At 44.0% G+C, this 72,089-nt stretch overlaps 1 protein-coding gene across 2 annotated transcripts; it reads right to left on the reverse strand.

Annotated features, from left to right (window-relative positions):
• Window positions 1-2,465: 2,465 nt before the first annotated feature.
• LOC118363815 (fidgetin-like) lies at window positions 2,466-38,054 on the reverse strand. Of its 2 annotated transcripts, XM_035745058.2 has the most exons (3): window positions 37,892-38,054; window positions 36,995-37,025; window positions 2,466-8,656 (listed from the first exon to the last, which is right to left on the reverse strand). In XM_035745058.2, the coding sequence occupies exons 1-3, from the start codon at window positions 38,003-38,005 to the stop codon at window positions 6,465-6,467; spliced, it is 2,337 nt and encodes a 778-aa protein (XP_035600951.1). In that variant the 5' UTR covers window positions 38,006-38,054; the 3' UTR covers window positions 2,466-6,464. The 2 variants fall into 2 exon arrangements, with proteins under 2 accessions (XP_035600951.1, XP_035600952.1); XM_035745059.2 differs by lacking the exon at window positions 36,995-37,025 and having other exon boundaries at window positions 37,892-38,033.
• Window positions 38,055-72,089: the final 34,035 nt, after the last annotated feature.

The following is a 72,089-nucleotide window of genomic DNA, read 5'->3' on the forward strand; positions in this document are numbered from 1 at the left end:
AAAGTACGGCCTTGATTTAAATCTAAACTACACCCTTACAAGAAAGGGTTCCAAAAGGGTTCTTTGCGGAGGGATAGGGTTCTACCAATGACTATTTTGATCTGAAGGACCCCTTCTGGAAGACAACGTTTCTTTGTAAGGCAAAGAGTTGTACCCATAATTTTAACATCCTAAGAACAGTTTTTGGAAGAAAGGTTCTTTGATGATTCTTCGGAAGGCAAGGAGGATTCTTCGGAAGGCAAGAAGGATTTTTCGGAAGGCAAGGAGGATTCTTCGGAAGGCAAGGAGGATTCTTCGGAAGGCAAGGAGGATTCTTCGGAAGGCAAGGAGGATTCTTCGGAAGGCAAGGAGGATTCTTCGGAAGGCAAGGAGGATTCTTCGGAAGGCAAGGAGGATTCTTCGGAAGGCAAGGGGGATTCTTCGGAAGGCAAGAGGGATTCTTCGGAAGGCAAGAGGGATTCTTCGGAAGGCAAGGAGGATTCTTCGGAAGGCAAGGAGGATTCTTCGGAAGGCAAGGAGGATTCTTCGGAAGGCAAGGAGGATTCTTCGGAAGGCAAGGAGGATTCTTCGGAAGGCAAGAGGGATTCTTCGGAAGGCAAGAAGGAATCTTCAGAAGGCAAGAAGGATTCTTCGGAAGGCAAAAAAGGATTCTTCGGAAGGCAAGGAGGATTCTTCGGAAGGCCAGAAGGATTCTTCGAAAGGCCAGAAGGATTCTTCGGAAGGCAAGAAGGATTCTTCGGAGGCAAGAAGGATTCTTCGGAGGCAAGAAGGATTCTTTGGAAGGCAAGAAGGATTCTTCGGAAGGCAAGGAGGATTCTTCGGAGGCAAGAAGGATTCTTCGGAAGGCAAGGAGGATTCTTCGGAGGCAAGGAGGATTCTTCGGAAGGCAAGGAGGATTCTTCGGAGGCAAGAATGATTCTTCGGATGGCAAGAAGGATTCTTCGGAAGGCAAGGAGGATTCTTCGGAAGGGAAGAAGGATTCTTCGGAAGGCAAGAAGGATTCTTCGGAAGGCAAGAAAGATTCTTCGGAAGGCAAGAGGGATTCTTCGGAAGGCAAGAGGGATTCTTCAGAAGGCAAGAGGGATTCTTCGGAAGGCAAGGGGGATTCTTCGGAAGGCAAGGAGGATTCTTCGGAAGGCAAGGAGGATTCTTCGGAAGGCAAGGAGGATTCTTCGGAAGGCAAGGAGGATTCTTCGGAAGGCAAGGAGGATTTTCGGAAGGCAAGGAGGATTCTTCGGAAGGCAAGGAGCATTCTTCGGATGGCAAGAAGGAATCTTCAGAAGGCAAGAAGGATTCTTCGGAAGGCAAGAGGGATTTAACATAGAACCATATATCATATTTCCCAGCATGTTTTAGCGCAGGGTGATTTTTAGAATTGTTTTAAAATTTTGCATGTACATTGTTTGGTTGATACATTAGATGCTACACAAAGATTAATAACATATATATTTTTTAAACTAAACCAATCTGTTAGTAGTTGGACTTATTGCACCTGTTAAAGAGATGGTTATTCCATTGTAGATCATTGGGGTAGTCTCAGTATTCAATCTTCCCTACGCTGGCAGTCATTCTGAATGCAGGTTGCGGGTGATACAAATTCCACTTGTTGGATATCCTAACTCACGCATTAGGAACACCTGCTCTTTCCATGGCATAGACTGACCAGGTAAAAGCTATGATCCCTTATTGATCTCAACAGTTGAAACCACTTCAAGGGGAGGGGAATTTTAAGCCTTGAGACAATTGAGACATGGAATGTGTATGTGAGACATTCAGTGCGTTTGAACGGGATATGGTATTAGGTGCCAGGCTCACCGGTTTGAGTGTGTCAAGAACTGCAACGCTGCTGGGTTTATCACGCTCAACAGCTTCCTGTGTGTATCAAAAATGGTCCATCACCCAAAGGGCATCCAGCTAACAACTGTGGGAAGCACTGGAATCAACATGGGCCAGCATGCCTTTGGAATGCTTCCGTAACCTTGTGGAGTCCATGCCCTGATGAATTAAGGCGCTTCTGAGGGCAAAAGGGGGGAGCGGGTACAACTCATTAGTAAGAAGGTGTTCCTAATTCATTTAAAGGCTGGCAGAACCATTCATAGAGGGAATAACCTTTAGATAGGAAGAACCTTTAGATTATAAAATGGTTATTGGTATGATCCTTCATAGAGGGTTCTAGGTAGGACCATATATAGGGGGTTCTTTAAAGAACCATACATATAGGGTTTTCGGTGAAGGGTTCTACCTAGCACCAAAAAGGGTTCCCCTATGGGGACAAACTGAAGAACCCTATATGGTTCAACATAGCACCTTATTTTCTCAGAGTGTAAACGCTGTACTGTTAGGTTGGCATTCAACAAAGTGAGAGGATGTCATGAAAACAAGCTTTATTTTCAAGGAACACAAAAACTCAATTGAAGACCGTAGATCTTTAAAAAATGCAAAAAGAAAATAGTATTTCAAGAAAACATCTTTAATGAATCAGTTGTTGTCTTTTGTACCTCAGACAGATTACATGAAAATACATTGAAGTCGACTGCAAGTATGGCAACATATTCACACATATAAACATGTATGTGGTGCATTTTGTATTTATTTATGTATATAAATATGTACAACAGAAACACGTTACACTCAGTTAAAGTTTTGTGCAAGTGTGTTTTACATATACTAATTATATATAAAATCCCACACAAACCAAATCATTTTCATGTGTGCCCACGTAATATACACAATCACACAACTACAGCTCACCAAAGATTAAAGCAACGCATTGGATTATGCATCAAGAGAAACCTCGGAGAGGACCTGCAATGTCCAGCAGTTTCCTCCAGTCCACCAGAAATGTTCCCTTGCGGGTGTTGTGTGTCTATCTGTATGTCGCTCGGAGTCTTGAGTGAGTGTGCATCCAGTTTTGTCAGACACACGTTAGACTGTACCCCCATCTCCTCTGCTCAGTGCCTCTGAGGTAGACTCAAGCTCAAGGACCTGTGATTTCCTGCTCCCCACCCACTTCGCTTTTTCTTTTTCATTTGTTCGATTTGTCAACAAATTGTAGGACATTCAGAAGACATAAATGAAATACTACATGTGTAATATGTAGCCATGAGGTAGAAATGTCTCAAAGAACACTATAATAAAATGATTGAATAGAAAGCGGGGGAAAAAAATAAACAAACACAGAAACCACCAATAACATTGTTTGCCAGTTCTGGTACAAAGAAAAAAAGAAGCAGAGAGAAAAGTACATAGCAACACAACAAAGACAAGAAGATTGGTTGGATAGTACAATTCAAGTGATTTGGTTGTTTTCGAAAGTACCGTATATGTGAAGGAATGGGCTTTTCGTGCTCTCAAGTACATCAGTAGGTTTCAGTTTAGAGGGCAGACTGAATTATGGGATAGACCGCGTTGTGGTCAGTTGACAGACTGCACTGCAGTTTCCATGTGCTGTTGACACTGTCACACACACACACGCACACACGTACATACACACATACACACACACACACCTCAGCGTGTCCTTTCCTCTCCTCAGTGAGAGTGAGTGGAGAAGTGAGATTCACACGCCTGGGCTGTGGGTCAAGGAGTAGGGAGCGAGACTCCATTTTCTATTTCCAGAACAAGCCTCCGAGTAATGAGCTTCGAACACATACAGCACACTCAGGCTGTGAGCATCCGTCTGTTAGCACTGTATCAAGTTTGTGAAACATCTGAACATTCCGATGGATTGAAGGTATGTGAAAGTGCATTCAGGTCAATCTTAAGTAACTCCAGAGGTGAACTAAATCGGAGAAGTTGACGTGGATGTTTTGTGTTCTAAGGTTTGTTCGTGTGGAGCATTGTACATTTCACCCACCTGCCAATATCGTTTTATATGAGTGAAGTATAATTTGAGTCAAAGTTTCAAAAGCCATGTAAGCGGTTATATTACGGCCGTGTTACTTCCGTGGATCCACCCTTTAATCTACCCGAGTGAGAGAAATTGGAGAAGTGTTCAATCTTAAATAGCCGAGACGTCGTGGTAAACGAGTGCAATGTGCAGTCGCGGCAAGTTCCATCTAAATCCCATCGAGTGCTAAAATGGAAAAGGTATGCAAACTAGAATTGGAAATAATACCAATCATAGGAAGAGATAAACGTTACACTGGTCACAAGATGACAAAACAAAAACCAAAACGTAAAGGCAAGCAACATAGGACTGGCAATCTCAGTGCTCGGGGATTGCAAACCCGTGATTATGAACACCAAAACAAAAAATACACACAAAGGAATGCGAGAGTGCAGCTGTTGTACAATAATAATAATAATACACCTACGGTAGGTACATCAACACCGCAACACGCATAGCAACAGTCACGCACAGAGAACAAAAGAAGAGCTACAAAATCCATTCAAATGCAACACAATGAGCTATGAATCACTGTTCTGTGGGTCTTTTGGAACTGACCACAGCAGACTGACTGAACGTTTCTTAAAGGTGCAATGCAGCTGTTTTTATCTCAATATCAAATCCTTTCTGGGAAACATTGAAGTACCTCACTGCGATTGCTTTCAATTAAAATGGCAAAGGGCAATTTCTAAAGCAATAGTTTTGCTAGGACATTCTGGGAGTGGTCTGAGTGGTGTGCTGTCATAATTTTCATAATTTCCCAGTATTATTCCAACCTTATAGTGTGGAAATATATATAAAACACAGGGAAATCACGTTTTTGACTGTACTGGGCCTTTAAGAGCCAGGATGAGTGTCCAATTAGTGGTATATCCACCCTGACCATGTGCTTGGGGTAATGTGTGTACAAACAATACAATGAGGATGCGATTGGCCAAATACCTTAAACAATACCAAGCTCCTACCCGCAAGCCCTTGTTGAGTCTCCTTGCAGATATGACACAACTGGATGGGTGTTAGCAACATGACCAAAAATCTCCAGAGCATTCCAGAGTTCAATCATTATAGCCATAGTGTTGTGGACAGTCTTATCACATCAGATCTGTACCTGGATAAGCCAATGAGGACCTCTGGTAAGGAACTGAAAACAGGTTTGGAATTGAGCCCCTGGTGCTGAACCTCTGACCTCGGTGATGAATAAAGCTGGCAGCCTTTTCTCATTCAAACCGACTCGACTGGCTGACATATAGCAATAATTAGCATTTGGCCATTTTGGATCTGAGGCTGTCCCCCGACTGTTCTGCTGCCTCCTAGATGAGTTGAAACCAACTGAGGTAGAACAGAAAGTATGTGATCTTAAAGTTGCATTTTATTTTGGGAAATACGGAATCACACACTGTGTCACGGCACCGTTTGCTTTTTTTTTCATTTGGTGGCGTTCCTGCTTCATCGTCAATTACAGTAATTCTATGGCTTCCTGTGATAACACACAATAGCAACTGAAGTTCATCGTTCCATCTAAAGAGTTGTTCGGTGTTGACCACCTTCCCCGAACATTCACATAAGCCACTATACGTGGTCATCAGCGCCCCCTTAAAACATCAGGGGAACAACTCTCTTGATTCAATCAATCTTGATTCAATTCAATAATAACTCGGGATCAGAAAAACACACTCGGGCATCGCATTTTCTAAAAACCTTCAAATGGAAACTGAACTCATCGCCAAATTCTTCATTTAAGCGCCTTCGGAAAAGAAAAAGAGAAATCTTCATATTGACTTATTTGTCCCGTCGTTCCAGAACTAAATCTGGTTACATTCATTTTCATCTCCTTGACCGTCTCCCCTAGAAGGTTCGAGGTAAACCTAACACTGTTTCTCTAGATATTATATAAATGACAAAAATCTTGGTCTTAATACTCTCAGAGGATTGTAGTGCTTTTGTGTGGTGATGACGCTGAGGTACTGTACAATTCACAAACACTTTCCTGAGTTTTTTTTGCAGACAGAGGATCAGAGATGAAGTGTATGGATCGGGGGTCCAAATTCCTGTCACCCCCTGAGGAATACTGTTGATACTTGGTGAAATGGCAGGAGAAAATGGCAACTCTAATTTTAATTTTGCTGTTGAAGTTTAAAGCTCATAATATCAGCACATGCCATTAATGTAGATTGTGAGGCAAACAAAATCATTATACATAAAAAAAAAGAAATTATAATTAAGAAAGCACCACTACAGGCACTTGGTTAGCCAACTACATTTTTAGGGGACAACAACAAATGTATATATACACACGGTCCTCCTCTGTCTCTTCTCAAGTTGACCCCTTCTTAATGTGTATAACTATGCCTGACTTTAGCAGCGTCAAGCATCCTAATGAAATCTCTGCTCGTTACCTGCAAAACCATCAGGTATCACTCCAACCAAGTCTCTTGATGTTTCTCCACCTCTGGTGTCAGGTCTCACGTGTGGGGGGTTTACGTCACCCCTTTTGTGTGCCTTCCTCTCTGGTTAGCACCACAGCCAGGTCAAAGAATTCCCAACGCCTCTTTCTTGAGGACTTTCCCCCCGAGGTTCACTGACCGCATCCAAACATTTTGTTCCACTCGGTGTACGTGTCGATCTCTTTCTGCGATATACTGGGCTGGAATTTGCAAAAAACACTGTCAAAGTCCTGGTAGGTGAGGGGTCGCATCTGGCCCGTGGGCATGATGCTCACCGAGAGGTCCAGGCCTTGGGAGGAGGTGTGCAGCATGCCCACCAGGGCCTCCTGGCACAGCCTTGCCACGTCCAGGCCGGAGAAGCCCTCGGTGCGCTGGACCAGCAGCACCAGCTCCTCCTCACTGAGGCAGTACTTGCGCTGGGACTGGGACAGCAGCTGGCTCAGCATGTGGTGGCGGGACGAACCGTCCGGCAGCGGCACCAGGACCCGCCGTCCAAAGTACCGTCGCAGCCCCTCGTCCATGTCCTGGGGCTTGCTGGTGGAGCAGACCACCAGGACGTGGTTGTTGGAGTCATCGGCCGGCCCCAGGAGCAGCGCATCAAGCTGGGCCAGGAGCTCGGCCTTGAGGCGGTGAACGGGGCTCTCGTTGTTGAGCTGGGCCGACAGCAGCATGTCCACGTCGCTGATGAACAGCACTGAGGGCTGGCGGCAGCGCGCCACCAGGAAGGAGGCCCGCAGGATCTTGTCACCCTCTGCCAGCCACTTGGTGGCCAAGGTGGAGCCTCTGAGCTGCAGGAAGGGTGCCCCCAGCTGGCTTGCCATGCAGCGGCCCAGCAACGTCCGGCCCGTTCCTCTGGGGCCGAACAGTAGAACGCACCTCGGGGCCGAACCTAGGCCGCTGAACATGTCTGGACGTAGCATGGGCCAGAGAACCTCCTCCTTCAGAGTGGCCTTGGCCAGCTCCAGGCCTGCAATGTCACTCCAGTCCACTGGGGGTCCCTGCTGCAGGATCTCAGAGGTCACCATGTCCAGGAGGTGGGGGTCGCTGCTCTTCAGCTGCTCCTCAGCGGGCCGGGAGGATGAGGTCGCCCCCGTCAGGGAGAGGTGGGAGAGGTGCAGGCGGTGCTCGTCCCCTTGGTCGCTCAGGGAGGGAGAGGTGAAGCTGCCCAGGGAGTCGGTTGAGCGCGAGCCACCCCGAGTGGAGGCATAGGACGGAGGGGTGAGGGCTCCACCCGCAGACTGCTCAGAGACCATGGGCTGCTTTTGGGTATTAAACGGCAAAGATGACTTGCCAGCGTTCCTGTCAAAACCATTCCCTCCGCCGCCCGCATTTGAGATGCTGCTGTCCGGTACCCTGTACATGGGGCTCTCTGCGGTGCTGCGCGCCTGGCCGTAGACAAAATTTCCATAAGTGGAGTCCATCTCCCCTTGCCCTGTCATGTAGAAGGCTTTTCTCTTCAGAGAGTTGGACGAGCTGCCATTCAGAGGAGTGGGCGCGATGGGGCCAAGGTTGTGCGACTGGTAGGGGTACCCGGGGAGCGTGGAGGAGGGGGGCAGGGGGGTGGGAGCGGCGATCCCTGACGGTAGGTAGGAGGATGGAGGGGGGGCTCCCCCAGGGCTGTAGCCTGGCCCCACAGAGCTCTGGGAGGGGTACCCGGCATGTGGGTAATTGTAGCACGAAAGGTTGGAGGATCCCCCATTGTAGGCCGGGACCAGGGAGGGATGTGGGGGCGGAGGAGGGGGCTGCAAGACGCCGGAGCTGTGCAGCGGGGAGGTGGTGACCTGGGAGCTGTAGCCCAGGTAGGAGCCACTGTAGCTGTGGCCGTATTCCTGAGAGGAGCCTGCAGAGGAGTGGAGGGCCGTGGCGGTGTGACTACCACAGCTGCTGCTGGAATAACCAGGCTCTGTCAGGCCGCTGGAGGCCAGGCCCGGGGATGGCGAGCTGCACATACCAGCCACCTCCGCCGCCACCCCTCCTTTCCTCATGGACATCCCCTCGGGGACGCAGTATACCCCCTCCTGCCAGGCCTCGCCCTCCCCCTTTCTGCCGTTCATCCCGGCCTCGGCGTAGGAGTTCAGCAGGGCCCTCTCACTGGGCATCTCCAGGATGCCAGAGTACTTCTCAGCGTACTTCTTGAGCAGGTTGGAGGCGGTGAGTGCAGAGATGTCGTCGTTGGCCCAGGCGTACTGGTAGGTGCTGCCGCCGCGCTGCAGGTGGCCCCGGTAAGCCTCGGCCTTGTGGGCCGGCGAGCGCGTGGTGGAGGTGATGTCAAAGTGCTGCTCCGCCCACTGCGCGTGCTCTGGGGTCCACTGCATCTTTAGGCCTGCAACGGCAAGAGCATAGAGACAGACAGGACAGTTAGGTTGGTCTTATTTATAACACAAAGGTACAGCCACTCAAAATACAGCATCTCTTCACTTAGGCTCTCTGTCAATTGGTATTCGCTATGCTGTCAACAGATTGATTATAATAGCTGTGATGTGATGACAGTTTATTGGGAGTGATCAAACACTGTCATGCTTATGATAGTACGCACTGTATTTTGCTTAATCATGGAGATTCACTGCTGCCATTTCATCAATATAAAATTGAGAATACAACTCATGAATATGTATATGAATCTGAGCTCGGAGGTTATACAGTGGGTCATTTATGAGGTTATACAGTGGGTCATTTATGACATGATTCACACATCATGATCAATAATTAACATCCACGATGACTAATGTACTACTGAGCAAAATGTGTTCTAGTTTAATGAAATTTTACATTACGTGCTACTGTATATTGAATAATAATTACTGTGAATAATAATGTTATATTTGACATCCATCAGTTTCATTTAGTGAATGGCTTAAAGATGCAATATGTCACTTTTTGGGCGACCCAACCAAATTCCCATAGAAATGTGTTTTATAGATCTGCCATTCTCATTGAAAGCAAGTCTAAGAAGCGGTAGATCTGTTCTATGTGCGCTATTTTCATGCTTTCTGTTCTTAAGCTTAGTTTTTGTGTCTTTTACTTTCGGTTTTGTACACCAGCTTCAAACAGCTAAAAATACAATATTTTGGTTATGGAAAATATATTACACAGCGGTTTAGATCGTACAATGATTCTTCTCTACACTATACTTGCTTGTTTGGTCACATAAACTGAAATGAACCCTAACCCTAACTATTATAATTTTTGCAGCCAGGAAACGGCAAAGCGATTTCAGCAAGGTGCATCTTTAAATAAATGTAAAATATTATATTCATGAAAATGACTAACTAACGAAAATTCTTCACATTTAAGTCGTCTGATCCTTTTCGCCTCTCGCATTTCTTTTGTTTCTTGGAACACGGATGGTAAATATGACACGAGTAATGACAGATCACATGAAGGACACCGCCTCTCTGCCTTGGGACCGGGCTGGTCGCTACCAGGTTAGGACAAAATAATGCACCCTGCACAGAACAATATGACACAGACATGGCAGGTCACTCTATAATCCCTCTCTCATCTCAGGCGGCCGGAGATGGTTTCAGAACGCGCCTCGCCTAGTGCAGCAAGCAATCTCCCCCCGCCGGCAGTGTTCTGCTGCTTTCATCAATACACACACACACACACACCAGAGCCACAGCTGGCTATGAATTACAACACCCTGTGTATGAGGCCTCCGCTATACACCGCACAGTGCCGGACTGCACCTCCACCCCTTCACCTCTCTCTCTCTCTCTCGCTCTCGCTCTGCCTTTCCATCCCCATTCGTCTCCTACCTTTCTCTCTTGCTCCTTTCCCCTGTCCACCCTCTCTCATTACCCCCTCCCATCTTTGTCCTCATCCCTTTTTCTCTCTCCCCCCTGCCTCTGGCTCGTTCGCTCAGTCTCACACACATTTCAGTCACCTAGATCCCTTTGTTGCCTCTGAGGCTCAAGAGCCACTATTTTATATAATCCCCAAAGACTATCTGCAAATACTAACACAAGCACGCACACAGGCACACATACACACGCACACGCACACGCACACGCACACACACACACACACACACACACACACACACACACACACACACACACACACACACACACACACACACACACACAGTCATCTCACTATCAAAGCATGGTGCTATCAAAGGCCAGACCCACATCGTCGTAGGAGCCTCCTCTCAGATCGGACTCTGTTTGATTTGATTTAACACACAGCGGATTACGAGGATCATTTATGACCATCCTCTGTCCTTTCTTCAGTCTCAGTAGCATGTCTTATGAATCCACTGTCGGAGGCCCTTTAAGCACTGCATGTCTTACAATTACCATACCACCGACGTTCCTCTTGGTTTTCTTTATAAGTGGAACTGGCGTGAACACACACAAACACACACACACACACACACACACTCACTAACACACATATTCACAAACACACTTCTCCAGTAGGTTCGGCGTGTCAGCGTAGCATGGTGTTTGTTTGGTAATAGAGCCGAGGGAATTCCCCAGACTCCTCTCTGATTCTCTCTCCCAGACGTCTCGCCAGACACCAGCAGCTAATTAGCAGGATGACGATGTGCTAATTGTGTTCATTTACAAGGTTTAAGCCGAGGGGAGTCTTGCCGGGGCTGGCACACATGTCACACTCCTTTATGTAATGACTATATGAACCTCGACGGAGAGAAAGGACTTGGAAATACTTCAACCTGGATCCAATTGTTCAATAAACAGCACTCAGCTAAAATCATGGAACAGTGTGGTGTGTTTCATTGACATGACGTTTCATTGACAGTGGTTTCTGAAAAATAACTGCTGCATGATGGGAATAATTGTTGCGATTGATCATTCTTCACACAGCATCTGTATTCTTTTCTTGTTTTGTAAAACAATTACATTTCTGCACAGTAAAACGTGTTTGAATATACAACTAGAATGTTTACTCAACGTATATTTTGGACTTACGAGGTTAGACACAGAAGTAAACTAACTGCCTAAATTTCAAAAAGTTTAAGTGTAGGTAAGGATGGGAGTTTACAACAGAAGGTTAGTCATTTGCCAATGGAGCTCATTTGAGAACTCTAAAACATAATGCATCCGGATTTAAATACATTTACATTTTAAAAAGCATCAGCAGCAAATATTATTCTCAACTCTGGGATTTTCCTGTTCATAATAATATTTGTCATGGTCAGCTAATGGAGAACGTTATATCTTGTACCCAGCAAGACATTACACCCGATAGCTAAGTGGGTGGTTATTGCAATATTTCTCACATCCTTTACACTAATTGTGAGATTCATAAACCTCCCTATTGCCCCATTATACGATAGCTGCAATATTTGTCCAAAGTTCTAAAATACTTTCGATGGCATTTCAATTTTGGGGCTAAATGTAATTTATTGGAAGAATTACCATTTCAATTGTAGATAGCAGAGTATTAAGTAGTTCAGAGGTTATGGTAGTAACAGTTTGGGAGAGAAAAATACCCTTCTAAGAGCTCAGTCTATATACTCTCTTAAAAATATAGTATCTCACTTCAATATTTCAACATAACAGTATGTCTTCTTGAATCTTTCTCACAATACCCTGGTCTACCCTAACAACATCTCTCTCTCTCTATCTCTCTCTCTCTCTCTCTCTTCACAGCAGCATGCTAGGTAGTCTCTCTCCTCACAGTGTTATTATTAACTAGAGATGCCTCCCTCCCTCCTCCCTGCCTGTGTTGGAGAATTCATAGTCTGACTCCTAGTACTGTGTACTGGGCCTCGCTCTGGGGACCACGGTTCAGCTGCCAGCATGTCAATGGAGAGAAACACACAGGAGGGAAGGAGGGAAAGAGAGGGGGGATGCGAGAGGGACAAAGGGAGAGAGAGAAGCTATAGGGGAAATAGAGGGTGAAAGAGAGGGTATGCAGTGCCAGTCTGGCAACTTGGCAAGAAAACAACAGAGAAAACACACACACACGCGCACACACAACCTTCTACGCGGCAAAAAAACACATCTTCCAAATCTTCCAAATTCCAGCCCACTTACAACAACCACCTAACCTCCCTTTTATCACTGTAATATTGACATAGAAAACCTCAATCACTCCTATCTTATTTAAATCCATTTAGAAAACATGGAATCTTTATAATTCCATCCTCAATAAAGCCAACACTTCTAAGAGACGTGTCAGGCTCCATCAGTGCCTTCATCTCTCCAATCAGGGGGTTAATGTAAAGCCACAGCACGCGTCTCAATGGTGCCCTATTCCCTACATAGTGCACTACTTTTGACCATAGCCCTATAGGCCCTGGTCCAGAGGTGCAATATATAGGGAATAGGGTCCTATTTGAGACACATCCACAGTGATTACCTCCACTATGCAAATGAGGGCCAAATGATAACTTGCACTATTTAAATCCGGTAACACTGATTACTCTCCCGTTATTCAGATGAGGGCATATGAGTTTCAACTCGAGGCTTTGAACCTCATGCACTTCCATAAACACATGGAATAAGGCCCTGAGACTGGCACTTGAATCGTACATTGTAGTCCATGTGATGGTTATAACATGGACTACACACATCTCTAATCTTATAAAAACTTTTATGCCTCTCGAATTGAAAAAACTCTAAATATCAACATCTAACGCAAGATTGAATTTGGATCACCACGAATGACCATGGTAGCAAAATTGTCAAGAGCAACTAGACTTTGATCACAAACTATGTGTGTGTGTGTGTGTGTGCGCGCGTGCGCTCTCTGAGAGAGAGTGAGATTGTGTGAGTCTGGCTGAGCATTAACGCACTCAGCTGCAACAACATCCAACAACATTTGGATGCGTCCAGAGAGCATCAAGTCCGTCATATAGAAGGTCTAATCAAACTCATTTCTGCTTCTGGACATTGGCATCAACGCGGCTGCATATTAGAAAGGTGTGTGTGTGTGTGTGTGTGTGTGTGTGTGTGTGTGTGTGTGTGTGTGTGTGTGTGTGTGTGTGTGTGGGGGGGGGGGTAAACATCCCTTCAGAAAACACTAATGAGCTCTTTGAAGTCCGTCCGCTGTGTGATTCTACACAGAGTGTGTTTGAGCGGGCGACCTATTTCAGCCCTGTCATAATTAAGATCCATGTGTTTACAGAGACAGACAGGTGAACAAACACACATCAAAGATCCTTCTCTTCCATATGCACACGCCAAAACAAGGTGTGCCGCAATATATTCAGAAAATGTTTGGCGGCGGGTTTTTGAAATGACGTGTGGACGAAAGACTGAATTTGTGGCAGCAACTGATTGACAAGTGATCTAACTTCATCAAATGAGAATAAGAGACCAATTCAATTTCACAAGGAGATGGTCCAAGCAATTACTGATATCCTCGTCCGATAGAGCAGAGGGCATAATTTAACCTCGAATTCAGCCAGATATTGCCTGTGTAACGTGCGCGCGCGTGTGTGTGTGTGTGTGTGCGTGCATGCCGGGGTATGTGTGTCACCTTGTTAATGAGGCTGCCACATTGACACTGTTACTAAGCCAGTGGCGATGGCGTATTGGCACACGCTACCTGCCGTGTAAAATAATGTGATCAAGCTCTCTAAAATGCAATTAATTAAGTAATTAGTCGTAAATGAGTGTCAGACACGGCAATCAAAATTGCTTCAGTGTTTTGGTTAATTGATTGAACCTCTGCACTTACAAATACTGATTTGTCAGGTCCCTTAAGCTCAGAAGTTACAGTTTGACTCTTAGCGTATGACCCAACTATAACATTGCATCAATGTTGTCATCTGGATTCATAAACGCTTGTGTACTTCTAATGAGGGTAACTATTGTGTGGTGGCCCACTAATACTCATAGTGCTGTTCAGAAATGTGGGTAGCTGTATACAATAGATTGTCAGGCAAAGAAACTGCACTTAGAATCAAGCTGCCTGTTATAAAGCTTGAAACGGAAGAGAAAGCGAGGACTTGGGAGTCTGGGGTTCAACCTCAAAGACGATAGAAACAAATGAAGTTATATTTGAAGTATTTGTTTCTCTTCTGTTGGTATGTAAATGTGGATTTAAATAGGTACTTTGTGTCTGAGAAGATGGAGCTGGAACACCTCGCGTGAATATTTCAATTCCAATGTCTGAGGATCAGATCATTTCATCCCCCCAAAAAAATATGATCTGTCACTCCACAGATCCCTCCCAAAACAGAAATATGTATCAAACCAAATGAAAATAAAATAGCTTGAACCCAAAGCCTGACAAATTAGTTCCGAATCCCCACAGACCAAGCAAAGACCAAGCATCCCCTCATTTCTTCTGAAACTGTAAAGATAAACAAAAACCAAGCATTGCAGTCTTTGAAGCATGCATTTTGAAGCCCAACCGCTGTTCAGTGGCTTTACCATGACAACAACTCCACTGAGGGAAAACAACAACAACAACAGAGCAAGTTGAAAGCGCAGACAGCAAACAGTGACTTTCCACTTTCAATACAGACAGATGACAATACAGACACATGACAATACAGACACAAAAGATAAGCTGTCAACAAAGACATTTTAAAAAACATATAACCAACTGGAATTCAGGAAATTCAGAGTGACTGGTAATATTAGGAAATCCGACAGATATCCTTTAAATATTCCTAGTAATATGGGGATCCCTCATCCCTACTAATAATACTTGGACCACGTGTTCTGCCTCATGTATGGATTTGCTCGACAAACTATAACCTGCCAGCTTTCAGGGATAGTTAAAGTTATAGTTCACTCTCCAGTAAAAATTTGACAGATGTTTCAGACCTTAAAAGTGATCTAATGTTACGAAAAGTCCATGTCCCATGACAATACAGACACATGACAATACAGACACATGACAATACAGACACATGACAATACAGACACATGGCAATACAGACACATGACAATACAGACACATGGCAATACAGATACATGACAATACAGACACATGACAATACAGACACATGGCAATACAGATACATGACAATACAGACACATGACAATACAGACACATGACAATACAGACACATGACAATACAGACACATGACAATACAGACACATGGCAATACAGATACATGACAATACAGACACTTTTTATTACTCCATTGAGCACAAACAAATCTACCTAGGCAAATATAGTGACACTTTCCCCTGAGCTGTATAATAAATTGACACGGGATAAATTGCCTTTTACTAGACCTACTATCAGAGCTCTGGGTTAAACGGAGAGCGCAGTTAAACAAATGCTCCGGATCAAGGAAATTGTGCATGGCTTCACGTGTCAGTCAGGGGGGAAATTGAGAGATATTCAGAGTGAGCTCTAAGCCGCCGCCGCGGCGACACGGGGACGCTAACACCCTAGCGCCTCGCCATTCATCTTTAATGCAGTCGGGCCCGTCCTTCAGACAGTCCATTTCCTGTGACTGGCGCACCGTGCCTAATCACACGGTTATACCCACGATGGTATTCTCAAAGACACAGCACACACATACATAAACACACACCGGGCCTGTAGCACACTGAGACAAGACAACGCCTTTCACTGCTGTTAGCCAACATAATCTTACTCCTCCCTCATCTCCAACACACACCACACACGGACACACACTAACTGCAATCCTGCAGATTCATCTTAACAAGCATGGACATGTCCTAATACGTCCCCAGTATGTGCTGACATTCTCAGGACGGTAGTAAACAGTAAGCCACTGCTGAGGGACCTCATCTACATATATTCTAAACCTGTTAGAGGTGATGGGATCCTTCTGGTGGCGTAGTCCAGGACTTTGTTCCAAATGGCACCCTATTCCCTATACAGTGCACTACTTTCCACCAGTGCCATATGGGCCCTGGTCAAACATAGAGCACTTTTGGGATAATAAGGTACCATTTGGGAGGGGCCCAAGATCTCCTTTCTTTGGGGGGCCTGTGGGGTTAACACAGGGCTAGGTGGTATTGATACACTCCAGACGCCTGGATCTATACCGGCGGTGCCACCGCGACTTTGTTTACCTGTTGGTTAAGTAATTAAAATAGATTTCAGACTGAAGGCCCTAATCCTTTTAGAAACCACATTGATTGGACAACCGGCAGAGGAGAGTCATTGTGTCATTTAGTTCAACTATTTTTTTTTTTAAACACAGGTGGAGTGTGTGTGTGTGTGTGTGTGTGTGTGTGTGTGTGCGTGCGTGCGTGCGTGCGTGCGTGTGTGTGTGTGTGTGTGTGTGTGTGTGTGTGTGTGTGTGTGCGCTCGCGCACATCCGTGCCTACATGTCTATGTGCACTGTGTGTGCCTCGTGAAATCGAAACTTGGAAAAGTCCTCGACGAGGAGGACGTCATTAAGGGACTGGGGACTATGAGGGGGTGTAGTTGAAAGACAGAGAGAGAGGCCCACCTACAGATAATGGAGGGGAAGCCTCTCACCTCGTCTAAAGCTGTCTGTCTGCGTAAATAAAATGAGATAATTATTGAGTGAACAAGCAGCGAGGCGCACTCTTTTTTTACCGTTGCGGTCAGTAAATCAACGCGAACAGGTTGCTTTCAGACATTAAGTGCCTGCTAAGCACAGAAGATGCATCATATTTCAAGAGCGCTGCATTTGTGTGGGTGAGGAGGCAGGGAAATGGAGTGTGATAACCATCCATTACCTTATACGGTGTTGGACGATGAGCATTTTCAAGTGACTCATTTCTGGAAGTACCATCTATTGGGTGCTTGGGGAGAGAATACTTTGATAGGTCATCCAAAAAGAACTATTCACGGGGTCGTTACCGCGGCAGCACAAAGAGACACACGAAGAGAAAGGCTCTTTCCCCGCTCATTATTCTAATGTAGTAGTCAGAGAATAATCCACACGACGACGCGTACAAACACAACGAAATCACAGAACAGGCCATTAGATTCACGGCCCGTAGGTACTAAATAAGACAGAATATCAACATATGCATACATCTCATGGTCAAATCAAATCAAATGTATTTGTCCCAAACGCAATTTACAACAGGTATAAAAGGTGTAGCGAAATACTTATGTCCTAGCTCCCTCAACAATACAGTACATTAACCAGTGATCAATAATAACAATGCAGTACATTAACCAGTGATCAATAATAACAATGCAGTACATTACCCAGTGATCAATAATAACAATGCAGTACATTAACCAGTGATCAATAATAACAATGCAGTACATTAACCAGTGATCAATAATAACAATGCAGTACATTACCCAGTGATCAATAATAACATTGCATTACATTAACCAGTGATCAATAATAACAATGCAGTACATTAACCAGTGATCAATAATAACAATGCAGTACATTAACCAGTGATCAATAATAACAATGCAGTACATTACCCAGTGATCAATAATAACAATACAGTACATTAACCAGTGATCAATAATAACAATGCAGTACATTAACCAGTGATCAATAATAACAATGCAGTACATTAACCAGTGATCAATAATAACAATGCAGTACATTACCCAGTGATCAATAATAACATTGCATTACATTAACCAGTGATCAATAATAACAATGCAGTACATTAACCAGTGATCAATAATAACAATGCAGTACATTAACCAGTGATCAATAATAACAATGCAGTACATTACCCAGTGATCAATAATAACATTGCATTACATTAACCAGTGATCAATAATAACAATGCAGTACATTAACCAGTGATCAATAATAACAATGCAGTACATCACCCAGTGATCAATAATAACATTGCATTACATTAACCAGTGATCAATAATAACAATGCAGTACATTACCCAGTGATCAATAATAACAATGCAGTACATTAACCAGTGATCAATAATAACAATGCAGTACATTACCCAGTGATCAATAATAACAATGCAGTACATTAACCAGTGATCAATAATAACAATGCAGTACATTAACCAGTGACAATCAGAAGAGTCCAAAATAGCAGAAGTAATTGAAGAGTTAGTTGCATAATGGAATGGATTTACACTGTATTTACTAATATAAAGTGGGTAGTGAGATCAATATAATTTAATAGAACAGCAGCGTTGACTGTGTGTGTGCGTGTGTGTGTGTGTGCTTCTGTGTGTGCTTCTGTGTGTATGTTTGGATATGTGGGTAGTCAGTGCAATGTTCCATATATAGTCTCTCCGGTGCAGGTCTGTCCAGGGAGACAGCTAGGTTGAGTTTTTCAGCAGTCTGCTGGCCTGGTGGTAGAAGCTGTCTTGGAGCCTGTTGGTTCGGGAACCGATATTCCGATACCGCTTGCCAGATGGTAACAGAGTGAAAAGTCTTTGGCTCGGGTGACTGGAGTCCTTGATGATCGTTTGGGCCAGGCACCGCCTGGTGTAGATGTCCTGGAAGGCAGGAAGGTCGCCCCCAGGGATGTAGTAGTTCCTATGTAGGGCCTTCTGGTTTTCGGCGAATCAGTTGCCGTACCAGGGTGTGGATTGTGCAGCTGTAGAACTTCATTAGGATCTGAGGGCCCTTGCCAAATTTCTTCAGGTGCCTATGGTGGTAGTGTAATTGGACCATGTCAGGTTCTCTGAGGAACTTGAAGCTTTTGACCCTCTCCATTGCAGCCCTGTCAATGACAATAGGGGAGTTCTCCTCCCCCTGTTTCCTGTAGTCCACGATCAGCTCCTTGGTTTGGCTGACACTGAGGGAGAGGCTGTTTCTCTGTCACCACAGTGCCAGGGCTCTAACCTCCTCCCTGTAGGTTGTCACTTCGACGATGAGGCCCACCACCGTCGTGTCTTCGGCAAACTTAATGATGGTGTTGGAGACATGCGTAGTCAAGCAGTTGTGGGTGTACAGGGAGTACAGGAGAGGGCTGAGGATGCACCCGTGGGGAGCCACCGTGTTGAGGGTCAGCATGGCAGAGGAGTTGTTGCCTACCCTCACCACATGGGGTCTGCCTGTCAGGAAGTCCCGGATCCAGTTGCAGATGGTCCTCATAGCCAGGGCCTTGAACTTAAGTGTCAAGCTTGAAGGGGACTATGGTGTTGAATGCTGAGCTGTAGTCAATGAACAGCATTCTCACATTGGTGTTCCTCTTGTCCAGGTGGGACAGGGTAGTGTGTAGCACAATGGCGATTGCATCTTCTGTGGATCTGAGTGGGTCCAGGGTGTCAGGTAAGGTGGAGCTGATATGGTCCTTTGACCAGCCTCTTGAAGCACTTCATGATGACAGAAGTGAGTGCTACAGGGTTTTAGCTGTTGATGTTATTCTTCAACAACACAGACCCCAAAGCAAATCAGGAGGAGAACAATACATTTATTCACAGAGAACAAATCATTGTTGTTATGCTTGAAAGTGGATGTTCGATGTTCGTTCAGTCCTCTACCGCAGCGGGGGGCCTTGTAGAAGGATCCGTGTCGATTGCCTCGAAACGAGCATACGGTAGAAGTTGTTTAGATTGTCTGGGAGAAAGGCATCTGTGTTCGCAGTGCTGCAAGTTATTCCCTTGTAGTCCGTAATGGTTTGTAGTCCTTGGGTCTAGCGTCAGAGCAGGCGAAATGTAATCCCCGTACTCTCTTTTTTCGTCTTTTGATTTATTTCTGGAGGTCGTAGCTGGTCTTATTGTATTCATCCATATTCCCAGAAATCCAAGTTGAATGCGCTGGTTCGCGCTCTCAGTTTTGCACGGATGTTGCTATTGAACTACAGCTTCTATTTTGGATATGTGTGAATAGTCATTGATGGGATAACATCCTCTATGCATTTCCTGATGAACCCCGTGACTGAGTCTGTATACTTATTGATGTTATTGTCAGAGGCAAACCAGAACATTTCCCAGTCTTGTAGCATATATTCTGATTGGTCAGACAAGCATTTAACAAATCTTACCATGGCTTTTTCCAAGGCTGCTTTAATTTTTGCTTGTAGACTTGCAGGAGCAGGATAAAGGTGTGATCTGATTTTCCGAAAGGGGGTTAAAGGAGGGCTTTGTATCCATCTCGGAATGGAGAATAACAATAGTCCAACTTATTTTTCCTGGCAAGAGATGTGTTGGTGGAATTTTGGGAAAACTTTCCTTCAATTTATTTTGTTAAAGTCCCCGGCTACAACGAATGTGGCCTCAAGATATGCTGTTTTCTGTTTCCAATTTGTTCATATTCCTGTGTAATTCCTTGAGTGCCAGTGTGGTGTCGACTTGGGGGTGCACAGCCATGATACAAACAGCAGTGATCTCTCATTAGATAATCCATCAACATCATAAACACTAAAGCTATTGAAAAATATTTTTCGTCGAAATCAAATGTCAATTAAAGCCAATTTGGTACATTTAACGGACAAGAAATTTCTACAATTACTATTATCTTTGTTACGATTTGTCACGTAACTTTTAACCTTCGGACAACAGTGGAACCAGAGTTTCCTCTTGAATGGTTATTTAACACCAGCCACTGATATCCTCCTGAATGTTAGAAAACACAAGCAGATTCCCAACAATGTTTCACTTTCTCTGTTGTCACTGGCTTTCTGTCTGTGTGTGTGTGTGTGTGTGTGTGTGTGTGTGTGTGTGTGTGTGTGTGTGTGTGTGTGTGTGTGTGTGTGTGTGTGTGTGTGTGTGTGTGTGTGTGTGTGTGTGTGTGTGTGTGTGTGTGTGTGTGTGTGTGTGTGTGTGTGTGCTGCGGCAGACACGGTGACGTTAAGCTTTTGACAGACGAGCCAGGCATGGCTGTCAAAGTGACACTGCTTGTGAATGAATGTGTGTGTGTGCGTGCGTGCGTGCGTGCATCAAATGCATGCCCTTCTTGATAGTTGTTTGTGTCAGAATAAATTCTCCACTGCCATAGCCAACAGTGCAAACCCCTCCAACACAGACAGGAGTCACCAGTTAAGAGTTCTGCTGCTGCTAATTATCTGACGATAGCCACCCTGACAATCCTCCAAAAGAGGAAAAGCCCGGGCGACCGCGTGTTGGTGAGATGGGGGTCAGAGAGGCCCGCTCCAAACAGGAGTTCAGCTCAGATTAAAAACTGCTGTCAGCAAAGCACAGCTTGTCTCTACTACTGAACGGCACCGTTCTGAAATAACCCCAACCTCCATATTGAACTGTAAATGCATGGGATCGTCAAAGGTGTCAAGTCATTCACGCTTCACATCAGGCACTGCCAGCTCGGGCGGGTTTTTCATCCAACAAAAATCTACATGAAGGGATACAGACACACAGAATAAAAGGATATTATTGACCGTTTGCAATTCTTTCATTCACATCTGGAATTATACTGAAATAAGAAAAATGATTTTACTTTAATATTGCTCATAATATTTTACAATTTTGTCAAATGTGATGAAGCCATTGGTTAATTCCAGACTCCTTTGTAGTCTAAAATACCTCTACTTTGAATTCAATGTGGATTTCATTCTGGTGGAATTCACACAGGTTGTCTAAACACTCAAACAGTGGATCAATATGGCCATCGATCTGTGGCATTGAGACTGAGCCAGACGTGTCGGGGGGGCAAGAGATTCTCACTCGTGTTCCCCAGTCTACCACTGAGGAGCCGCAACACACACACACAAACACACACGCACGCACGCACGCACGCACGCACGCACGCACGCACGCACACACACACACACACACACACACACACACACACACACACACACACACACACACACACACACACACACACACACACTCAAAACATAAATAACACCAACCAAACTACAGCACACAAATTTCAGTCTCTTTACTCCCAAGACATTTGTGTCTTTGGAAGTTGGAATGAGCTGTTAGTTTGACTCTATGAGGACATCCATTACAGTTCTCTGAGTGAATATCAAGCCAGCTAGGCAGTCAGCGTAACATCATCACAGGTCCTGAGACTGAACTGACGCAGTCGATTCCTTTGAATAATTCATTGGGACTGAGTGATAAGATGGCTTCTGATGCAGCTCTGAGACCGAGGGGTAGATTTGGAAAAGTCCAAACTTTAAAAGAACCAGCCCGTGACAGACGGATCCATATTTCAGACAACTCACTTGTGATATCACACCACAAGAAGAGGAAAGACACAGATACTTGCTTCATTTTAAAACTATTTTCTTAGTGTCAATGTGTCATTAGTCATTATTTCATCTCCTATCCTCTATTTTCCCTTTTGTTGAACACTGACAAATTACATCAAATGAGTTGGAAGGAAATCTAAAACAAATCATTATTGTAAGAATAAAAAGTATAATTACAATTGACAAAAAATAATATCAATCATCGCTTATTCCCATTTCACAGAGAGACCAGGCTAGTCAATTCCTCAAACAATTTCCAGACAGGTATTTGGAAGCATCGAACAAAACAGTCAAAACCGCGGCGATTACAAAATGCCTACCGTGATGGGGAGTAGCAATAAGCCAGACGGTGTCTCAGAGGAATAAGAGAGAGCAGATTTAATGTAATCATAAGGGAAGCTCATCTTTCAGGGAACAGTAATAATGAGCAATCAATAAGGGCCCTAACAGAGTTAGAGAGAGTGCCTGACAGCAGCTGTAGGCCTGTTAACAGGCAGCGTCTGCTCTCCCATTACTGGGGTTGGGTGCACCGTGACACACACACACACACACACACACACACACACACACACACACACACACACACACACACACACACACACACACACACACACACACACACACACACACACACACACACACACACACACACACACACACACGCACGAGCACACATAAACACACACACACCTCTGGTGACACCCACCAGCAGTGTGTCAGTCTCTATCGATCTCTGGCTTTAATCACATTCACTGTTAATGTACCCAATAGATGTTACAGTGGTCTAAGCTGTACTACAGATAAACCAGTATAAAGCAGATATTAGAAACACACTTTTCTTGTGAGCACCATCAAACAGTTGACCAGTATCTCACTTTTAAAAACAAGGACATTGATTTGAATGAGAACGTCTGAAATGGCTTTGCAAGGGTCAAAGTGAAAGAGTGTAATGAACCTTATCGGTGCTGAGGAGATGACATCATTAGCTTTGGTGAAAATAACTGACCCAAAATCAGTTGCTATGGGCAACATCTACCCCCTTCCTCTGGACAACACAGTACTGCAATAAGTCAGTCATCTTCTACCTTACTGTGATCAAACTTTCAGACAATCAGTGAGAGAGAGGGAGGCGAACAGAAAGAGAGAGCATGAGAGACGAAAGGAAAATAAAGGAAAGGAAATGCGACACACCACACTGACACGCTCACTTGACTGACCCTCGAAGACAAGGTACACATTAACCCAATTACAACATGCTAGCCCAGCTAGCCTAGCTCTACACATTAGGCCCAATTGCAACATGCTAGCCTAACTCTACACATTAACCCAATTACAACATGATAGCCCAGCTAGCCTAGCTCTACACATTAGGCCCAATTGCAACATGCTAGCCTAACTCTACACATTAGACAAATTACAACATGATAGCCTAGCTCTACATATGAATCCAATTATAACATGCTAGCCCAGCTAGCCTAGCTCTACACATTAGGCCCAATTGCAACATGATAGCCATGCTAGCCTAGCTCACACCCAATTACAAATCAAATCAAATGTTATTGGTTGCTAGACATATTTCGCAGATGGTATTGCAGGTGCGGCAAAATGCTCATGCTCCGACAGTGCAATATACGTAACAATACGAAACAATACACAAAAATCCCCCAAATAAAAAGAAAGAAATTAAGAAAAAGAAAGCAATGTCAGAGTCGGGAGTATGAATATATACAGTGTATATGTATATAATGTTGTGTATAGACAGTATGGACAGTATATGAATAGCAAAGGTGTGTACGGCAGTAGTTATATAGGATGAGCCTTGACTAGAATACAGTATATAGATATGAAGTGGGTAAAGCATTACGTAAACATTATTCAAGTAACCAGTGTTAAATGATCATGTGCATAGGGCATGGGACTCACATGTCAAAGTGCTGAGGGTTGATGAAAGGAGAGATTTTTTACGAAGACTTGGACGCTACGTTTTCGATTGACAGTGCATATATTTGTTAGTTAGTTAGTTAGCTATACAAACAAATTAAAACTGCACATCTCTGAGAACAAGTCATTTTGACCAGTTTACAGCTAATCAAGGGCGAGGAGGTGTGAGAGAAACATATGCACGAGCTCAGCCACCCACACAGATGCGCGTGCAATTATTGACTGGGAACATTTCCACGCTTTGAAAATGTTTACAACATGACTTCACAATCAGAACGATTGGGAACTATTTCACGCTGGGAAGATTTGTACATGACAACCTGTAGTGAATTACAACATCCTAGCCCAGCTAGACTAGCTCAGACAGGTACCTGTAGGGAATTACATTTAACATTTTGCTATGGGCCTTATTATAGGGGCGGGGGCAATTTTTAACTGTGTATTAAGTTAGCTATCCAAACATAGTCCTAAATTGACTTCAGCCAAGTAAAATGAGGCTATGAGGCCGTGTCCAAATGGGAATCTGTTAAGATTACTTTTGTTTTCTATCCCACAGCAACACACATCACTGAGCCAGTGTGTGTGTGTGTGTGTGTGTGTGCATTAAGCCTGGGTAAACTACGGCCCTCTCTCCCTGGGGAGCACTTACTCACTCCAAGAAAGCAGAGCTGGAGGATGGAGGTAAACAAGGGTTCATTGGCCAAAATATCTCCTCTCTCTACACACACACACACACACACACACACACACACACACACACACACACACACACACACACACACACACACACACACACACACACACACACACACACACACACACACACACACACACACACACACACACACACACACACACACACTTTCCAGTAAGCAATATCCCCTGAAGCACTCATCCACTGAGAATAGCCAAACAGTGGTGGAGCGAAGAAAAGACAGAGAGAATGAATGGAAAAAGAGATAAGCGAGTCTAGTAGCTGGACTAAGTCCAGGGGAGCAGGGGAACAAACCACAGCCTGCCTCTACGACCACTTCTTACTGCGTCCGTAACATGTCAACCTAATGGCATGGACACGCAGCCAATTGATTTGTAAACCAATGGGCCTGTCCCTCTTGCACATTCAGATTACTTAGTTCACTGGTTCAGCACGAAATGAATAGTCTTCTCCAACACTCACCCTGACCACAGAGATGGTACTGCGGGGGTACATGAGGGTAAAAGGGGAGGGAATATGCATATCTTTATGTTTACAGGTTGCTCGTGTACATTAATCAGACATAGACAAATGCAAGTGCACACAAGTATGTAGATAACCCATTCAACGTCAAATGAGCCTCATTTTTCTTTTAATCAAAATAATGATTTGACTGCTCACCATATAGCAATCTATATGATATTTAATGGAAGCGAGGGATATTTGACAGTCTGAAAGATATGTTTTGTTCCTCAATGTGAAAATGGTGGAAAACAACGACCCCAGGACTGAAGTAATGATCATCTCAGGTTATTTACAAGTGATGGAGTGTGGTTGATGACTGATGTGGCCACACACAGACACTAAGCTCTAAATCTAATATCTATTAAATACAACCGCAAAATATGCTTGACCAGCAGCACAGTACACAGGACTTCAACTAGAGTTGCGAGAGGTGAGAATAATTTCATATTATCCACAGTCCGAGCACATTTCACTCATGTCTTGTGTTCAAGTGAATCGCCATGAAAATCACTTTATCTACGAAGGCACTGTAGTCCATATTGGACAATGCTGCTATTATGGTCTGTCGAGGTCTGTCTCCCCCACACTACACAGTCCTCTCTTTTTTTCACTAACATCCCCACACTGACTCCTCTGTCTCACTGTTAAGTGGGGAAACATTCATTTGAAATGCTTGAAGATATGAGAGAGACTAAGATTGATTTGCCTTAGGTGACCTATAAGCTTACTCTCCAATGATTTCACCAGTGAACCCCAAATTACAGAATTAAGCATTAGATGTAGTCTTTATCGAGTTATTCAGGTGTGGCCTAAAAATCAAGAGGTCGCAAAACAGATATTGGGTACTGTCATTTCACGCGTGTGCGCATGCACGCGCACACAATGGAACACCTACTTAAAGATAGCACTCAACTACTATAATCTAATACACATACATTTTCCCTCGTGTTAGGATGATTTCACACCCCTGTAATCGTTCGGGGGAGGGCTGGGAGAAATACGGCGTTGTGAGCGTTGTGCCTGGGAGACCACAATGGGCTTACAGATTACAGAAACAAGCCGTTTAGCAGGTAGACGTCTCAGAGTTGAACTCTATCTCAGCTCGGCAATAGCAAGTCAACGGAGAGTCTTGATTGTGCTGACAGAACACCACATAACCATATTGATAATGATTCTATTGAAATCAGACGACCTTATTGTAAATGTGTAATATCAGGAAATCTACACGTTTAAGGTACAGAAGCTAACTGTTTGTCTTGTCTAGACCCTGATCTTACCAAACTTATGTCTGAACCAACTCGGCATGTAATGTGCTACTAATGAACGAGCAGGACCATTGGCAGGCAGGCGGGCAGCTCTAATTCTCCTTCACAGGCGATCATGTTGCAGCGGAGAGCCAGATCAATACCATTTGCTCGATACACGGGAGGACTGGAATCCATAAAATCCTTTTATTGAGTAATTAAACACCCATTACAGTCCCGGGCAGCCAAACAATAAATTTGATAATCCTCTAAGACGTAGATCCACAGTGGTGATTAATACCCGGGTGAATGCATGGCCAGGGTGACATAAAGGCCCTAGACTAGATGACATTATGCTAAGGCCTATAGCCTAGCGAGCTAATACCGTACTGTAAACAGGACTGGACTGCCTTCCAAGGGAGCAGGGATTCTAGTGCTTACAGAACAAATTCAAAGGGTGCGGTACTGTACCCAGCTAGCACAGAACATTCCCATAACATTCCCTAATGGTTCTCCTTTGGTTTTCCTACAACGTTCTTGGAACCAAAATGTGTTAGCTGGATAGTACCTTCTAAAGGTTGTTCAGAATGTTTTTGCTATTCGAATTATCAGTGGAGAATGCTTGGAAAAGTGCTCTGTGGTAAATAACTGGGTTACATTGTAAAATTCATGGAAAGAGAGGGATAACTGACATTGGCACAGGACAAATATGGGTCAGTTGAAATGTTGCTGTATCACTAGCTTCGGTAAAACCCATTTTGGAGCAGCAAACAGTAAGTGAACCTTTGCTTACTTAACAATACATTGCGAATTTAACGTGGTGATTTTAAGATAAACCATAAAATGATCATCTGTAGCCATCTCTAAAATGACAAATATGTTTGACCTTAAGATAAATCTACAGTTACCAGTTAGTGATGGGGGAAAAATCGATAGTTACTGTAGATATCGGTATATTATTTTTGACGATATTTTGTGTCATATCGTTTTGACAATATTGCAATATTATTTTTACGCTAGTTGGCTGTACCTTAACTAAAACTACATTTTTTCCAATATAGCTTGTTCTCCATCTTCTTTCCATCTTCCAATCGCAATACATATTGTATCGACACCTAAGTATGGTGATAATATTGTACCGTGAGGTCCCTGCCAATTACCAGTCCTATCTACTACCATACTCACACTCCTTTTTCATAATATTGCAAAAATGATTGTATTCCGTTCATACGGCCCACCGCGGTTCTTTTAAAAACTTTTTTAAGGACCCATGCCTTTTACACTTTCACAACTCGCCAAAATACCCACAATGTCGCCCTTGTTGGAGAGCGTTTAGCCTTGTTGCGCCAACAATATGGCGTCTGGGTAATTCTTCTTAAATATGAATGGTCCATTCAGTCTGCTCAATGGACTCTTCTGGCAAAACCCCCCCTTTTCTATCCTGACAACAATATTCAGCGCAGCGCTCTTGGCAGTTTCCCGACCAAAGTAACAAAAGAGGAACTCGAATACGTCGCTGACGGTTTCAAAAGCATTAAGCCCAAAGTGATTTGACAACAATGGACAAATCATACAGTGGTTTATGAGCTTTGCAGAACACAACGGCAGTCTTTTTTCCCAAAGCACACATTAGTAATCATGTCATTGAGACCCCCCAGGGTTCTCATTGGCCCGGAGGAGTGTGGAGAACAGGATGAATGTGTCGACAGGGTGGAGGGTGGAAGTTGGCCAATTCTCTCAATTCAACACTCTGTCTAAATGTGATGAGGTTCTTTTGCCATACACACTCTAAGAACAGAAACACATACAAGAAGAACACACACTGATTTTATGCATGTTTTCCATCTAATAAGACTAAAACAAGCGAGTGGTGAGTTAAAAGTATAAGAGGACATATTTCCTACATGTCAAACAAAACCTTTTTAAAATAATGGAAGCATTTGAATCGGTTGTCTTAAAAAAAGATTCTGCCTCTTTGACGCAAAACAACTCCCACGACTAATGCACACCCACTGAAAAGTCAATACCACATGTGTATTTGCCTATATGGATAATGTATGAAACCAGGTTGAGGAGCTCGGAGCTGCATCTCATTACCCAGCGCATACAGTACCATCCTACATTAGCCAAACCATTAGCCATCCATGCAGCCAAACCCTGCACCCGACACAAAACACACAAAAGCTGATAAGAGACTCTAACACCCAAATAGGCACGCACACCCACAAAGATACAAGCATGCTTTCATACGCATTGCCACACACAGACACACGCCCTTCTCCACAGGTCCCCCGCAGATCAACCTGATTATGCACACGCTTCTGCTGGACGCGCCACTTTACAAAACACTTTTCTCCTCCGTCCTCGCTGTCTGATTCTCACCCTTCCCTCCCGGAGACAGGCCACAGGCTGCCGTGCTGGCCATGCTGCACACACACAATACACCCAGCCCAGCCACTCAAGGTCCTTTGTGCCACCCCCTGGCAACCTGCCAAGCTGTCAGACACACACACACACACACATACACAGCTCTGCGGAGAGAGGGGCTGGGTGAATGAAAATGCCAGACAGGGACTTACTTGACCGTGGCTGACAAGAGAGAGAGAGAGAGAGATTGCGCGATTCTCCAATGATCGTCTGCCTAATCAAGCTGTACACCAGCCGAGACACACAGAGTAAGACATAAGATCAGATCACAGGCAGAAGAGAGATGAGAGATGACTCAATTCTCTCTCTCTCTCTCTCTCTCGCTCTCTCTGCCGCTGTCTTTTTCTCTCCCCCCAGCAGCCCTGAAAAAAGCAGTCATCGTTTAATAACTGGTTCCCTCATCAGGCAAATGAACGCGAGGCCGCTTCGCATATCAATGCACCGTTTGACTCAGATGTCCATATCAATAACTTAATTAGAATCGCAGAAGGTCTCATTTGAAAATACAATGTACAGGATAAGCCGTGGTCTATTGTGGATCTAACGAAGCCGAATATCCGGTAGCGGGACGTTCGCTTTAATAGGTCTTTAGCATATTTAACTTTTCCCATCATCTCGGTAGAATGTGTTAATATCTAAGAGAGAATCTTAGCCATGGGTAGTATGGAGAGATTGAGCAGGAGAGAAGCCACGCGGGGTGAGAAATGACTGATTCAAATTCCAAATGGGCAGTGACAAAAAGAGAGGAGGAAAAAAATCCATAGCTTCAATTTGATTAAACCTGTGAAAATGGTGCATGACATGACATCAAAAAACAGGGGAACTTCAAACACTTTGAGCACTTGCCAAGCACAGGGAAGATATTCTTTTCATTCCTGTATTCACAACGAGGTGAATTTAGCTGAACTCTGGATGAAGAAACAGTGCGATGTTCCCGAGATGTGTGCTGTCTGCCTCGGCGTTCACAGATGAGTATAGTTGCATGATGGGTAAAGTGTTTTAAACGGTAGATGGTCACTAGTGGACTGTTGTCTGACACTGCTTCCCCTTTTAGGCCACACACTGATTCCTTTACTTGTCTACTAATTTACGACCACAAATCTGAACACACACCTGAGCTCTCACACTTGTCTTTCTGCACCAATTACAACGTCAGAAAAAAACCTCCCTGAAACCCACTTGTAATGGATCCATCACTCTGCGAACATGTTGAATGTATTTTACGGTAAAAAAAAAAAAATATATATAATAGATTTGACAATAATGGGGCGCACTCAAAATAGCATACTCAAAATACTAAATGAATACAAAGTGCTGACTATCGTCACCATAATGAAAACATCCACACATACAAAAAAGACATCCCTCCCCTTATTACTGGGTATATGGTGATACCTAAAATACTGTCCCTTCAGAAAGTATTCACACCTCTTGACTTATTCCACATTCCGTTGTGTAACAGCCTGAATTCAAAATGTATTACATTTATTTCTTTTCATTTATACACAATACCCCATAATGACAAAGTGAAAACATGTTTTTAGACATTTTTTGCAAATGTATTGAAAATTAAATAAAATAAATGTCTGATTTACATAAGTATTCACACCCCTGAGTCAATACTTTGTAGAAGCACCTGCAAAGATTACAGTTGTGAATCTTTATAGTGTACGTCTAAGAGCTTTGCACACCTGGATTGTGCAGCATTTGCCCATTATTCTTTTCAAAATTATTCAAGCTCTGTCAAATTGGTTATTGGTCATTGCTAGCCAACCATTTTTAGGTCTCGCTATTGATTGTCAAGTAGATTTAAGTCAGAACTCTAACTTGGGCACTCAAGAATATCCACTGTTGTCTTGGTAAGCAACTCCAGTGTAGATTTGGCCTTGAGTTTAACGTTGTTGTCCTTCTGAAAGGTGAATTCATCTCTCAATGTCTGGTGGAAACCAGACTGAACCACGTTTTCCTATAGGATTTTGCCTGTGCTTAGTTCCATTCAATTTATTTTGTATAATGAAAAACTCCCCAGTCCTTAACGATTACAAGCATACGCGTAACATGATGCAGCCATCACTATGCTTGAAAATATGGAGAGTGTACTCAGTAATGTGTTGTATTAATACAAAAAAATGAATTGCTTTGCCACATTTTTTGCAGCATTACTTTAGAGCCTTATTGCAAACAGGATGCATGTTTTGGAATATTTTTATTTTGCACACGCTTCCTTCTTTTCACTCTGTCAATTAGGTTGTTGAGTAAATACAATGTTGTTGATCCATCCTTTATTCTCCTACAACAGTCATTCAACAATATAACTACTTTAAAATCACCATTGGCCTCATGGTAAAATTCCTGAGCAGTTTCCTTCCTCTCCGGCAACTGAGTTTGGAAGGACAGCTGTATCTTTGTAGTGAGTGGGTATATTGATAAGAGGTCAGCCGATTAATCGGAATGGCCGATTAATTAGGGCCGATTTCAGGTTTTCATAACAATCAGTAATCAGCATTTTTGGATGACGATTATGGCCGATTATATTGCAATCCACGAGGAGGCTGACCACCTGTTACACGAGTGCAGGCTGCAAGGAGCCATGGTAAGTTGCTAGCTAGCATTAAAGTTATTTTATAAAAACAATCAATCTTAACATAATCCCTAGTTAACTACACATGGTTGATGATATTACTAGTTTATCTAGCTTGTCCTGCCTTGCATATAATCAATGCGGTGCCTGAAATTGTGTCACTTCTCTTGCGCTCAGTGTAAGCAGAGTCAGGGTATATGCAGCAGTTTGGGTCGCCTGGCTCGTTGCAAACTGTGTGAAGACCATTTCTTCCTAACAAAGACCACAATTAATTAGCCAGGATTTTACATAATTATGACATAAAATTTAAGGTTGTGCAATGTAACAGCAATATTTAGACTTAGAGTTGCCACCCATTCAATAAAATACGGAACGGTTTTGTATTTCACTGAAAAGATAAACGTTTTGTTTTTGAAATGATAGTTTCCGGATTTGACCATATTAATGACCTAAGGCTCGTATTTCTGTGTTTGTTATATTATAATTAAATCAATGATTTGACATTTGATAGAGCAGTCTGACTGAGCGGTGGTAGGCAGCAGCAGGCTCGTAAGCATTCATTCAAACCACACTTTCCTCAGTTTGCCAGCAGCTTTTCCCAATGCTTGAAGCACAGCGCTGTTTATGACTTCAAGCCTATCAGCTCCTGAGATTAGGCTGGCAATACTATACTGCCTATTAGAATATCCAATAGTCAAAGGTCTATGAAATACAAATTGTATAGAGACAACTAGTCCTATAATTCCTACAATAACTATAACCTAAAACGGGGAATATTGGAGACTCATGTTGAAAGGAACCACCAGCTTTCATATGTATCTCATGTTCTGAGCAAGGAACTTAAACGTTAGCTTTTTTACATGGCACATATTGCACTTTTCCTTTCTTCTAAATTGATTTTATTTATGTATTATATTAAGTTAAAAAAAATAAAAGTGTTCATTGTTCATTCAGTATTGTTGTAATTGTCATTATTACAAATATATATTTTTTGGTCCTCCAATAACCGGTATCGGCGTTGAAAAATCATAATCAGTCAACCTCTAATATTGACACACCATCCAAAGTGTGTATCACATGTCTGCTTGTTTTATTATGTGACTTCTTAAGCACATGTTTACCCCTGGACTTATTTAGGCTTGCCACAGCAAAGGGGTTGAATACGTATTGACTCAAGGCATTTCAGCTTTTCATTTTGTACTAATTTGTGAAAATGTCAGAAAACATCATTCCCCTTTGACATTATGGGGAGAAAAAGTAAAGGGGTATGAATTATTTCTGAAGGCAATGCATATCTGCTCTTAGCCCAGATACAGTAAACGTTTTACTGTGCTAAACCAGATACTGTACATCAGGAGACCTCTTTCTCTCCTAAAACCCCCACAAGACACAGGGCTGTCAGCACTCAGAATGATAACAGCATGATGACAGGCTGAGGGAGGGGAAGAACAAACAGATCACTGTTCAAATGGCTCGAGGAAGGATTAAGGCGTTTGTCTCTGGGACTATCATACTTCCCAAAAGAATGCCTTTGCCCATACACTGTCAGTCAGAGGAACACCAAACACACAAAAACATCTAAACAGACAGCCAGAGCTGACAGACTGATCCAAAAGAAATGAAGGAGGAGGAAGAGGAGGAGGGGGTGGAGGAGGAGAGCGAGGAGGGACAGGCTGGATGTCAAGGATTTACGGATTGGCGGCCGTTCGTCTTTGCAGCAGCAGAACCAACGTTCCTTCGTCTCACAGACAGTGTAGCAACAGACAGCTGCCTCCCGTTTCCAGCGCTGTGTGCCTCTCTAACTTAGATCACTGAGAGGGTTGTCAGCACACACAGAGAGACACGCACAAAGACAACATAGCCAGCTGCCACAAGTCCAGGGACTAGTTTTTGGGGACAGAGAGAGAGAGACAGAGAGAGAGAGAGAGAGAGAGAGAGAGAGAGAGAGAGAGAGAGAGAGAGAGAGAGAGAGAGAGAGAGAGAGAGAGAGAGAGAGAGAGAGAGAGAGACTCAGAGAGGGATTTGCATGAGCCAGGCTCCCTTGGGGTCATTCCTCGCTCACTGAGACGGGGAGAGCACAAAAGACAACACTTAACATATTTGCTAAAAGATGACAACCCTGCCTAGATCTCATTTGAAGCCGGCCTTTGTTAGGAGCGGCAGACGAGAGAAGTCCACTGATATTTGCGAGAGAGAGAGAGCGTCTGACAAGTGTCTCTTTCTTTAACATTACAAGGAATCCATCTACATACATCTTCCACAGCAGTAATTCCCCAGGGTTCAGTATATGCAAGGGAGTCATTTTGGAAGAGAGGGGGCTTCTTTAATGGTAAACATTACAGACGTTTTGAAACTGTCAGGCTAATTCCTGTCTTTAGTCCCACAGGGAATCGTCCAGCTAGCCTTAACGCCAAACCACTCTCTGTATTCACTCTGAGTCAGAGGGAAAATCACTAGCTAGATAAACAAAGTAATCACGAGGAGACTGTTGTATATTAGTGTCTCTGTTTGCAAAGACCGTTTTCTTTAACCCTCTCTAATATCTCTACTATCCCCTTCATTATCTCTTTGAGCAAGTATTAGGATGCTTCTGACAAAGACATAAAATGAGACATAAAATACGTACACAATGAGGGGAATCATTTGTGCTGTCAGTTCAGTTTCTAATGTAGTAGGGATATGTAGTGGATAAGTGAACTTTCGTGTTTAGATCTTTAGTACAACATTATAATACTATGTGAGAGTGAATGCACACACAAACACACACACACATACATCCAACACACCTACACACACACACTCCACCCCCCCCCCCACACACACACACACACACACACACACACACACACACACACACACACACACACACACACACACACACACACACACACACACACACACACACACACACACACACACACACAACTCTCATTACATCAGCAACAGCCAGTATAAATGACACAGGGTATAAGTCACTCTCTGTGCCTGTAGCCTCCACAACTTCCCTCACTCTATCAATGTATCAGGAGAACCACCGGGTAGAAACACACCGTTAGAGGACTGCTCACTGCATACCAACTATCCATCACTACACTAAACAGCGTAGAATGTCAACTTCCTTATTTAGGAAATAACCAAATGAACTCCAGTAAATATCAGTACAGATAGTTGGGCTGATTTTTAAAAAAAGGAACAAATAGTGTTTAATGTTCACACAGGCTTTTGCCTTGACTTATGTGACAAGAGACCACCTCTCTGTAGGGGCCCACACTGAGATATTTGGATGTGCCAACAGGCTCCACGATGTGCGTAATAGAATCGAAAACAGAATACAGATGTGCTGCATATATCGAGCAAAATACATTTAAGAACGAATGAAGCAACTGCATTACAGCAAGGGACATTTTTACAATGCAGCGGAATATCTTGATCTGAAACAGTCTTCATCTTTATTCCAGAGAAGTTCTTGGCTGTATTAGCCTACACTATAACAAGTTGCATTATGTGGGCTAATCTAATGAAAACAAATCTATTCTATCATTCAGCAAATATACAGTGGATTTACATGAAATTAATTAATTAGTAAAGTAAGGGGGTGGAAAAGGACATATGACATACCAACATATGTGACTAACTACACCCCGAACTGTGATGCGTTTCTAAGAGAGAGAGAGAGAGAGAGAGAGAGAGAGAGAGAGAAAGAGAGAAGAGAGAGAGAGAGAGAGAGAGAGAGAGAGAGAGAGAGAGAGAGAGAGAGACAGACAGACAGACAGACAGGACAGACAGAGAGAGACAGAGACAGACAGAGACAGACAGACAGAGAGACAGACAGACAGACAGAGAGAGAGAGAGACAGAGAGAGAGACAGAGAGAGAGAGAGAGAGACAGAGAGTATAAAACAACAAGTGAAAACATAGTGGCAAATGAACATGACAAATGAACAACATGTTGACGTTGGAGACAGTAGGCTAAGTCCTATTTGTTATTTCTAGGTATCTTAACTTGGAAATACAAATGAGAGTTGATGCATAACATTCTATCTGGCCTACCTTGCGATGAATGTTATACTACATTACCTAAACAACAAACATTCTTTTTTTGTGACTCACTTTAAAGTTCATTCATGTCCCTTTTGAATTGCACACCTCACATAACAGTTTGTACGATGCACACGGATCAATGTCACAAAGCCAGTCCAGAAATGGGATAGGCCTAAATCTTCTATGCTCATATATTCAGGATGAAGTCGAATTATTGTCATGCTCATTCAGGATATTTTGGTTTTGATGCAAAATATCTCAATATTATTTGATCAATTTTAAATATGTGTCTAATAGCCTAACTAGGCTATATATTTCAGTGTTCCGTGTTGATAAAGGCCTAATGGTGACAAAGATGGCCTCTTAATGTGCTATTAATAGCTGCTTAATTACTGCTGTTTGCCATTTCTGATGAGGTTAATAATCAATTACTATCTATAATTCTTATTTGTAGGGTAGGCTTCTGGTATAAGATAAACATTATATTAAAACAAATTACTGATCAATGATTGATATATTTGGATTACATTACAGTTTGTTTGCCACACCTGAGACTAACAAAAGCTAACCTTGCAGTCTATTCTTCTAATAATTTGATAATACTCTAGTAGTATATCCGTAATAACAACGTTTGAAGATAAGTATTACACATTTACCGGTATATTAGTCATATGTTAAGCAGACTAATATATTCTGAATATAGCCTACATAACAAGTGGACCTGGGAGACATTACTGTTAGCCTACTATTGCCCAAGCTCTGCGCTTGAAAGGGGTTCTGGGTGCAGCAATTTCCGAAACCATATCGGCATCATAATGATGTGCAAAGCCAGCACAGACAAAACGCCAAGGGTCCGTTTGCATTCACAGCGACCATGTGATGCGAGGAATATTCCATTATGTATACTATAGTAATAATTTGTTTTCCCGAGAGTGGCAACAATTCGGCCTAGATAGAGTGTGATACTTGTATTTTATTGTTTTAATTTGGACACAAGCCTGAGGATGATAGCATGGACAAATCAACATGCAGGCCTTCATTGCTAAACTCTCACAAAACAATGTGCACGCGTGCAACATATCGCATCTGTCATTATTTTAAAGAAACTGACACAAAACGCATGCTTGGAAACGAGCACGGTCAAAACAAACACCATTTTAAAATTAACAACAGTTCATCAAATGAAAGATTGGAAAAAATAACCTACCATAGACGCTGCTGCTACTGATCATTTCTCGCTGCGAATAACGGGGAAGAAGAGGAGAGAGCATTGGAATTGGAATTTGGACGAGGAGGAATTCCAAAGGTTGTTTTACATAAGAAGCGCTACTCTCCACTCTCACATTTCAGTTTAACGTGAGTCGTTCTAGTCAGGGCTACTAAATACTCATCTAACCTACACGCATACTATTACAAGGAAAGTGGACCCTGGCAGCAAAACGCAGTTGGATAGCGCTGTAGAGGCGGGAGCAAATCATATGATGATGGTGCAGCCACTTGGTTCACACCAGATCATTTGCGCATTGATTACTGTTATTATGTTATCGAGAAAGTTACCTGTGGTGATATCGCTCTCGCCTAATACAAATACACAAGCTCTAGCATAGGCTACTCTCGTGCTTTAACAATAGATGGCGTTTCACAAGGACTGTGACATTGCATCCGCTGATGCGACTGATATGATGCATAGGGATACTTGTTGTAATCACCGTATGCATGGGTAAAAGTTGTCTACTTTGAAACAATTCAAATATCGGCCCAGCACCCCCCACACACAAGCACTGTCATTCGAACCGAGCAATAGCAATTGGATAGCCTACATAAGAACACAACATACCCATGCGGTTTTAAGTGACACTAATCCAAAACGCAAATGCGCTAAATTTACGATCCTAAAACGAACAAACTCGTTGATAAATGCATTGCACAAGCAATACAAATTGTTTTTAACAGTGCCTGCTTAAATCCCGTATGATTCATTGCGTTTCGGAGGGTGGTGGTGTCTTTACGGATAAAGCGCTTGGGTTCCCAGCTAAGGCAAGACTCGCCTAATAACGGCTACTTTAATTGCGGACATCTCGAATCCAGTTCTGGAAAGGCTTACCTGTATGTGCGACAGGTCGACCTCTGGGGTTAGAGCAACATCGATCCACGGTAGAGCTTGCTGATGAATGACTGTGCGGTGGGTTAAGCGAGGCTGCGTGGGATTTAAAACCATTCCAAGTTAGCGCAGGCAACACTGACCACAGTCACTGCCATGTTGGAATTTCAAACCCTAAAACAGCTGCTTCGGAGACTGACCAGTATGCCTCCCAATGCGCATGCGTCTAGCTGTAAAGACCAGAAATTCAAAGTCCCGCGTAAAAGGGGTAATTATGCAAGGTTATTATCTTGTTATGCCAACAGACATCGAGGCAACATTGTATTGGGAAATAAGCAGAAGCTCGTGATTGTGTTCAAGTAAACGCTACCTACAGTAGACTATTGTAGGCTATGAGATTGGATCTGTCAAAACAGATACTTTTAATCTATGGATTATTTGTAATTGCGCGCTGATCTTTAAAAAAACGAACAATTGTAAATAAGAAATCAATAACCATTGTCCCATATTTAGAGAACAATCTGCGAATGTAGCCTATTGTGCGATTGCTGTGTGACACACGCGCGCACACACGGACACACGCACTCATTCCACTAGTCCTAGTGCTGTGTCTCCCAATGATAATTATAGCACCAACGTCGAATTATCTATCTGAGTCCTAATTAGAGCTGAACTGTCCCAGTTAACACACTATCAGAGCATCAGTAGGGAGATCACATTTAAACAAGACATCAAAGATGGAACAACTGTCAGATGAAGTTCAGTGTGTCAAATAAAGGCTCAATCGAAATATCCCAATCGTCATGGCTGATATCTTTTATTTATTTACACAATCAAAGTCCTGGTAATGAGAGCCAGGAATTTGATTTGTATACAGTTGAAATAAAGGGAATAAGTTCATTTAAAAAATAGTGAGATATCTGAGATGGTCTATACTTACCCGCGCGCACGCACACACGCACGTGCACAACGCACGCAAACATACACAGGCGCGCATGTGTGAGTGTGCACACACACCTAGACACACAAAGAGGTTCAACTGGGAATTATTTTTTAAAGTGCTATAAAACTGTCCCCGAAAGGGATGGCTATTTCGATGACCATTTTGAACAGAGAATCACTTCAATTCTCACTGTATGCTCCCATCTGTTCCACTCTGTTCCCTTTCAATTTAACCCCTGATCACACATGGCCTGGCTGGCTGACTGACAGGCTAGGGCTGGCTCTATACTGTAGGGTTTCACTGGCCTTTTACGGGGACCTCTGGTTTGGACATCATCAGTTCAGCATGGAGCTATTCCAAATCCCAGTGCTCCAGTTCCCCATCACACCTCCCAAAACAGGTTCCAATGTAGGTCTACCACCTTGTGGTTCCCAGGTATACCTCCAGACAGACAGACAGACAGACAGACAGACAGACAGACAGACAGACAGACAGACAGACAGACAGACAGACAGACAGACAGACAGACAGACAGACAGACAGACAGACAGACCAGCAGACAAGCAGATATTTACACTGAGTGTACAAAACATTAGGAAAACCTGCTCTTTCCATGACATAGACTGACCAGGTGAATCCAGTTGAAAGCTATGATCCCTTATTAATGTCACCTGTTAAATCCACTTGAATCAGTGTAGCTGAAGGGGAGGAGACAGGTAAAAAAATGATCTTTAAGCCTTGAGACAATTGAGACATGGACTGTGTATGTGAGCCATTCAGAGGTTGAATGGGCAAGTCAAAATATTTAAGTGCCTTTGTACAGGGTATGGTAGTAGGTTCCAGGCATACAGGTTTGAGTGTGTCAAGAACTGCAACACTGATGGATTTTTCAAGCTCAACAGTTTCACGTGTGTTTCAAGAATGGTCCATCACCCAAAGGACATCCAACCAACTTGAAGCATTGGAGTCAACATAGACCAGCATCCCTGTGGAATGCTTTCGACATCTTTTAGAGTCCATGCCCGGACAAATTGAGTCTGTTCTGAGGGCAGAAGGGGAGGTACAACTCAATATTAGGAAGATGTTCCTAATATTTTGTGCACTCGCCGTATTTGCATGTTTTGTTCACATGTTGAGTAAATCTCACCTTGATTTTGTTGCAAAAAATAAGTATCTGACAGATTAAGAGAATTTCCCCCTCCCCATTATGTTGAAATCTGGACTCTAAACTGGACTGCGGCTGATAGGGGGCCACAGCTGAATGTGAGTCACACTGCTAGGAGTGGTACTGCTGTAGTGATAGAAAGTGACGCAACAGAGACAGAGGGTTGAATCAGTAGGAGGGTTTGGGGGCTGAGAATGGAGGGGGTTTTGGCTCGCCCTTGTGTGTGCCAGCCACTGTGATGGTGTACCTACGTGGCTGTGAGGTCCACACAGCTGCCGACTGGCTTGGAGGTCATTCTGAGATACAGCCACGCTGTGATTCTTGATGGTACCATGGGTGTGTAAACACACACTCACACCCACACAAATGCACACATATGCAAACACACATGCGTGCGCACAAATATACACAAACACATGCATGCACATGCAGAGCACACACACAAACACACACACACACACACACACACACACACACACACACACACACACACACACACACACACACACACACACACACACACACACACACACACACACACACACACACACACACACACACACACACACGCAAACACGCACGCAAGGATACACACACCTTGTGTCCGGCCGTTTGTCCTTGTGTCAGCAGACAGGACACATGGAATTATTTGACGTCTCCTTTTCTTCCCCTATAATATCCACACTTCACATACACTCCGAATGTCTTCACAATCTTGTTGGTTCCTCTCTATTTCTGTAATATTTTTGTCCCTTTCTGTTGGATCTACCACGTTGTGATTTTTTTTTGCAGGAAATGGTGGAGTACCTCGATTGTTTCAGACTTGATGTAGATAGTACTGTGTTGGCTCCACACATAAATTACCCTCCTGTGGTAAGGCAGAATATTTGCATCTAATTTGCAAATTGCAGTAAAGACAGCAATTCAGGTGATACTGAATATTCAACGGTAGCATGAAATATTTGACACTAATCTGTAAAATACCACCTAGTGTACGAATCCCTCAAAGTCATCTATTATTCGGATTTAGTTTTCAAATGAACCACAAGTCCAATTTGAAAGTGAATTTGCAAGGGAGCTCAGTCTGCCAACACCAATATTATCCGCTAAGAGTAATGGATATGCTAGATATACTGTGTGTGTGTGTGTGTGTGTATACTGTATGTGCAAGCATGGCCTTGTTGAATTTGAGCAGGCCTCGCCGTGATTTAACTGCTACATTAATCTAAATGGATTTGAAGTCATTAACCATTTCAGAGGTAATGATGTGGTGCTACCACTAATGAGCTTTAGCTCTTAATTGAATAGGAGGGGGTGTACAGTGATGCTAAACCCACAGTAGACGTTCGCTCCACCCTCCTCGTTTCCATCCTACCACACACACACACACACACACACACACACACACACACACACACACACACGCACACACGCACGCACGCACGCACGCACGCACGCACACACACACACACACACACACACACACACACACACACACACACACACACACACACACACACACACACACACCCTCGACTTTGACACCGTTTTTCCTGCCACACACTCACAGGGGTTAGAGAAGGGGTTTCTAGTCACATGACTGTCTGGATTACAGCCCCTCCGTCCGAGGACTTTGATGTCACCCTTCATCACTTCAAGACCACAAGCTGTACTTTTGCTTTACAGCAATTACAGGAAAAATAAACGTGTTTTCTTTTCCAGTCATCATAAAAATGAAAAGAAAAACATTGTCTGGTGTCACATTATGATTGGATTATGCATTATTTAGTAGGCCACTGAAGTGCTGGACCCAAAAACATCTTAAAAAGCTTAATTTGAGATGCATCTCGCCCTTAAAGAACAAAACAAGCAGCTTTATATAAAGGCAAAGTAGTTCTATCAACTGTCACACAGATCAAACATTTAAATTGAGAGAATGTGTTTTACATACATTACGAATACAAATCTATTTTCCTTCCTTGATGTCTATAATCCTCAAATCACAGATATAATTGTACTCCCCGCTTATAAATCATTATGCAAACATTTAACCTGCAATATTTATTAACAGACAAAGATGTCAAGTACAATTTGAATGAATACAAATCTCTCCTTTCTAAATTCCCTACAATACATGTGCAACACAATACGTTCCCTTGGTAATAGTACCTATGTGAAATAAGATTGTGTTGGTGTCTCTCATCAAGTACAGCTACATTGCATAGAAACCCCCAGTGAATAGAGAACACTGATATAAATATAACACCCTCAAAAGCAATGAAAGCCTAAGGGAGAAAAACGAGAGTATTTTTCAATGAAACACAGTCACTGTTCCATAATGCCTAGTGTTCAGAGAATCAGGAAGTAAATAGACTGAGTAGACAGGCTGAAAGGCCTGTGTGTCTCTGCTGGTGTGTGGTCTGCTGTCCTTTATGGACTGAGACTAAGACCCTGATGGGTCAGAGCTTAGATTGAACAGAGCCTATTGAGAATAAGCTACTAAATCTGGCAATAAAGGCAATGTGATTTACTGTAAACGCCACTGGGCCCACGGAGTCATGGCTATAGGCGCACACACACGCGTGCTGGCGCACACACACACACACACACACACACACACACACACACACACACACACACACACACACACACACACACACACACACACACACACACACACACACACACACACACACACACACACACACACACACACACACATACACTCTTGCTCTCTCCCGCCTGTCTGCTACATGAGTCGCACCACACACTCGCTATGTGCACCCAGTCATGCAGCTCAGCAGCAGTGACTTTGACAAATAACCAGGAAGTCCCACTGTTGGCTTAAAACTCCAAGTTGTTCAGTTGCATTTCTGCATTTGTCCTGCCTTAATGGCTGTGGAAGTGGCTTTCGAGGTAATCTGTCATTGATTGATTAGGTGCTGGCCAAATCCCCTCACCGAGTGCATTGGTAGGCTGGCCGACACTGCTGCTGCTGTGTAAATGTGCTATGGAATGGCTATATTAGGGGAGTGTGTGTGTGTGTGTGTGTGTGTGTGTGTGTGTGTGTGTGTGTGTGTGTGTGTGTGTGTGTGTGTGTGTGTGTGTGTGTGTGTGTGTGTGTGTGTGTGTGTGTGTGTGTGTGTGTGTGTGTGTGTGTGTGTGTGCGCGTGTGTGCATGTGTGTGTGCGTGTGCGTGTGTCATAACGCTGCCTACTACACAAACACACACTTACATCCACGCAGGTGGACAGGCTCATGAGAGGACTCCCACTGCAGTGGGCAAGGACACCAGACATGCTGCTGTTTGTTGTTGCTGCTCAATAGAAACATGCTTTAGGCCAAACAGACAAAACATGTCCGTTTCATAAACATGCAGACATGTCGTGTCAGTCAGATTTCAGGTGGTCGCTAATGAGTGTCGTTGTATCAACTGCTGTTGATTGGATTATTTATAATACAGCACATGGCATCAATACAGCACAGTGGATCACTCAGAGCATAGTGGAAAGATGATCACATTGAGAAGTGTTTGACAATTAGATTGCAGTCTAATCCATACATGATAAGGTCAGACTTGTTAAGCATGCATAGTGTAGTCAATACAATGCATTGGGAAAGTATCCAGACCGCTTCCCCATTTTCCACATGTTGTTACCTTCCAGCCTTATTCTAAAATGGATTCAGTTCATTTTTTTCCTCATCAATCTACACAAAGCAACAAATTGTGCACAATTCTGCACATTTAAAAAAATATATAATAAATCTGCAGAAATACCTTATTTACATAAGCTCCAGAGTTACTCTGTGGAGATGGGAGAACCTTCCAGAAGAACAACCATCTCTGCAGCACTCCACCACTCCATCAGGCATTTATGGTAGAGTGGCCAGAAGGAAGCCACTCCTCAGTAAAATACACGACAGCCTGTTTTTTGTTTACCAAATGGCATCTAAAGGACTCTCAGACCATGAGAAACAAGATTCTCTGGCCTGCTGAAACCAAGATTGAAACCTGGCACCATCCCTAAGGTGAAGCATGGTGGTGGCAGCATCATGCTGTTGGGATGTTTTTCAACTCCCCCAAATACAGGTGGGCCAAGCTTGTAGCGTCATTCCCAAAAAAGACTAGAGGCTGTAATTGCTGCCAAAGATGCTTCAACAAAGTACTGAGTAAAAGGTCTGAATACTTATGTAAATGTAATATATGCCATTTAGCAGACGCTTTTATCCAAAGCGACTTACAGTCATGTGTGCATAAATGTGATATTTCTGTTTAAAAAATATATACTTTTGCAAAAATTTCGAATAAACCTGTTTTTGCTTGGTCATTATGGGGTATTGTGTGTAGATTGATGAGGGAATTTAAATACAAAAATATTTTTGAATAAGACTAACGTAACAAAATATGGGGAATGCCAAGTGGTCTGAATACTTTCCGAATGCACTGTACATTGTAGACCGTTAAAAAGTCGAATGTTTTCCATGTGGTATGCTTTAATGATTAAATTACATTCATTCATATGATATTTGATTTAACACTATGCAATAATTGAAATGTATTCAAATGAAATCAACATAAAATCACCTGTCCATTTCACATTCTTCCTTCATTCTATATCAGAACCACAACGAAAGAACATCCTCTTAACAGTTCTCAATCAAAGAATAACATGTTTGTCTCAAAAAAAGTCAGAGATGTCTGGGCCATGAACAATTTTACATTCATTTTAATGGAGACACTAAAATGGTAATTATTCCAACTCGGCTCAAATGTGGAACTAACAAATGGAATTCAATCAGTGCTGGCACACAATGACCATCATTAGGCCCCCCAAAAATTATAATGACATCCTATCTGCATTTCAACCTGACGACTCTTTTACGTTGGGATATCGAAGCCAACTTACATCTCCATGGTGATACGCCGTATTTTTTATTTTTTTACAATGACTGGTCACCACTTCATTGTTTGTGGCGTAGTCTTCCTCTGAATGAACGCCTGGCTTCATCTAATTAACTACTTGAAAGGTCTATTCTTGAGTTCTCCCTTAATTGAGAGTGGGAGAGTGCTGGCATCGTTGACCGCTATGGCTCTCTTTCTCCTACCTAGGCCTTTTCACATGGTGCAGTCCTGCTCTGTCCTTTTCATATGATAACAACAGTAATACATGCCATTTAGCAGACGTGGTGCAGTCCTTTGAAACAGTAGGCGTCTTGTATATTCTCTGTAGGGTAATTGAGTCAAAATGTCAAGGGATAAAACAACGTGTGAGTGAATAATTGTCCTGATAGTATCACACTCAAATTGTTCAATTAGGGGCAAATCCTGACTTGCCTCAAATGTATGTGCAATTTTAACCCTTTTTTTTAGGTAACGTTTGAGTACATTTCTAGGATTGTGCATCTAGGTCCTTGGTCACACCCTGACCATAGTTTGCTTTGTATGTTTCTATGTTTTGTTTGGTCAGGGTGTGATCTGAGTGGGCATTCTATGTTGTGTGTCTAGTTTGTCTATTTCTATGTTTGGCCTGATATGGTTCTCAATCAGAGGCAGGTGTTAGTCATTGTCTCTGATTGGGAACCATATTTAGGTAGCCTGGTTTGTGTTGAGTTTTGTGGGTGGTTGTCTCCTGTGTCAGTGTTTGTACCACACGGGACTGTTTTGGGTTTTCACGTTTCTTGTTTTTGTAGTTTATTCATGTATGGTTTCATTATTAAAAAACATGAACTTCAACCACGTTGCATTTTGGTCCGCCTCTCCTTCCCAGGAGGAAAGCCGTTACAGAACCACCCACCAAAACAGGACCAAGCGGCGTGGTAACGGGCAACAGCAACAGTGGCGCAAAGAGGAATGGACATGGGAGGACGAATTGGACGGTAAAGGACCCTGGGCACAGCCAGGAGATTATCGCCTCCCCAAAGAAGAGCTGAAGGCGGAGAGGCGCTGGTATGAGGAGGCAGCACGGCGGTGTGGATGGAAGCCCGAGAGTCAGCCCCAAAAATGTATTGGGTTGGGGCCACTCAGGAAGTGTGGCGAAGCCAGGTAGGAGACCTGCGCCAACTTCCTGTGCTTACCGGAGGGTGAGAGTGACCGGGCAGGCACCGTGCTATGCTGTGGAGCGCACAGTGTCCCCAGTGCGGGTGCATAGCCCGGTGCGGTACATACCAGCTCCGTGTATCGCCCGGGCGAGAGTGGGCATCGAGCCAAGTGCCATGAAGCCGGCTCTACGCATCTGGTCTCCAGTGCGTCTCCTTGGGCCGGCTTACATGGCACCAGCCTTGCGCATGGTGTCCCCGGTTCGCCTGCATAGCCCAGTGCGGGCTATTCCACCTCGCCGCACTGGCAGGGCGACCGGGAGCATTCAACCAAGTAAGGTTGGGCAGGCTCGGTGCTCAAGAGTTTCAGTGCGCCTGCACGGTCCGGTCTATCCGGTCCCACCTCCACGCACAAGCCCTCCGGTGGCAGCCCCCCGCACCAGGCTGTCTCTCCGTCTCATCCCTACAGGTGCTCCCGCCTGTCCAGTGCTGCCGGAGCCTTCCTCCTCTCCAGCGCTGCCGGAGTCTCCCGCCTGTCCAGCGCTGCCAGAGCCTTCCTCCTCTCCAGCGCTGCCGGAGTCTCCAGTCTGCCCAGCGCCATCAGAGCCGCCAGTCTGCAAGGTTCCGCCAGTCTGCAAGGAGCCGCCAGTGCTGCCAGTCTGCCAGGAGCTGCCAGTGTCGCCAGTCTGCCAGGAGCCGCCATTGTCGCCAGTCTGCCAGGAGCCGCCAGTGCCGCCAGTCTGCCAGGAGCCGCCAGTGCCGCCAGTCAGCCAGGAGCCGCCAGTCAGCCAGGAGCCGCCAGTGCCGCCAGTCAGCCAGGAGCCGCCAGTGCCGCCAGTCAGCCAGGATCCGCCAGTGCCGCCAGTCAGCCAGGATCTGCCAGAGCCGCCATTCAGCCAGGATCTGCCAGAGCCGCCAGTCTGCCAGGATCTGCCAGAGTCGTCAGCAAGTACGGAGCTGCCCCTCTGTCCCAAGCTGCCCCTCTGTCCAGTGGGGTCATTTAGAAGGGTCGCCGTGGTTAGGAGGCCACGGAAGCGGACAATGTGGCAGACTAAGACTATGGTGAAGTTGGGGCCACGTCCTGCACCAGAGCCGCCACCGCGGACAGATGCCCACCCAGACCCTCCTCAATAGGTTCAGGTTTTGCGGCCGGAGTCCGCACCTTGGGGGGTACTGTCACACCCTGACCATAGTTTGCTTTGTATGTTTGTAAGTTTTGTTTGGTCAGGGTGTAATCTGAGTGGGCATTCTATGTTGTGTGTCTAGTTTGTCTATTTCAATGTTTGGCCTGATATGGTTCTCAATCAGAGGTAGGTGTTAGTCATTGTCTCTAATTGGGAACCATATTTAGGTAGCCTGTTTTGTGTTGGGTTTTGTGGGTGGTTGTTTCCTGTCTTTGTGTTTGTTGCACCAGATATGGCTGTTTCGGGTTTTCCACGTTTATTGTTTTGTATTATGTTCATGTTTAGTTTTATTATTAAAAAACATGAACTTCAGCCACGTTGCATTTTGGTCCGCCTCTCCTTCCCAGGAGGAAAGCCATTACATCCTTAGAGATATAGTATTTCAGTGATGGGTTATTACAGGTGCACTGCAGGTCTAGCTCATACAGTATGGGAATGTGTACCTCCTGTTACAGCGAGGGGGTTGCAGGTCACAGAGAGCACAGTATTATATTTACTTTGCTCGGTGCAGCACAGGCAGCAGCACTCCACAACATCTCATGGTCACCAATGTGTCCACACAATTAGCAGGAGACTGTATGTTCAGCGTGTGTGTGCGTGTAGCTGGGTGTGCTAGACCATGTCCCTGAGGTTTACTCTCCTGATTCAATAGCGCTCCACTTGGATGGACTCAATCAGAGAGCTGAGGCCCAATGAAGGCTGCTGTTCAACAGTGCTGCAGGTCCACAGCGGGAAGGTACCTGGTTTTCAGATAGTTTCCTACTACTGTGTCCACACTGTACCATGTGTATACAGACACAACCACAACAACAATAGGTGTTCCAACAATAGAAGTAGATACAATGTGATTAAATAAAGAAAATGTATGTTGCTATAGTGATAATCAGTTACTCCTTGTATGAGTGGAGGGTGTTCCAGTTGATTCTATTTTCATTTGTTTTTGATTTTTAAACAACTCACATTCTCATAATGATTATCATGCTGCCATCAAGCTGTCTGTAGAAAAGGACCATACTGTATGCAGTCTATGCTACGCCTTTTCACTTTGTGGTGCTATTGGATACCCAGAGACTCCGTAAAAAAAAAACACTGGATTTAATTCTCCAATCTCGCTGCAAAATGACTTGTGAATTGCATCTGTGCTCGCTAAAAACATTCCTCTCAGAGCCTGACCATTAATAAAAGAACCCCGGAGAGATAACAAAGAGCTCACCAAAACAGTTGAAATGACCAAAAGATTCAGAAGCCATTTCTTCCAGAATACCTTGAAGATAATGGTATCTTGGCCTGGGTTACAGAGTGTAAAGAGAGAAGCAAAGCTGGGCTGTTGGGGCGCACTGAGGCATTTCCAATTTCAGTTTGAACCCGTAACATTGGCCCGCCGCGCCATCTGACAAATGACTGCTAATACGAGACCACAGGCCACTTATGGGAGATTATTGTGGGTTAAGGTGAGGCCGTCGGGAAATCCCCGTCCAGACAATGTTTTGGAGGATGAGCACGGCTTTGAGTGAAGGTGCAGTGCAGGTATAGAATGAGCTGATTTGTCTGCAGAGCAATCACAGAGGGTGACGTTTTTCACCGTGCAAAAAGAGTGCAGATCTGTGAGAAGACACCGTAAAAACGTCTGCAGCACAAATTCACTTGAGAGGCGACGACGTACTTTGTGAAGACAACAGCAACAGCGGCTAAAACCGTCAAGCAATCATTTGTACCACAAAACAAGGGTGAAATCATCTGTGATTTGGCTGATTTGAGGAGACGTGGTTTTGTAAAAGGCTGGCCGCAACATCCATGAGCTTCCACGGTCGGGTTCTTTAATCTAGTGGCTGATGCCAGATTGAAACAGAGAACTTTTGTGTGTTTGTCCTGACCCCCAGCACACTGTTTGTTCCTGTTCTCCCGTCTTACGAGGAGAACATCTCATCAGGCATGAGAGTGTGTAGCGCAATGCCTTCAGGAAGTATCAGTAAACAATGCTGTGGAATTCCAGGGGCTATATGCTCATGAAAAATGCAGTGCTTCGCTACAGAGCAAGCTACACCAGGAGGCCAGGAGAAGCCTGCCTTAACTAGGATAGCTGCATGATCACAACTATATGTAAATGTGTAGGAACTTGACCTTTGCAATTCAAAACACATGTAAATAAATTCCTCAGTGACATGGATAGGAAAGTTCAGAGTAAGACAGCCAGTCTCACCTCGCACTGGCTCAGTCCTCTGCCGTTTTCTCTCCCTCTTTCTACTGAATCCTTTAATGGAAGAAAATTCAAACGACCCTCGACTCCACACAGCTTCCCGTTGTAAATCTCTCTCCCTACGGCTTATAGTTCAAATTAACGGCCCAACATAAGTATTTGAATTTCATGAATTGTAGTAATACTTACATCACAAGATTGTGAAGTCATGTCTCGAACAGCGATGATATGATACATTTAGAACAAAGTGGTCCCCAGATAGATCCTGATGCATTATAATAGAGTTTATTGGCCAACCCCTGAGTGCAGATATTCATGTTTCATACTTGAAGGCTTCGCTGCCTTCCTCAGTGTAGTGTTTAGTTGGGAGCATTAAGTTGTAAAGGAGATTAAAGGACTGTTGGCTTTTCTTAATAACTGGGGCACTCACTCATGGGGTGAGACATATTTTCAGTCTGATAGCAGTCTGCCGACTACACCACAGCCCTTCTTAAACAATTAAATTAATATAAAGGCCTTAAAAGCATAGTGATTTACTGTGAAAATGGCAAAAGTAAAAGTTAAATACTTCTGATTCATTACGGCATATTGATGAGGTATTTATTTATTTATTTGTATTTTGATAGACAAAGTAAAGGTGTTTGCGTACGAGTTTTGCCTGTGGGTTTCTTGTGTGCATATGTGTGTGCTTGTCTGTTAGTATGTGTGTGTTTGGGTGGGACGTGCATCCGTCCATGCATGTCTGTGTGTGTGTGTGTGTGTGTGTGTGTGTGTGTGTGTGTGTGTGTGTGTGTGTGTGTGTGTGTGTGTGTGTGTGTGTGTGTGTGTGTGTGTGTGTGTGCGTGTGCGTGTGCGTGTGCGTGTGCGTGTGCGTGTGCGTGTGTGTGTGTGTGCCACTCACGCCCGTGCCTGTGTGTGTGGAGCAGAAGAGGACACAGTTGATGATTCTCATCTCCTTCCTTGTGACTGTGTGGAGTCAGTGAGCCGTGGCAGGGCTGCCATAACTACTAGTTGAGCACTGTCAGCCACATGACCCTCTCCTCTGTACCAGGAGATGTGCTTCCTTGACAGACAGGCTTTTCCAAACAACAGACGTGGGCATTGAATGTCCCACAGAAATGGCAGTGCTTCTTAACTGAGTACTCAACCCCCTGTCACATAGAGTGACTATAAAGTGCATAGATTGCATTTTAAAGAGCATCTTCACGTAGTTAACAATGTTTCAGCTTTTAGCATACCAACATTGTCCTTTATAGGCTGTACTCCACAAGCTCTGATCAATATGTCGGCTACATTTTATTGGCCGTTCTTTGACAAAACAGCTTCTGGAACACTTGCTGTAGCATATATTTCCTAATGGCCAGATTGAGTCTATCTCTTAACCTTCATGTACCTGCCATCTCCAGACCAATGCTCCATTCACAATCAATGCCACCTCGGCTAGAGCTGAACAGCCCTTAATAACATATTGGTTCCACATAGACAAACAGCTCAGTGTTGTTCTCCTGCTACCTAGCTTCCTGTCCTGTCCCTTCAGTATCTGGGCCCAGCATCTCTGTTTGTGTCTGTTAATTGGGGAGTTAATTGATATGTACCTGAGTTCGATCCTGTCGTGTGTCAGGCTCCACCGCTAGCACCGGTGTCACGACCTGCATCCGGGTGCCGGTCCCCTGAGAGCCAGCCTGCAGCGTGGAGTCTACAGCGCCAGGCCAACTGACACCACAAACAATTAAAACAACTACACTGTCTCTCTGAGTCTCTCTCTGAGTCTCTCTCTGGGTCTCTCTCTGAGTCTCTCTCTGGGTCTCTCTCTGAGTCTCTCTCTGGGTCTCTCTCTGAGTCTCTCTCTGAGTCTCTCTCTGGGTCTCTCTCTGAGTCTCTCTCTGGGTCTCTCTCTGAGTCTCTCTCTGGGTCTCTCTCTGAGTCTCTCTCTGGGTCTCTCTCTGAGTCTCTCTCTGGGTCTCTCTCTGAGTCTCTCTCTGAGTCTCTCTCTGGGTCTCTCTCTGAGTCTCTCTCTGGGTCTCTCTCTGAGTCTCTCTCTGAGTCTCTCTCTGGGTCTCTCTCTGGGTCTCTCTCTGAGTCTCTCTCTGGGTCTCTCTCTGAGTCTCTCTCTGGGTCTCTCTCTGAGTCTCTCTCTGGGTCTCTCTCTGAGTCTCTCTCTGGGTCTCTCTCTGGGTCTCTCTCTGGGTCTCTCTCTGGGTCTCTCTCTGGGTCTCTCTCTGAGTCTCTCTCTGGGTCTCTCTCTGGGTCTCTCTCTGAGTCTCTCTCTGGGTCTCTCTCTGAGTCTCTCTCTGGGTCTCTCTCTGGGTCTCTCTCTGGGTCTCTCTCTGAGTCTCTCTCTCTCCGGGCCTAGAAGGAGTGTTCCATCCATCTACGGCTGTTCTGAAGGAGCCGGGTAAAGGTTTGTCCATCTGCTAGGCTGTTGGTTGGGCCCGATGGTCGTTCCCCTGGCCTTTATAACGATGCTGGCGAAAGAGTGGGGCCGGAGAAATCGATACCAGCACAACAGCTGTGTAGCTGGAGGTGGAGGGGAGAAGGTGGGGAAGGTGAGGGATGTTTTGGGGTATACTTTTCTAACCACCTGAGCCACTTACATCACGTGGAAGACAAGAACCCCATCCTGTATTTATGCAATTTGTTTCAACACACAACGATTTACACAACCAGTTACTGCTCACTGCATATTTATTATTCAAAACGGCAATAAAAGGCCTTCAGTCTCATCTGAATAGGGCTGAATCATACAGAATGAATCAGCAACGTCATCTTCTGAGAAGACAACATGAATCATACAGTAACAACAGAACAAATGTCCGACGCAATAACAACATCATATTCCAAGCAGATCTCTTACACAGATAAGTGTATAGTATAGTGAATGTCGATGTAAATGTAGTTGAAATCCAACTCTCTGCCTGAGCCCTTTGCTCCTCAGTCCTGTTGCATGGCTACCGTCTCCCCAGCCCTCCCTCACAACAAGCAGGGGGAGAGGGAGCCATCCCTGGGTCTAAATATGCGGTGTCCGTGGCTAGGGAGACCTGCTGCCAAAGCCAGTGTGAATCCTAATGATCACAGAGCGGCCTGCGGGCCCCCTCTCTTCCTCTCCGCTCCAGGGGCCCGGGCTAAGCGAGGACGTTGGGGACTTCTCAGAAGACAGTGATTCTTATCGCCTGGAGGAGCCTGAAGGCACCGCCATCAAAACTCCAGACCCCACTCTCTTTCTCTCCCTCCTCCTATTCCTCCTCTTCTCCCTCCTCTTGCTGCTGTCCATTCACTCGTCCTCATCCTCCGCTTCACTTACATACTTTCTTCATCCCCTCATCCTCCACCTCATTCCCCTCCTCCTCCTTCCATCACTCTCTACTTCCTTCTCCCCACTTCTTCTCTCCGCCCTCCTCCTCCTCCTCTTTTTCCTTCCATTCCCATGCAGAATATATGAAGCAGCGTGCTGGTCTGTGATCAGTGTGTGTGTGTGTGGGGGGGAGGGGGGTCTGAGTGGGCGTGACCACGTCCTGTAGGAATCCTGCGTGACAGGAACATGACACCTGCCTCCTTCTCATGTATTCTGGAACACAGTGAGACTCCATACATTTCCAACAGGCCATATTCATTCTGTACATGTTCCAGCCTTCAGGGCGGATGCACAGCTAATCCACAGGTTGTATAGAAATATCAGAGAGCGAGTTAGAGTATATTGTAATGCATCTGAATGTTGTAAGCTATATTTTACCTGTTATATCACATCTCATTCCCCACCAATGTAGTTGTTGCATTAATATAAGGAGAGAGAGAGAGAGACGGAGAGAGAGAGAGAGAGAGAGAGAGAGAGAGAGAGAGAGAGAGAGAGAGAGAGAGAAGGAGAAGGAGAAGGAGTGATAGGCAAAGAGAGAGCGAGAAGAGAGAGAGAGAGAGAGAGAGAGAGAGAGAGAGAGAGAGAGAGAGAGAGAGAGAGAGAGAGAGAAGGAGAAGGAGAAGGAGTGATAGGCAAAGAGAGAGCGAGAGAGAGAGAGAGAGAGAGAGAGAGAGAGAGAGAGAGAGAGAGATAGATAGGAGAGAGAGAGAGAGATGGGAGATGAGTCATGGATAAGTAGAGACACTGCCTGAAAAGTGATGCTAGCCTAAAGGCCTTTTCACTACCCATCACATTCAACAGTGGGTCTCACAGCTCCTAGCTCCTCTACCATATGTGATGTACCATTTAAACAATGTTGCCAACATGTTATATTCTTATGAAAAATGAACTGCTCAGGACCTGAGTTAACAGCTATTACCAGACCTGGTATTTCATGCTGTAAATGTATACATGCAGGATAGAAATATCTGTGTCGTTCCACGAAATGAGTGCCTTTTGTGACCTGTGATAGTTTAAGTAGAAGTTTTGCACAAATATTGAATTGTAAAAGCCTGTTACAATAAATTAAGTGCCCATTAATATAGACCGCATGGAGAATTCAATAATTCAGATGTTTTTATATGAATAAAGGCTTGCTAAAGTACCAGAATTCAGCATTCTGACACGCCCCTCCTTGCACCCTCTGTGACTTTTAGGAAGATCTTAACCCACACTGCTCAAAAGTGGCTCAAAGTTTTCACCAACATCAGAAAGCCCTCGTTGTTTTCGTTGCCTTGACAAAGTCTTTTCTGATCATCATGATTTATTTCTTATGATTAGGGGTCACTTGAAGGTCAACCCTGTTACAGGAACTGCACTCTCGTTTTAATGTGGGGAAACGATTCATTTCTAAATATTATTTTCAAAAGAAACATTCACATCTAATCGTCAAGACCCAGTGTAAACGCAGGTGAGCTGGTTCTACTCTTTTTGGTAATTTTCTTGTGTTTGGTGGTGGGGAACAGAGCAGGTCAAGCATAAAACGTCAGCCCTGTTACCCACAAAAAGAGGTCAAATCCAACCGTTTCTTTTGTTGCCAAGTTACACTTCTCAAAAGAATACACACACACACGCACGCGTGCACGCACACACGCACACACGCACGCACACACACACACACACACACACACACACACACACACACACACACACACACACACACACACACACACACACACACACACACACACACACACACACACACACAATGCACATAGATACAGTACATACAATAAATAAATAAATTAATCAATAATATTCTTCCCACAAACCCCTCCCTAGTGACAACCCACTGCAACATCCGTTCATTAATTAATCCTCTGACAAACAAACAGAGGCAACGTAGTTGAACACAAGTCATCCTCGAGGAAAAGCTACGGTCTCCAGGGTTGAGGAGAGAATCTTCAAAATGTGAATTTAATTGGATCCCTTGCCTCTTGTTTGTCATAAGGAAGGATAGACAGAAATACAATCAGCATCTCTTTGACCACTCTTCTTCCTGAAGAACCTGGCAGGAGTCCCAAATGGCACCCTATTCCCTATATAGTGCACGGCCCTATGGGGTCTGGTCAAAAGTAGTGCACTATACAGTGAGGGAAAAAAGTATTTGATCCCCTGCTGATTTTGTACGTTTGCCCACTGACAAAGAAATTATCAGTCTATAATTTTAATGGAAGGTTTATTTGAACAGTGAGAGACAGAATAACAACAACAAAATCCAGAAAAACTCATGTCAAAAATTTTATAAATTGATTTACATTTTAATGAGGGAAATAAGTATTTGACCCCTCTGCAAAACATGACTTAGTACTTGGTGGCAAAACCATTGTTGGCAATCACAGAGGTCAGACGTTTCTTATAGTTGGCCACCAGGTTTGCACACAGTTTGGCAACTCGAAGCTTCAGCTCCCTCCCTGGCTAGGCCACTCCGGGACCTTAATGTGCTTCTTCTTGAGTCACTCCTTTGTTGCCTTGGCCGTGTGTCTTGGGTCATTGTCATGCTGGAATACCCATCCACGACCCATTTTCAATGCCCTGGCTGAGGGAAGGAGGTTCTCACCCAAGATTTGATGGTACATGGCCCCGTCCATCGTCCCTTTGATGCGGTGAAGTTGTCCTGTCCCCTTAGCAGAAAAACACCCCCAAAGCATAATGTTTCCACCTCCATGTTTGATGGTGGGGATGGTGTTCTTGGGGTCATAGGCAGCATTCCTCCTACTCCAAACATGGCGAGTTGAGTTGATGCCAAAGAGCTCCATTTTGGTCTCATCTGACCACAACACTTTCACCCAGTTTTCCTCTGAATCATTCAGATGTTCATTGGCAAACTTCAGATGGGCATGTATATGTGCTTTCTTGAGCAGGGGGACCTCACGGGCGCTGCAGAAATTTCAGTCCTTCACGGCGTAGTGTGTTACCAATTGTTTTTTTGGTGACTATGGTCCCAGCTGCCTTGAGATCATTGACAAGATCCTCCCCGTGTAGTTCTGGGCTGATTCCTCACCGTTCTCATGATCATTGCAACTCCACGAGGTGAGATCTTGCATTGAGCCCCAAGCCGAGGGTGATTGTCAGTTCTTTTGTGTTTCTTCCATTTACGATTAATCGCACCAACTGTTGTCACCGTCTCACTAAGCTGTTTGGGGATGGTCTTGTAGCCCATTCGAGCCTTGTGTTGGTCTACAATCTTGTCCCTGACATCCTTGGAGAGCTCTTTGGTCTTGGCCATGGTGGAGAGTTTGGAATCTGATTGATTGATGGCTTCTGTGGACAGGTGTCTTTTATACAGGTAACAAACCGAGATTAGGAGCACTCCCTTTAAGAGTGTGCTCCTAAACTCAGCTCATTACCTGTATAAAAGACACCTGGGAGCCAGAAATCTTTCTGATTGAGAGGGGGTCAAATACTTATTTCCCTCTTTAAAATGCAAATCAATTTAGAACATTTTTGACATGTGTTTTTCTGGATTTTTGTTGTTGTTATTCTGTCTCTCACTGTTTAAATAAACCCACCATTAAAATTATAGACTGATCATTTCTTTGTCAGTAGGCAAACATACAAAATCAGCAGGGGATCAAATACTTTTTTTCCCTCACTGTATAGGGATTAGGGTGATACTTGTGATGCACCTGGTTTCCCAGAGAAAGGTGCCATTGTCTGGTGTCACTCTGAACAGACTGGCGGCAGGACATTAGAGAAGACTGACGCCACTACGTACACAGTTTACTCACTCACGCAGTCTGGTTACTGGTTGGTTTGTTAGCCCAACGTGTTTTCAATATGTCCAGGGAAAACCCCTAATAACGTTGGCCTAGTCCTACAACCATTTTGTAATTTTGCAGTATTTTTTGCTCATCATGGTAACTTGTCCAAAACACAAAGTATACTTGACAGTACTGTACTCATCTGCTCAAAATGATGCATGCAAATACAGGCCTTAAAAATACATATACTGTACATATGTTCCTTCCACTTATTTGATTATGCACTTGCACCTCAGCCCTCCAAAACCAAACCAACACCGTTGACGCGAAGTAGAAACTACGGAAGATGACTCTAACATGACTACATACCTGTGGCTTTGCTAGTAATACATTGTTTCAGAAGGAGGAAGTTGAAGAGATGCTTTCACCAAAGACAAGGACCAGCCTCCACCCATAAGAAGTGGAGCTTGTAAAAGCAGTGATTACCTTCCTGTATCTTCTCCCACTACTCCTCGCGAGGGAACGAAGGCGGGTCCTCCTCTGAGAAGAGTACCACTCAATTACCTGTCTCCAAAATGACATAACTGCATCGCTCTAATGACGGCCATGTTTTTGCGGGCTCCTAGTGGCTCGTAGTGGCCCATTTGGGGTCTGTATTGAGTGTGCGTGTAGGTTAGAGGGTGGGTTTGAGAAGCCTCTTGTAGTGCGGGTGGATATTGAAATTCCTCATAGGAGGTCATTAAAAATAGGCACATTTGGGCTGTCGACTCGTGTTCTCCTCCTGGATGAAGGGCCAAGGTGTAATCATGTGCTAGACTTCCTATCGTGACGAACCAGAGAACGCTTCTCAGTAAATCAAATAAATACTCTTATTCCATGTCTAGATCTAAATGCAAATAGGAAAATAATAATATCACACCCATCTGGAAAATTGAATATGGAAAGAAAAAAGGCAAAACAAAGACTATTCTTGAATATGACTTCGATAATAAGAATTATCCAAAAGCATTTCCTATTTCTGTGTGTCTCCAATAGAGTGTTTATGTTAGACTACTAATCCTTACCATGTAGTCCTCTACATGGTCAAACCTGCCATGGCCTCACACACAAGGAAACACTTTAGACCTTTACAGCCCATAAACTAAGATTAATAAAGGATTGAGCAGTGAGTAGTGCGACGTACTCCGGTCACTGAGCCACCGACTTAACCAATCAGTTAATTAACTCGACCAGTGCTCTTCCTCTGTCTCCACTTCCCTCTATAGTCGCTGCCTCTGAATCTCCCTATTCAACAGACTCGGGGGAAGAGAGGAATTAAGATGCAGCGAGATCTCACGAGTGCTTGTAGCAGCTATAGCTAAAAACCTTTCTGCTTTCTTTTTTTATCTTCTCCCCTCCGAAGCCTTCAGACAGCGTGGGGCGGTAAACAGTATTCACCGGATCTGAGTTAGGTAGGCAAGATGAGCTGCAACCTTGAGTTTCCACCCAAAGTGAGACAAATGTCCAATTCTATCAGTGAACAGTGAATAAAATAAGTGAATAAGTGGAGGAATGGCCGGGCTGATGTGGAGAGAGAAGAGCCTATTGTCGTGGTGGGAGAGCTACTCAGGAGAAAGTGGTTGCGTTGACACACAGTAGGAGTCCTCTCTGCTGCTTTTCATAACAGTGGTACAATGGTATGTCCGCACCGCAACATATAAGCTTGAAGGAAAGTATGTCCCCAAAAATATTTGTGGACATTTAAATAAAATGTTAAAAAATCAAGGTATGATTATACTGGTACAAAATGTAGAACCATATTTCTGAGTAAAATGAAAGGTCACCAAAAAGGCCAATGAAAGACATTCATATGGTCAATACACTTGGTAAACAGAAGGAGAAAGTGATGCTATTTTTATCCTGTCAAATAAGGAGTGTAAACGCAGGCCTTGCGAAGGACTGAGAGCAAGAGATAGATTTCCAATGGGATTCATGCAGTTGGCTGTAGGGTTGACTGCATGTCCATGTGTGTATGCGCTGTTTATTCACCAGACAAGATCTGTAATAATCCTATAACAATGTCATCTAAATCCCACTCTGTCCACATCTCTTAATCAGTCACAATATCTTGCTTCACACAAACATAAGCTCTAATACTACAGATAAAACGGGAGGATCGTCGTCTGATTAACAGCTTTGACTGGGCACTGTGGAGGGAATGGACTTGGACCGCTGCCAGCTCATTGAGTGTCGCACAATGGGGTGTGGCGGAAGGAATGGGCAGTGTGGGATTGGCAATTGGCAGACAACTTGGTGGGGTTGTTCAGTGAGGATGAGGAGCCCCTAAACCCATCTGTAAACCTCCCTTCCCACACACACGCACGCACGCACGCACACACACACACACACACACACACACACACACACACACACACACACACACACACACACACACACACACACACACACACACACACACACACACACACACACACACACACACACACACACCATCCAAACAGAAAAAGAGGCCAATGAAAAAAAGGGGCAGGCGGCATCGTCGAGGAATAGAAGAAAAAATAAAAGAAACCCTTTCAGTGGGAGATGTCTTTGTCAGCGCCCTCAGTAGCCTGCCGCTAATCATTGACGGAATGATTAAGGCAGATGAGGAAGGCTTTTTCTGCGCGTGAAGGATCTGATTGTTGGTCTCCTCCTCCCCGGCGTCCGGAGTAGTGCGGCCGGCGGTGGAGATCGATACACTCAATCACAGCACAGAGAGGCTCTGTCAGTCACGCTGAGCCAGACTATTATAATGGAGTGGGTAGACAGTGAAGAACTCCACACGGTCCTCTGTGTTAGAGATCTAGAGATCTCGTTCCGCTCCTCACAGGGGGCACCAATGAACTCGGGCGGGAGATGCGCTTACCCTCACCTGCAAGACATGAACACACAAACACACACACTCACATATGTACACACGCATATACTCAGGGGGGCAGACGTAAACACAAACACACAGTTGCATAGACCCATATACACACACACACACACAAAACAACACACATGTACACACACTCATTCATCCACATTATGCTCTGTTTGCACTTATCATGATACACCAACAACTTTGGGTATATCACAAAATGTGTCATTTTAATTCAAAATATAAATAACACAAAAACTGTGATATTGGATGTTGGAGAATATTTCTGCAAGCGTTCCTTCTCTGAACACTACAGTTTGTCATTGTCAAACCAAGGCAAAGGTCTTTCTCTTAAAACTGCTATTGGAGGAAGATGAAGCTGACAAAATAGTATAAAATTCATCATCAGATACTTTCTCTGTTCTGAGTATTCACTCAAAAAGCCATAAACCTTGGAAAGTACATAACACAATTGGTACTGTTCATCCACATTTGCAGTTTGAAAATGAAAAAACACAAAAAAAAGGCTGTACTTCAAAAATCTTGGTACTAAAGAATCTCTACTCCAATACACATTGCCTCATCTTCCCCAGAAAACCTTGTGATTGAGTTTGCATGCTTTCGCCCCCTCATCCCCCTCCACCCTTATATCCCACACTATATATCCCTGCCACCTTCCTATGGAGAAATGAAGACTTGTTAGATCCCCAAGAGCGAGGGGGTTTGGGCGGAGCAGGGCAGCTGTGTCCCTGACAGAGAATGGATGGTCAGGGTCCATCTGGTTACTGCAGCCCTGGACAGACATGATGTATACACCTTCAGCAGCCAATGGGTGTCATCAATCCCTCGCCATAGCGACTGGCCGTGACAGCTACGCCGTAGCAACCCCGTAGCAACCTCGTAGGAGCCCCAGGTGTGTGTAAGGAGAGAGAAGGCTGCCATCACAACACAGGTCAATCAGCGTCGTGTGTGTGTGTGCGCTTCCGAATGTGTATGTGTGTGTAGTATCCCAATATAGATGTGCGTGTGTCTGTCTGACCGTCTGTATCTTTTTTCTCCATAGCTCTCTATATCAAAATGTTGATCCATCTATCTCTACATCTGTCTGGTTTCCAGAGCTTGTTTCCTCGAGGAAAAGTGAGTCCAGATGAATGTTACAGTATGTCGCCTCCTCATCTTCGTGCTGCCGTCCCCGAATCAAATAGAAGCCAACCTTGTCAGCCTATACTGGGTGGATCCAGAGATGGATCGGAGTATTGGCCTTGGTACTGGCCTTGGTACTGACCATTCAGAATACGTTAAGCACTCCACTTCCCTTGAGCTGTCGCAGTTTGAAAATCCAGTGTGCTTTTTTTACACCGGCATTTGTACACATCTGGTTTCTCCCACTCTCTGCACTGACTTGTACGAGGCTTTTTATATAGCGCTTGTGGTTAGAGCGTCGGGCTAGTAACCGAAAGGTTGCACATTTGAATCTGTCGTTCTGCCTCTGAACAAGGCACTGTTCCTAGGCCGCCATTGAAAATAAGAATTTGTTCTTAACTGACTTGCCTAGTTGAATAAAGGTAAAATAAATAAATAAAATACACGTCCTGTTTAGAAAGCAGAGGCAGCAATGTGGAGGTTTTTTCCAGCCCAGCTCGGTTGAATGTGATGGAGATGTTATTATAGAGGGACGTAGGAATGAATGGCCATCCTAGATGAGCTAGCGTAGCCGGGGAGGGAGTGCACAATGCCCTTGGTGTCCCAAAGACAAGGACACTCGAGCTCTTACAAGGGTTGGTTCAATCACACACATATTTACAAATAGTGCCTGTTGGAACCATGATAGTCAAGCACATTATCATACTTTTAGCTACTGTATATTTTTGGGTTGGTGAGTTATCTGTTACATGCATTTTTGCCATGTCTTTGCAATGTTAACAAGGCACGTTCCATATACCTTTGAGTCGGTGTATGTTCTCTCCTTAGAGAGTTATCTGTTGCAGCCGGCATGCATTCAATCTGAAAATAAAAACGTTCAAGTTTTAATAGTCGTATGTACAGGATACACATTGTATACACTGTCCAAAGAAATGCTTACTTGCAGGTTCCTTCTGGACAATGCAACTACAATAAATAATAAAAGATAAGAATAAAAACGTAAAGTAAATGACTCAGTAGAATAGAATAAACATTTTAGCATAAGTGTAGTACAGGAAGGCACAATTTATAGTCCAATATTTACACGTGTTTTGTGGCAGAGGGGATTGGGGGGCACGTGTTCAAATTGTGCATTATTATAAACTAGACTCTGGTAGCAGTTGTTGTGATGTGTGTTTGGCATTAGTGTATATATATGTGTGTGTGTGTGTGTGTGTGTGTGTGTGTGTGTGTGTGTGTGTGAGTGTGTGTGTGCTAAGATGTGGAGAATCAGAGCAGGTGGTCAGTCCAGTTCAAGTGTTCAGCAGTCTGACGGCTTGTAGATAGAAACTGTCTCTGAGCCTGTTGGTATCAGACCTCATGTCCGAGTGTGTCTGCCCTAAGATGGTAGAATCAGAACAGCCCGTGGTCAGGGGTGCCAGTTCAAGTGTTCAGTGTTGCCATGGTGCTTTTAAACTGAAATTCCCTGGGCATTCTGTAATGCAATACTGGTATCACATGTCGATAAAAACTGCTGATATTTGTTTATTTAACTGTGTTTCTTATGAACAAGAATGAATATGTCCCTTGTAGCTCAGTTGGTAGCACATGGCACTTGCAATGCCAGTGTTGTGGGTTCAATTCCCATGGGGGACCAATATCAAAATGTATCCACTCACTTCTGTCAATTGCATCTACTAAATGACTCAAATGTGAATTATATTTTTTAAATATATTGAACACATAAAAGGACAACTAACCACCAATTCCCCCGGATATCTCCAAACTAATAATAAATAATCACATGTTTTTGTAATCAATGAAAGTGTAAGTGTCAGAGAAAGACGTACTCCCAGAACGCGTGTATCTTTCTTATGTTTAAACGCTCCCCTTTAAATCGAATCGAATTGTTAAAGTCCTGCTTCCTGTTTTTTCTCTCTCATTGTGACACAAGCAACCTCTCGTCCCTTCCCCATTTTGTCACACGGCTGCATCCCTTGTCCCGTGGAGTGTAATTATTTCCCTCTAATTGGAAGTGAATCACGCTCGGTAAACACAAACACGGAGTCTCTTTAGATTAATACACTGCGGTAATGTGTTAGGTATGGAGGGTGGCTTTCAATGGGTTTTGGCCTAGTTCCAAGTAGTTGGAGTATGATTCTCATTATAGGACTATGACACCAAACCTGGGAGATATGGGCAGACGCTAATAATACCATTGTGAACAGGCCTGCACAGTAAAGAACAATAGAATAACAGCACTATCCTGTGTCCGACACTGAGCTTGGCTTTAGTTAACAACAAAACAGGATGTTGTGTTGTCATATATTAATTATGCATTGGCCAAAATCTGCAAGTCAATGCTACTGTACTCAAAGCTGCTTTTCTCCTGCTAGGAAAATGGAGAAAAATAGAGCAATGTTGATTTGTTGCATACTCTATGTTGATTACAGTGGAGGCTGCTGAGGGGAGGACGGCTCATAATAACAACTGTAACGGCACAAATGGAATGGCATCAAACACATGGAAACCATGTATTTGATACCGTTCCACCTACTCCGTTCCAGTCATTACCACGAGCCCGTCCTCCACAATTAAGGTGCCACCAACCTCCTGTGGTTCATTATCAAATATCGATCGTTACTGAATTAGAACAGACATGTAAAAATGAGGGATGCAATACTTGCTGAATTATCTGGGTTAAAGGCATAAAGAAACAATCTTCTCACACAACCAAATCAAATCAAATCAAATTTAATAATCACCTGGGCCGAATACAACAGTGAAATGCTTACCAACGAGCCCCTAACCAACAATGCAGTTTCAAAAAATCCAGACAAGAATAAGAGATAAAAGTAACAAGTAATTAAAGAGCAGCAGTGAAATAACAAAAGCGAAACTATAAACTGGGGGGTACCGATACAGTCAATGTGCAGGGGCATTGGTTATTTGAAGTAGTATGTACATGTAGGTAGAGTTATTAAAGTGACTATGCATAGATGACAACAGAGAGTAGCAGTGCTGAAAAGAGGGGTGGGGGGGGGGCACTGCAAATGGGTAGCCATTTGACAAGATGTTCAGGAGTCTTATGGCTTGGGGGTAGAAGCTGTTTAAAAGCCTCTTGGACCTAGACTTGGCGCTCCGGTACCGCTTGCCGTGCGGTAGCAGAGAGAACAGTCTATGACTAGATTGGCTTTGACAATTTTTACAGCTTTCCTCTGACACCGCCTGGTATAGAGGTTCTGGATGGCAGGAAGCTTGGCCCCAGTGATGTACTGGGCCGTTCTCACTAGTCTCTGTAGTGCCTAGTGGTCGAAGGCCTGGCAGTTGCCATACCAGGCAGTGATGCAACCAGTCAGGATGCTCTCAATGGTGCAGCTGTAGAACCTTTGGAGGATCTGAGGACCCATGCCAAATCCTTTCAGTCTCCTGAGGGGGAAAATGTTTTGTCGTGCCCTCTTCACGACTGTCTTGGTGTGCTTGGACCATGTTAGTTTGTTGGTGATGTGGGCACCAAGGAACTCTCAATCTGCTCCACTGCAACCCTGTCGTTGAGACTGGGGGCGTGCTCTGTCCTCTTTTTCCTGTTGTCCACAATCATCTCCTTTGTCTTGATCACGTTGAGGGAGAGGTTGTTGTACTGGCAACACATGGCCAGGTCTCTGACCTCCTCCTTATAGGCTGTCTTTGTCACGTTCTGACCTTAGTTCCTTTGTTTGGTCTTTTGTTTTAGTATGGTCAGGGCGTGAGTTGGGGGGGTTGTCTATGTTAGTTTGTCTATGATTTTCTATTTCTGTTTTTGGCCTGGTATGGTTCTCAGTCAGAGGCAGATGTCAATCGTTGTCCCTGATTGAGAACCATATTTAGGGAGCCTGTTTTCCATTGTGTTTTGTGGGTGGTTATTTTCTGTTTAGTGTTGTGTTGCACCTTACAGGACTGTTCGTTGGTTGTTTTTTGTTTTCAGTGTTCATTAAAATATTTAAAATATGAACACTTACCATGCTGCGTCCTGATCCTCCTCTCCTTCCCCAGATGACAAGTGTTACAGTTTTGTTGTTGTTGGTGATCAGGCCACTGTTGTGTTGGAGTCGTGTCTGGCAGTGCAGTCATGAGTGAACAGGGAGTACAGGAGGGGACTGAGCACGCACCCCTGAGGGGCCCCTGTGTTGAGGATCAGCGTGGCGGATGTGTTGTTACCTACCCTTACCACCTGGGTGCAGCCCGTCAGGAAGTCAAGGATCTAGTTGCAGAGGGAGGTGTTTAGTCCCAGTATTGGTGAGCTTTGAGGGCACTATGGTGTTGAACGCTGAGCTGTAGTCAATGAATAGCATTCTCACGTAGGTGTTCCTTTTGTCCAGGTGGGAAAGGGCAGTGTGGAGTGCAATGGAGATTGCATCATCTGTGGATCTGTTGGGGCGGTATGCAAATTGGAGTCGGTCTAGGGTTTCTGGGATGATGGTGTTGATGTGAGCCATGACCAGCCTTTCAAGGCACCTCATGGCTACAGCACTTCATGGCTACGGGTCAGTAGTCGTTTAGGCAGGTTACCTTAGTGTTCATAGACACAGGGACTATGGTGGTCTGCTTGAAACATGTTGGTATTACAGACTCGGACAGGGAGAGGTTGAAAATGTCAGTGAAGACATTTGCCAGTTTGTCAGCGCATGCTCGCAGCACACATCATGGTAATCCGTCTTGCCCTACGGCCTTGTGAATGTTGACCTGTTTAAAGGTCTTACTCACATCGGCTGCGGAGAGCGTGATCACACATATTTCCAAAACAGGTGATGCTCTCATGCATGTTTCAGTGTTACTTGCCTCGAAGCGAGCATAGAAGTTATTTAGCTCATCTGGCACGCTCGTGTCACCGGGCAGCTCTCGGCTGTGCTTCCACTTGTAGTCTGTAATAGTTTGCAAGCCATGCCACATCCAACGAGTGTCAGAGCCGGTGTAGTACGATTCAATCTTAGTCCTGTATTGACGCATTGCCTGTTTGATGGTTTGTCGGGGGCATAGCGGGATTTCTTATAATCTTCCGGGTTAGAGTCCGCGCCTTTAGTTCAGTGCGGATGCTGCCTGTTATCCGTGGCTTCTGGCATGGGGTATGTACGTAAAGTCACTGTGGGGACAAAGTCATCAATGCACTTATTGATGAAGCCAATGACTGAAGTGGTGTACTCCTCAATGCCATCGGAGGAATCCCTGAACATATTCTAGTCTGTGCTAGCAAAACAGTCCTAAAGCTTAGCATCTGCTTCATCTGACTACTTTTTTATTGATCTCATCACTGGTGCTTCCTTCTTTAATTGTTGCTTGTAAGCAGGAATCAGGAGGATAGAGTTCTGGTCAGATTTGCGAAATGGAGGGCAAGGGAGAGTTTTGTACGGGTCTCTGTGTGTGGAGTAGAGGTGGTCCAGAATTTGTTTACCTCTGGTTGCACATTTAACATGCTGATAGAAATGTGGTAAAACTCATTTAAGTTTCCCTGCATTAAAGTCCCCGGCTACTAAGAGCACTGCTTCTGGGTGAACGTTTTCTTGTTCGCTTATGGCGGAATACAGCTCATTCAATGCTGTCTTAGTGCCAGCCTCTGACTGTGGTGGTATGTAAACAGCTACAAGAATACAGATTAAAACTCTCTGGGTAGGTAGTGTGGTCTACAGCGTATCATGAGAAACTCTACCTCAGGCGAGCAATAGCTCGAGACTTCCTTAGATATTGTGCACCAGCTGTTGTTTACAAAATACATAGACCGCCGCCCCTTGTCTTACCAGATGCCGCTGTTCTATCCTGCTGGTACATCGCATAACCTGCCAGCTGTATGTTGATGTTGTCGTCGTTCAGCCACGACTCTGTGAAGCAAAAGATGTTACAGTTTTTTATGTCCCATTGGTAATCTTCCGTGTAACTCGTCGATTTTAATGTACAAAGATTGCATGTTTGCAAGCAGAATGGAGGGAAGGGTTTATTCCATCGCCTGCAAATTCTCAGAAGGCAGCCGGACCTTTTTCCCCTCTTTCTCCATACACAATTTATCTGCCAAAAGTAAAAACAAATGATACCATATCCTCTCTCTATGTGTACAGCCCATAAGATCAAACCCAGATCAAACCTGAAAGTTCCTAAACACATTCAATTAGAATCAAAAGCCAAAGATAAAACGTGATAAATATTCTCTAGTCTGTTTTTTTTTTGGTCTCCAGCATAACATTTCGTCCAACTAATTACTTAAGCAGTTGTCAAAGGTTTGAGATCAGCTCTTGAATTCAAATGAACACTGTCCATGGGTAGCGCCGGACGGTTTTGCATATATTATGAATATTTCCGCTTTTGCCGGTAACCTTGGTGTCGTTTGGCAGATAGAGACTGGCAGCGAGCCATTTAAAAGCTTCTTTGCTGCAGCGAGGAGGAGCCAGGGTATTAAGGTTTATCTATACTTGACATTTAGAATCATTTGTAATTAATTCATTTACAAAGTCTTTCTCTCTCTAAATGGCCATGAGCGGAAAGGTAACATTGATTGTTTTCAGGAACAGGACACACACACACACATTACCCACACACACTTACACACACTTACACACATATACTACACACACAATAGTGAGATGCAATTTGTTGCATGCCAGTGGTTTAATGGTTGAAGGTTAACACAACACAGGTGTGTATCTTCTACTACGGTAACATTCAGGCTGTTGTGTAGTATGCGGATGGAAATACGAGTTCCCAAGTATTAGAATGTCCTGAAAGGTTGTGAATGTGAAATGACTGGCAACAGGACCAGACGGACACTGGTCTCTAGACCCGTTTCCCTGTCATCTCTCCCAGCAGGGAACCTCTCAGGAACACTCCAGAGGGCAGGGGCGTGTGGTGTGTGCATGCATGGTCTATGGTCCATGTCTCATGAGCTCTCCTGGTGAGGCATGAAGGTGTCACGTCACCACAACACCACATGTAGCAGAGAATGGCACCCAGGAGAGAGACAGAGACAGAGAGACAGAGAGACAGAGAGAGAGAGAGCAGGGAACAGAAGAGAGTCATAGACAACACACACATGAATCAACAAGCAACATGGACCAACAATGACAGTGGATGTTTCTTCCTGGTACAGTTTATTTAGAGCACTCAGCAGGTGTAAAGAAATCCAGTCTGTCTTTGTGTCAAGCCTTCCTCTCCTCCCAATCACCACCAATGTTAAGTCCCTAGGGGCACCTATGATCTTCAGTCTGACAGAAAGGAATTGTGGGGGTGGTGTGTGTGTGTGTGTGTGTGTGTGTGTGTGTGTGTGTGTGTGTGTGTGTGTGTGTGTGTGTGTGTGTGTGTGTGTGTGTGTGTGTGTGTGTGTGTGTGTGTGTGTGTGTGTGTGTGTGTGTGTGTGTGTGTGTGTGTGTGTGTGTGTGTTGGGGTTTCCAACTGGAATTAGGGAATGCGAGTGGGCCTAACTGGTGGAATGGCGGTCTCCAGTGGTGTTGGAGTGTTTTCAGACCCACTCCTCCCATCATCCCCCTGATTCTCCGACTGGCTTATAACTTTCTGGTTTGAGTTCTGGCTCAGCAGAGATGAGCTGTACCTGCAGTTTAGTGAATGGCAGTGAAGATGGTGTGTGTGTGTGTGTGTGTGTGTGTGTGTGTGTGTGTGTGTGTGTGTGTGTGTGTGTGTGTGTGTGTGTGTGTGTGTGTGTGTGTGTGTGTGTGTGTGTGTGTGTGTGTGTGTGTGTGTGTGCGTGTGTGCTTGCGTGCGTGCGTGTGTGTGTGTGCACATGTGTTTGTGAGTGTGTGTGTAGGTGCGTGCATGTGGGTGTGCTATGTGTGTGCGAGTGTGCTTGCATGCATACCATGGTAATGGAGAAAATGTTTTCTTAATTTTTAAAATAAAAACATAGATAACCAGAGGTGATTTTTGCAGCTAAATAATAATTTATCTTGATATCATTATGTGTATTGCAGTGAAATATTTTCTCCCTGATTTCAACTGTATCCATCTTTGTTGTGTTGACTGCAACACAAGACGGGACCCAGGATTTATCTGAGCTGTCACTATCCCCTCCTTTCAGAGGTGTTTCTGAGTGTACTGAGAGCTTTGCCAACACCTGTGATGATTGTACGTCTTTAAAGGCTACGAGGGAAGGCCAACACTGCAGAGTGTACGTCCCAAATCTATTCCTTGTATAACGCACTACTTTTGACCTGAACCCTATGGGCCCTGATCAGAAGTAGTGCACTATACAGGGAACAGGGTGCCATTTGGGATGCAAACAGAGTGTTCAGGGTGCCATCCAGTGGCAACATCAGAGAAAATGTCAAATATTCTGAAGGCTTGGTTAAATATGACTGGATTTCTTTGCCTTAAACCTTAAATGACATTTTTGGCTGTCAGAAAGGTCAGGGAAAGCGCCTGTGTAATGCTAGCTCCTATTGGGATGAACTTTACTATGGGTTAATACATTTCACTCCATTTTTTGGTGTTGTCAGTTTCCTGGTATGTCACAATGCTCTTTATCCACAGCATAGGCTGTGTTGCTATGTGTGAAAAATAACCAAATGTCAGAAAGCAAACTTTCATTTACAGTAGTTGTTTTGTACTTCATCCGTACACAATTTCGACGTGTATTTTCAGGCTCAAGAAAATGGAATGAAAAGTTACAATTGAACAGTGTAAATACCTAAATAATAACAAATAAGTAAATACCGTCAGGGATGAATGCTATCAATCTCTCTAAGCTAAGTCATGGACAAGACACATCCTCAATAGACCTGCTGTATAACCACTGACACAATACCTCTATACTGAGGTAAGAATGTTTCACAGTGCTACATAGAGCCCTACACAAGGCCTATTGAAAATCATTTTCAATTGGTTTACTCTTGATGAGACAAAAAGGCTCTCATTGCCGTGACCATGCACTGTTTGACACTTTTAGTTAAAAAAAAAAAGAAAGAAGAAAGCTTTGCATTTTGCAGCTTTTGAGTATTCAGTTTTGCATATTCAAATGAGAAGAGGCAGGATGCTGCATTTATTTTAATTTTACATGTTTTATTGAGCCTTTATTTAACTCGGCAAGTCAGTTAAGAACACATTCTTATTTACAATGAAGGCCTACCGAAAGGCAAAAGACTTCCTGCGGAGACGGGGACAGAGAAATGCATGCCTTGATAGTACTTAGAAGGACTAATGTCCTGGACACTCACTGACACACACACACACACACACACACGAACAAAAGGGATTACGGTGTGATGCAGACAGCAACAGCATCTGACAGTTTGAAATGAATATTGTAACTTAGTGCGAAAACAGAACCATAGCCTTACTCAATGTGCAATGATTCTAATTTTGATGTAGACGTTGCAAGTACTGGACATTAAAGGTCCATATCAGGAGATGTCTTTTGCACGACACTTTCTTGATATTCTAGAGAATACAGACCATTTGTGGATTTGCACCATATCCAGACAAATTCTGAATCTCGATGTATCTTTTAGACATATATGATATTGGGATTATTCCGAATATCACACATGGACATTTCCTATGGCCGGATATGGACCAATTCACTATCTTCTCTATGTGACATCCTATTTGCTCTCATCATGTTGACAAATACGGACTGTATAAATTGCATGTCTGTGTTTTCTCAGCACATTCGAGATGAATGTATTGATTCCAGATATGCTTTTCTTGGCTGAGGTCCATATCTGGATCTTGAAATGCTTTTTGATGTGCTGAAAATGGGGTTTCTGATGCATTTCTGAGTTTTCAGCACATGCTCAATAATTTCACAAATCCATATTTTTATTTCATGCACAAATCATTTTGGGATTCCCTCCGGATATCATACATGATATGGCCGGATATTGAGTCATTAGATATCCCGAGATAGGCCTATGTGGACATCTTATTTTCTCTATATGATGACATCTTATTTTCTCTATATGATGACATCTTATTTTCTCTATATGATGACAAATACTGACAGTAGGCCTGCATAGTATATTATCTCAGCACAAGCAATGCATAGAGTGCATTTGGAAAGTATTCAAACCCCTTGACTTTTTACACATTTTGTTACATTACAGCCTTATTCTAAAATGGATTAAATCGTTTTTTTTTCAAAACAAAAACAGGTTTTTAGAAATGTTTGCAAATGTATACATTTTTTTTAACTGAAATATCACATTTACATATGTATGAAAACCCTTTACTCTGTACTTTGTTGAAGCACCTTTGGCAGCGATTACAGCCTTGAGTCTTCTTGGGTATGACGCTATAAGCTTGGCACACCTGGAGTTTTTCCCATTATTTTCTGCAGATTCTCACAAGCTCTGTCAGGTTGGATCGCGAGTGTTACTGCACAGCTATTTTCATGTCTCTCCAGAGATGTTCGATCGGGTTCAATTCTGGGCTCTGGCTGGGCCACTCAAGGACATTCAGAGACTTGTCCCAAAGCCACTCCTGGGTTGTCTTGGCTATGTGCTTAAGGTCGTTGTCCTGTTGAAAGGTAAACCTTCTAATGTCCTGAGCGCTCTTGAGCAGGTTTTCATCAAGGATCTCTCTGTACTTTGCTCCGTTCATCTTTGCCATCGATCCTGACTAGTCTCCCTGTCCCTGCCGCTGAACAACATCCCCACAGCATGATGCTGCCACCACCATCCTTCACCGTAGGGATGGTGCCTTTAGATGCCTTTTGGCAAACTTCAAGCAGGCTGTCATATGCATTTTACTGAGGAGTGGCTTCCGTCCATAAAGGCCTGATTGGTGGAGAGCTGCAGAGATGGTTGTCCTTCTGGAAGGTTCTCCCATCTCCATAAAGGAACTCTGGAGCTCTCTCACAGTGACTATCGGGTTCTTGGTCACCTCTCTGACCAAGGCCCTTCTTTCCCGAATGCTCAGTTTGGCCAGGCAGCCAGCTCTAGGAAGATTCTTGGTGGTTCCAAACTTCTTCCATTTAAGAATTATAGAGGCCATGGTGTTCTTGGGGACCTTCAATCCTACATAAATGTTTTGGTACCCTTCCTCAGATCTGTGCCTCGACACAATTCTGTCATGGAGCTCTACGGACAATTCCTTCGACCTCATGGCTTTGTTTTTGCTCTGACAGGCAATGTCAGGTGTGTGCCTTTCCAAATCATGTCCAATCAATTTCATTTACCACAGATGGACTCCATTCTAGTTGTAGAAACATCTCAAGGATGATCAATGTAAGAGGATGCACCTGAGCTCAATTTCGAGTCTCATAACAAAGGGTCTGAATACTTGTGTAAATAAGGTACTTCTGTTTAAATTTTTTCTGAATTTGCTAAAACTGTTTTTGTCATTATTGTAGCTTGATTGATGAGCAATTTTTGTTTTTAATCCATTTTCGAATAAGGCTGTAACATAACAAAATGTGGAAAAGGTCAAAGGGTCTGAATAATTTCCGAATGCATTGTATTTATATCTGTTATTGAATACATGTTGTTTAGTATGTGTGTGTGTGTTCTTCTCTGTGAGAAGCAAGTTCATTTAAAGTTATATGTCATTTGATTTATGTAGATACAACATTTCAATGTTGTTAACA

This window comes from Oncorhynchus keta, chromosome 30 (assembly GCF_023373465.1).
Source record: "Oncorhynchus keta strain PuntledgeMale-10-30-2019 chromosome 30, Oket_V2, whole genome shotgun sequence".
NCBI lineage: Eukaryota > Metazoa > Chordata > Actinopteri > Salmoniformes > Salmonidae > Oncorhynchus > Oncorhynchus keta.

What these genes read in the sequence shown, in the direction of transcription:
- LOC118363815 (XM_035745058.2), bottom strand. Translation starts at nt 38,005, where the DNA reads ATGGTTTTAAATCCCACGCAGCCTCGCTTAACCCACCGCACAGTCATT. An exon ending in TCGACCTGTCGCACATACAG is followed by an intron (nt 37,026 to 37,891) that starts GTAAGCCTTTCC and finishes CGTTATTCGCAG; the next exon opens with CGAGAAATGATCAGTAGCAG. An exon ending in CAGTAGCAGCAGCGTCTATG is followed by an intron (nt 8,657 to 36,994) that starts GTAGGTTATTTT and finishes TTGCCGTTGCAG; the next exon opens with GCCTAAAGATGCAGTGGACC.